Source organism: Aegilops tauschii, chromosome 7, assembly GCF_002575655.3.
Source record: "Aegilops tauschii subsp. strangulata cultivar AL8/78 chromosome 7, Aet v6.0, whole genome shotgun sequence".
Taxonomy (NCBI): Eukaryota; Viridiplantae; Streptophyta; class Magnoliopsida; order Poales; family Poaceae; genus Aegilops; species Aegilops tauschii.
In genome coordinates, this window is record NC_053041.3 from 468,645,217 (window position 1) to 468,717,305 (window position 72,089).

Genomic DNA, 72,089 nt, shown 5'->3' on the forward strand with positions numbered 1-72,089 from the left:
TGACATTTATATTATGAGTTTATATGTTTTGATGTACCGAAGGTTGTTCGGAGTCCCGAATGTGATCACGGACATGACGAGGAGTCTCGAAATGGTCGAGACATAAAGATTGATATATTGGAAGCCTATGTTTGGATATCAGAAGTGTTCCGGGTGAAATCGGGATTTTTCCGGAGTATCGGGAGGTTACCGGAAACCCCCGGTAACTTAATGGGCCTTAGTGGGCCTAGGTGGAAGAGAGGAGAGGAGGCCAGGGCAGGGCCGCACGCCCCTCCCCCCCCCCCCCAGTCCGAATAGGACAAGGAGAGGGGGTGGCGCCCCCCTTTCCTTCCTCCCCTCCACCTCTTCCCCCTCTCTCTCCTAGTCCAACATGGAAAAGGGGGGGAGTCCTACTCCCGGTAGGAGTAGGACTCCTCCTGGCGCGCCTCTCCCCTTTGGCCGGCCGAACCCCCCCTTGCTCCTTTATATACGGGGGCAGGGGGCACCTCTAGACACACAATTGATCATTGATCTCTTAGCCGTGTGCGGTGCCCCCCTCCACCATATTACACCTCGATAATATCATAGCGGTGCTTAGGCGAAGCCCTGCGTCGGTAGAACATCATCATTGTCACCACGCCGTCATGCTGACGAAACTCTCCCTCAACACTCGGCTAGATCGGAGTTCGAGGGACGTCATCGAGCTGAACGTGTGCTGAACTCGGAGGTGCCGTGCGTTTGGTACTTGATCGGTCAGATCGTGAAGACGTACGACTACATCAACCGCGTTGTGTTAACGCTTCTGCTTTCGGTCTACGAGGGTACGTGGACAACACTCTCCCCTCTCGTTGCTATGCATCACCATGATCTTGCGTGTGCGTAGGAAATTTTTGAAATTACTACGTTCCCCAAACAGACGTACTTCCCCTCAAAAGGAAGGAACTTCGGTAACACATCCTCGTCTTCACCGGCTCCACTCTTGGTTATCTCGTGCCTTTACTTGTGCAAGCTTATTTGTGTTATATGCCTTGCTTTCTTGTGTGCTTGTTGTTGTTGCATCATATAGGTTGCTCACCTAGTTGCATATCTAGACAACCTTCTTTGATGCAAAGTTTAAATTGGTAAAGAAAAGCTAAAAATTGTTGTTGCCTATTCACCCCCCCCCCTCTAGTCAACTATATCGATCATTTCAACGTGTCTCGGTCATGTCTACATAGTTCTCGAACCCGTAGGGTCCGCACGCTTAACGTTCGGTGACGATCGGTAATACGAGTTTATGTGTTTTGATGTACCGAAGGTATTTCGGAGTCCCGGATATGATCACGGACATGACGAGGAGGCTTGAAATGGTCGAGACATAAAGATCGATATATTGGATGACTATGTTTGGACTTCGAAAGGGTTCCGAGTGACTTCGGACGAATACCGGAGTACCGAGGGGTTACCGGAACCCCCCGGGGAGTGTAATGGGCCTCATGGGCCTTGGTGGAGAGAGGAAGGGGCGGCCAGGGCAGGCCGCGTGCCCCCTCCCCCTCTAGTCCGAATTGGACAAGGAAGGGGGGGCGGCGCCCCCCTTTTTCCTTCCCCCTCTCTCCTCCTTCCTTCCCTCCTACTCTTACTCTTGGAAGGGGTGGAATCCTACTCCCGGTGGGAGTAGTACTCCCCTTGGGGCGCGCCTAGGAGGCCGGCCTCCTCCCCCTCCTCCACTCCTTTATATACGGGGGAGGGGCACCCCATAAACACACAAGTTGATTGTTCCAAGCCGTGTGCGGTGCGCCCCTCCACCATATTCCACCTCGGTCATATCGTAGCGGTGCTTAGATGAAGCCCTGCATTGGTAACTTCATCATCACCGTCACCACGCCGTCGTGCTGACGGAACTCTCCCTCGAAGCTCTACTGGATTGTGAGTTCGTGGGACGTCACCGAGGTGAACATGTGCAGATCGCGGAGGTGTCGTACGTTCGGTACTAGGATCGGTCGATCTTGAAGACGTACGACTACATCAACCGCGTTGTCATAACGCTTCCGCTTACGGTCTACGAGGGTACGTGGACAACACTCTCCCTCTCGTTGCTATGCACCACCATGATCTTGCGTATGCGTAGGAATTTTTTTGAAATTACTACGTTCCCCAACAGTGGCATCCGAGCCAGGTCTATGCGTAGATGTTATATGCACGAGTAGAACACAGTGAGTTGTGGGCGATACAAGTCATACTGCTTACCAGCATTTCATACTTTGATTCGGCGGTATTGTTGGATGAAGCGGCCCGGACCGACATTACGCGTACACTTACGCGAGACTGGTTCTACCGACGTGCTTCGCACACAGGTGGCTGGCGGGTGTCAGTTTCTCCAACTTTAGTTGAATCGAGTGTGGCTACGCCCGGTCCTTGTGAAGGTTAAAACAACACATACTTGACGAAATATTGTTGTGGTTTTGATGCGTAGGTAAGAACGGTTCTTGCTCAGCCCGTAGCAGCCACGTAAAACTTGCAACAACAAAGTAGAGGACGTCTACCTTGTTTTTGCAGGGCATGTTGTGATGTGATATGGTCAAGACATGATGCTAAATTTTATTGTATGAGATGATCATGTTTTGTAACAGAGTTATCGGCAACTGGCAGGAGCCATATGGTTGTCGCTTTATTGTATGAAATGCAATCGCCATGTAATTGCTTTACTTTATCACTAAGCAGTAGCGATAATCGTAGAAGCAATAGTTGGCGAGACGACAACGATGCTACGATGGAGATCCAGGTGTTGCGCCGGTGACGATGGTGATCATGACGGTGCTTTGGAGATGGAGATCAAAGGCACAAGATGATGATGGCCATATCATATCACTTATATTGATTGCATGTGATGTTTATCTTTTATGCATCTTATTTTGCTTAGATCGACGGTAGCATTATAAGATGATCTCTCACTAAATTTCAAGGTATAAGTGTTCTCCCTGAGTATGCACCGTTGTGAAAGTTCGTCGTGCCGAGACACCACATGATGATCGGGTGTGATAAGCTCTACGTTCACATACAACGGGTGCAAGCCAGTTTTGCACACGCAGAATACTCGGGTTAAACTTGACGAGCCTAGCATATGCAGATATGGCCTCAGAACACTGAAACCGAAAGGTCGAGCGTGAATCATATAGTAGATATGATCAACATAGTGATGTTCACCATTGAAAACTACTCCATCTCACGTGATGATCGGACATGGTTTAGTTGATTTGGATCACGTGATCACTTAGATGATTAGAGGGATGTCTATCTAAGTGGGAGTTCTTAAGTAATTTGATTAATTGAACTTTAATTTATCATGAACTTAGTACCTGATAGTATTTTGCATGTCTATGTTGTTGTAGATAGATGGCCCGTGCTGTTGTTCCGTTGAATTTTAATGTGTTCCTTGAGAAAGCAAAGTTGAAAGATGATGGTAGCAATTACACGGACTGGGTCCGTAACTTGAGGATTATAATCATTGCTGCACAGAAGAATTACGTCCTGGAAGCACCGCTGGGTGCCAAACCCGCTGCAGGAGCAACGCCAGATGTTATGAACGTCTGGCAGGGCAAAGCTGATGACTACTCGATAGTTCAATGTGCCATGCTTTACGTCTTAGAACCGGGACTTCAACGACGTTTTGAACGTCATGGAGCATATGAGATGTTCCAGGAGTTGAAGTTAATATTTCAAGCAAATGCCCGGATTGAGAGATATGAAGTCTCCAATAAGTTCTACACCTGCAAGATGGAGGAGAATAGTTCTGTCGGTGAGCATATACTCAAAATGTCTGGGTATAACAATCACTTGATTCAACTGGGAGTTAATCTTCCGGATGATAGTGTCATTGACATAATTCTTCAATCACTGCCACCAAGCTACAAGAGCTTCGTGATGAACTATAATATGCAAGGGATGGATAAGACAATTCCCGAGCTCTTCGCGATGCTAAAGGCAGCGGAGGTAGAAATCAAGAAGGAGCATCAAGTGTTGATGGTCAACAAGACCACCAGTTTCAAGAAAAAGGGTAAAGGGAAGAAGGGGAACTTCAAGAAGAACGGCAAGCAAGTTGCTGCTCAAGTGAAGAAGCCCAAGTCTGGACCTAAGCCTGAGACTGAGTGCTTCTACTGCAAAGGGACTGGTCACTGGAAGCGGAACTGCTCCAAGTATTTGGCGGATAAGAAGGATGGCAAGGTGAACAAAGGTATATGTGAAATACATCTTATTGATGTGTACCTTACTAATGCTCGCAGTAGCACCTGGGTATTTGATACTGGTTCCGTTGCTAATATTTGCAACTCAAAACAGGGACTACGGATTAAGCGAAGATTGGCTAAGGACGAGGTGACGATGCGCGTGGGAAATGGTTCCAAAGTCGGTGTGATCGCGGTCGGCACGCTACCTCTACATCTACCTTCGGGATTAGTTTTAGACCTAAATAATTGTTATTTGGTGCCAGCGTTGAGCATGAACATTATATCTGGATCTTGCTTGATGCGAGACGGTTATTCATTTAAATCGGAGAATAATGGTTGTTCTATTTATATGAGTAATATCTTTTATGGTCATGCACCCTTGAAGAATGGTCTATTTATATTGAATCTCGATAGTTGTGACGCCCCCGATTTGACCGTACACTAATCATGCACGCAAATGTGTACGATCAAGATCAGGGACTCACGAGAAGATATCACAACACAACTCTACAACATAAATAAGTCATACAAGCATCATAATACAAGCCAGGGGCCTCGAGGGCTCGAATACAATTGCTCGATCATAGACGAGTCAGCGGAAGCAACAATATCTGAGTACAGACATAAGTTAAACAAGTTTGCCTTAAGAAGGCTAGCACAAAAGTAGCAACGATCGAAAAGGCAAGGCCTCCTGCCTGGGACCTCCTAACTACTCCTCGAAGCCGAACTCCATGTAGAATCATCCTCGGGATCTCTAGCTCCTGGACTCCAGCATCTGGTTGCGACAACCAGGTATAGAAAGGGGAAAAGAGGGAGAAAAGCAACCGTGAGTACTCATCCAAAGTACTCGCAAGCAAGGAGCTACACTACATATGCATGGGTATATGTGTAAAGGACCATATCAGTGGACTGAACTGCAGAATGTCAGAATAAGAGGGGGATAGCTAATCCTGTTGAAGACTACGCTTCTGGCAGCCTCCATCTTGCAACATGTAGAAGAGAGTAGATTGAAGTCCTCCAAGTAGCATCGCATAGCATAATCCTACCCGGCGATCCCCTCCTCGTCGCCCTGTTAGAGAGCAATCACTGGGTTGTATCTGGCACTTGGAAGGGTGTGTTTTATTAAGTATCCAGTTCTAGTTGTCATAAGGTCGAGGTACAACTCCGGGTCGTCCTTTTACCGAGGGACACGGCTATTCGAATAGATAAAATTCCCTGCAGGGGTGCACCACATAACCCAACACGCTCGATCCCATTTGGCCGGACACACTTTTCTGGGTCATGCCCGGCCTCGTAAGATCAACACGTCGCAGCCCCACCTAGTCTCAACAGAGAGGTCAGCACGCCGGTCTAAACCCTATGCGCGCAGGGGTCTGGGCCCATCGCCCTATGCACACCTGCACGTTGCGTACGCGGCCGGAAGCAGACCTAGCCCCCTTAATACAAGCGCGAGCTTACGGTCCAATGCGGCGCGCGCCACTCAGTCGCTGACGTCAAAAAGAGCTTCGGCTAATACCACGACGTCGGGATACCCATAACTACTCCCGCGTAGATGGTTAGTGCGTATAGACCAAATGGCCAGACTCAGATCAAATACCCAGAACTCGTTAAGCGTGTTATTTATCCGCGAACGCCGACCAGGGCCAGGCCCACCTCTCTCCTAGGTGGTCTCAACCTGCCCTGTCGCTCCGCCATAAAGTAACAGTCGGGGGCCGTCAGGAACCCAGGCCCACCTCTACCGGGATGGAGCCACCTGTCCTTTCAGCCCCCTCATCAGAATCACTTGCGGGTACTCAACGAGCCGACCCGACTTTAGTCACCACATGTGTCATGTATAGAGTACATAAGTATATACCCGTGATCACCTCCCGAAGTGATCACGGCCCAGTAGTATAGCATGGCAGACGGACAAGAGTGTAGGGACTCTGATGGAACACTAGCATCCTATACTAAGCAGTAGGATAGCAGGTAAGGGAAACAACTGTAGCAACAATGACAGGCTATGCATCCGGATAGGATTAACGGAAAGCAGTAACATGCTACACTACTCTAATGCAAGCAGTATAGAGAAGAATAGGCGATATCTGGTGATCAAGGGGGGGCTTGCCTGGTTGCTCTGGCAAGAAGGAGGGGTCGTCTTCGATGTAGTCGAACACACGAACATCGGCAGCGGTCTCGGAGTCTACCGGAAAGAAGTAACGGAGGGGGAACACAATATATAACAGAGCAATCAAATGTAACACAAAGCAAGACGCGGTGATACGTTGTGCTAGGGGTGACCTAACGTAGGGATAGGTGATACCGGCGAAGGGGGGAAACATCCGGGAAGGTATTCCCGGTGTTTCGCGTTTTCGGACAGATGAACCGGAGGTGAAATGTTACAGGTTCACTATGCTAGGGATGTGTGGCGGGCGAACGGGCTGCGTATCCGGATTCGTCTCGTCGTTCTGAGCAACTTTCATGTAGAAAGTATTTTCATCTGAGCTACGGCTTATTTTATATGATTTTCTAAAGATCTAATCATTTTCGGATTTTAATTATTTATTTAAATCCAACATTATCCAGAATAGTGCATGCTGACGTCAGCATGACATCAGCAGTCAACAGGGGAGTTGACTGGTCAACTGACTTGTGGGTCCCGTTCGTCAATGACTGTTTAGTCTAATTAGGGTTAACTAATCTAATTGCTATTTAATTAAACTAAATAGTTAATTAGATTAATTTAAATAGGATTAATTAACTTAATTAATTATTTTAATTATTATTTATTTATTTTATTAATATTATTTTTAATTCTATTTTTTTTAATTTCGTTCTGGGCGCAGGGCCCACCTGTCTGTGGCCCATAGGCCAACTGGGTCGGGCGTTAGCGGGCGTCTGAAGCGGGCGCTGGGCACACGCCCAGGTCGACGCGGGGGGGAAGGCGCTGGGCGCCGGCGGCCACAGCGGCGAGCGGCCGCAGCGGCGCAGGGGGCGGGGCTGCGTGCCGGTGCGGCGCAGCAGCAGGGCCGCCGCGGGATGGATACGGGGCGGCGGTCCGGGGAGCCAATGAGCGGCCAGTGGGGGCGCGTGAGGCGGACGAGGCCGTGGGCATGTGTGCGCGCGAGCGGAGCAGTGCAGCGGCAGGGGAAGCAGAGCGCAGGAGGAGGCCACGGGCACGGCGAGCGCGTGCGCGCAGGGGCTGGTGCGACGGCGAGAGGCGGCGCCGCGGTTCAACGACGAGCTGCGGCGCGGCGCAGAACAGCAGCAGTCTACGGGAACGGGGCGAGGTAGGGAGGCGTGCGCGCGCGATGCGCTGCGGTGGCAGGGGCTATGTCGGGGGCGCACGGGCGCGCGCGTGGTCGAGCGGGCTCGGCCGGGGCCGCGGTGGCCGCGAGCGGGAGCCCGAGCGGCGGTGGCTGCGCTAGCAGCAGAGGCGGCGAGCAAGGCGGGGAGGGAAAGAGAGGCCGGGGGTTGGACTCACCGTGGTGTGTAGGGAACGGGGCAGTGGTGCTCGAGGTGGGGGACGGGGACGCGGTTGACGACGAAGAGGAAGGCGAGGCGGCAATCCGGGCGAGCGCCTTGAGGAGGAGACGAGGTCGCGTCCGGCGAGGAGGAGACAAGGACGACGGCGGAGCAGAACTGGGCGGCGTCGGGGTTCGGCGACGGAGGTCGGCGGTGGGCGGCGGGGCCGTGCCCGATCTGGATCGGGGGCGCCAAGGGAGGAGACGAGGGGTAAAGGGGAATCGTGGGGGGGAGTGGGGGTTACGGGTTAGGGTTCGGTGGGAGTGGGGGGTTAAGGGGAGGAGTGGGGATGGGCCGGCCTGGTCAGCTGTGGCCAACTTGGCCACTTGGCCCAGGGGAGAGGGGGTCTTTTCTTTTCTATTTTATTTTAAGTTCCCTTTTATTACAGTTTTGTAAAAAAAACACTAGCACCTAAATTTGTATTTATAAATATACTACTGCCACCTTAATTCTCATCCCAAAATAAAATAGTTTAATATTTTATAAAATTCAATAGGCATTTATTTAATTGTTTTAACTACTGTTTTAATTATCTTAGAGCCTTTAAACATTTTATCAAAGTTTGGTTTCTCCACCATAATTACCTATGCATTATTTAGTTCACTCTGAACATTTTAGTTTTAATACTTGAATTTTTTTATTGTTTGCTTGATTTTGGATTTGAATTTGAATCAGTTTCAAACTAACGCGAGATTGACAATAGTAATCGAAGTGATGTGGCATCATTAGTATAGGGTTGCTGTAGCTTAATTATCCGGGCGTCACAAATCTCCTCTACTACAAGAAATCTCGTCCCGAGATTTAATAGATGGAGTAAGGGGGAAGAATAGGTTACGAAATTCTAATGATTCTTCTTGGTCTTGGTTGCTCTTCTCGAAGATGTCGATCAATTACATTGATGTCTTCATTCCTATGCTTCAGTCATCATGATGAAATTGTCGTCCCTCCTTCAGGATCTTCACCGAACTTACGAAAGGATAAGAGGGGGAAACTCTATAAGGACGAGTTCTAACAAGATTTAGCATCAGACGGTTAACTCATGGGAAGAAGCATAAGTATCTCTCAAATTGAAACTTAAGAAGATATCGAGAGCAAAGTTAGAAGGTACCATGAGAAGTTCCAAACGGATAGGCAATCGTTCGATGTCTGGAGCAACGTGCGAAAGGGGTCTAGAGCAACGAGATTGAGTACTGCGTCTGTTACCAGAATAGATCACTTGGAAGGTGGCCCGTGAATTACATATGAGGCCACACGCGAGGAATAACTTTGGAAACCGGGCGTGTACAGGAGAGTCAGGTTTTGATCCTGTGGAACTGTGGGTTATGGGCCCGCCATGTGGGTTAAAAGTAGGAAGGGCGGTGACGTCTTGCACGATCATGTAAGCAAGAAATGTTAGAGGATAGCCTGTCAGTTATGTCGGCAACAACGTCGGTACCAAGGGCGAGGGACGAAGAGAACCATTTTCCTGCTCGTTGAATGAGGCGGACCAATAGGCAAAGTTCTCGTCCATCGGTGGTTACCGGAATGTCATCAACAATAGTAACAGGGTCTTGCTGATAGATTTGTTCACCGAGATGTTTACATAAGCAGGAGAATATTACTGCTTAGATCATATAGATCACAAGAAAGATTAAACAAAATAATGGAAAGGAAAAGGTGATCATCACATTAAACAGAACAATGGAAAGGAAAATGCGTTTAAACACATATATCAGGGGTATATCCTTCCCAAAGTCAAGCAGAGGATGATATCCAAGACAGGATATAACGTACAGAATCCTTTAGGATAGGGGAGAGAAATTTCAAGACATTACCCATACAGCAGTGTTTGGATAATTTGATAAAGAAAATTTAGCATTTTGCTTCAAATGTTCTTATTGAAAATCGGAGTACCACATACATGCTACGAGGTAGCATGGACATGGTCTTCAGGCAAGGGTCGGACTTAGGATACTCAAAGGATTCATCAGGAACAACTTATTGAATAAGTCTTTCAATTTCCTCATGGAAGAATGGTTAACATTGCTAAAAGGAAGAACTATAACAATAGATCCTCCGGCCAGGTGTGTTAGGAATGACATCACCTTACCGGGTCATAAATAGGCCAATGTTATAACTCTTGGAATTATGTCCCAACCATCATATCCGACCGAGATTCAGATCTGATTGGTGTCAGGATAACTCAGACTCAGGATGCCTGAGAAGAAAAGGTGCAACACAAATTGTCGAAACGACAACGAAGATTCTTGGGAGATGAACTATGGAAGCGAGTTCCGAACAAGGGTTCATCATTAAATCAAGGAGAGGTGAGGAGGTGACTGATTGACGCAGCGACAACCCATTGAGATTTCCAAAAGATGGATTTCCACATCTATGTGAACAAGGAAATAACATTAGCTAGATCGAATGACTTAATGATGTATGCTCGAGGAAAACATACACAGTTAAACATTGGTTGAAATGTGCACCCGAAATATGGGCTAGGTAGCACGATCAATGTTCGAATGATGATTGATTAAGCCATAGACGTAGAATGCAACTATGGACCAATAACTTCAAAGCAATAGGGTTGCTGGAAGTTTAGAAGTTACACATCACAGACCATTTGTCGGTATTTCGTTTAGAAACAACACGGGGACCAAGGAATGAACGGATATGGCAAAAGGTATCACCTGCATCAAGAATTCTTAAGAGGTGGTGAAATTCTCACGACATTCTTGACATAAAAGATGGTAATACTCCAAGGTAAAGAAGAACAAATGCTGGATAGCAAGGATCTCAAGGTATAACACAAATCACGAACAAGTTTGTGTTGAACGGAAGGCAATCGAGTGGTCGATGATAACACAAATCATCGAGGGGCAAGGATGGTATTTCTCATCCTGAATTTCGACACACAACTTGGAAGAAGTCAAACTGTTGACAATGATCACGACAAATTTGTCGAGAGGTTTTCAAGAAGATGTAACTGATTGACAATGACATCAAGTCAAAGGAATGATGAAAGCGGTAGGTTAATGGAACCAAGGGTACGACACAAACTTGAAATCAAGCTTGTTGTTCAAGGCGAACTAATATGACGAGGAAGATCGACGTAAGCTTAGCTCAACATCGAAAGTTGTGTTCCGGGAAGGACCGGGTAGCACAGTTAAAAAGTTTGCACGATAATGATATAGCCGATAAGGCTAGGAATGACTTGAAGGATTATTAAACTCGTAAGCAACAAGAATTACTTAGAGTTATTGAATCGGAGTGCGGAATCGATTCACTTATCGGTGTTCTCGAGTGACTAATAACTCAGAGCCCGTGGAAAATTGGAATCGGTGAGAATGTAGCACTTGATGAAAAACTCATCAGAAGTTATGCAGTTCCATGATAATCTCGAGATACCAGGGGGTAATACTCGACGACAGATCAAGGTAAAGGTTGGACTAGGGTATTGCCCTGTAGAAGACAAGTGCTCAAACTTGCACGAGAAACGGAATCAAGGAGAAACATGGTCGGAACCACGTCCACGGATACCAGATGAACTTATTACAAGGGGGTAATTATTATAAGAGAAGCTTCCATGATAGGATCTACATCGTGTCCATGGGCATGAACACAAAGGTTCAAGGTCGACTCCCACTTCTTCAATGCATAACCTTCCATTCGCCTCTCGTATTTTGATAATGACATTAGTTGTCGAAAGTTTTACCTGGTGCAATACCAGATAAGTATGTCCCGCGAAATCTTTCGGGTTCACACTGATTAAGGAAGGCATAGGTTCAACCCATCGGGGCATCGTAGAAAGATATACTACAAACTTCAGGCGTAAATAACACAAGCTCAAAAGTAGAGCATGGTTGACAAAGCAGAGGATACAATTTACCAAAGGCATTATGTATCCGAGGAAAAGCTCACAGGCTTATTGAATAAGAAGGATGTTGTCGGATAAAATCCAACAAAGGATCTGGTGGTCCACAAGGGATCTGACGTGAGCAACGGTACTCCACTAGAGGAAGAAGAATGCAAGGAGATCAGATTATAGAAACAACTGACTAACTCAAAGCTCAAAGGCAAAGGAATTATGATTTCCAAATCAAGGGATCCGAAGCAATGCTCTGATTAGGGATGGATAAGTTGAATAGCCTTAGGGATACAACCGACAGTAATTTGATTAGTCGAGAACCAGCTCCTGTTCAAATGACATCTGAGCCGGAAGGATGAATTCTAGGATTCGACTGAGGAATGCGAGCATCGCAACATATTGAATCAACAGACTCAAATGATAATGGCAAAGGATGCTAATAAGATTACCAGACTTATGGGATTAATCATAATTAAAGCAAGCAAGAAATTCCAGAGCAATAGGTTGCTGAGGATTTTCGGAAGATCCAATGGTATTTCGAGGACTTTGTGAAATACACGTATCATTTGGGGATGAGCGGATACTCGATAAGTGCGAGAAATTATTCGTAGGGGTATCCAGGTGGAAAAGAACTGCAAGTTAGTGGTACAAGGGATTCTTAAAAAGCCGGAGAGCAATTCGATGTATCTGGTAATAACACGAGAAACTCAGAGTAATTGAATGAACAACAAGTGTATGTTGTTATCCATATGGATATATCGGTAGTAGGGAATTGAAAAGGCAGAGGGCACAAGGGTTTCGGGAATGATCAAAGAGTATCTTCAACATCTTCTGGTGCAGTCGGCGACCATCTGTGATAAAGGGCTCTCCGGGAGAAAGTATTTACGAGAACTTACATTTAGTCCTTTTAGCAAAATCATTTAACCCGAATAGGAGAGAGTTCAGAGTCCCAGAGTATAGACAAGGAGTAAAAGATCCTAATACCACCCAATGGCGACGTGGGCCCGTAAGCCACACAGCCATGTTAGTAAAAGTTTAGCAATGACTAGACTCAACTTCGGCCAAGGAGTTGGAAAGGGGGGATTCCTACAGGCAGTTGGCTCTGATACCAACTTGTGACGCCCCTGATTTGACCGTACACTAATCATGCACGCAAATGTGTACGATCAAGATCAGGGACTCACGGGAAGATATCACAACACAACTCTACAACATAAATAAGTCATACAAGCATCATAATACAAGCCAGGGGCCTCGAGGGCTCGAATACAATTGCTCGATCATAGACGAGTCAGCGGAAGCAACAATATCTGAGTACAGACATAAGTTAAACAAGTTTGCCTTAAGAAGGCTAGCACAAAAGTAGCAACGATCGAAAAGGCAAGGCCTCCTGCCTGGGACCTCCTAACTACTCCTCGAAGCCGAACTCCATGTAGAATCATCCTCGGGATCTCTAGCTCCTGGACTCCAGCATCTGGTTGCGACAACCAGGTATAGAAAGGGGAAAAGAGGGAGAAAAGCAACCGTGAGTACTCATCCAAAGTACTCGCAAGCAAGGAGCTACACTACATATGCATGGGTATATGTGTAAAGGACCATATCAGTGGACTGAACTGCAGAATGTCAGAATAAGAGGGGGATAGCTAATCCTGTCGAAGACTACGCTTCTGGCAGCCTCCATCTTGCAGCATGTAGAAAAGAGTAGATTGAAGTCCTCCAAGTAGCATCGCATAGCATAATCCTACCCGGCGATCCCCTCCTCGTCGCCCTGTTAGAGAGCGATCACCGGGTTGTATCTGGCACTTGGAAGGGTGTGTTTTATTAAGTATCCAGTTCTAGTTGTCATAAGGTCGAGGTACAACTCCGGGTCGTCCTTTTACCGAGGGACACGGCTATTCGAATAGATAAACTTCCCTGCAGGGGTGCACCACATAACCCAACACGCTCGATCCCATTTGGCTGGACACACTTTTCTGGGTCATGCCCGGCCTCATAAGATCAACACGTCGCAGCCCCACCTAGTCTCAACAGAGAGGTCAGCACGCCGGTCTAAACCCTATGCGCGCAGGGGTCTGGGCCCATCGCCCTATGCACACCTGCACGTTGCGTACGCGGCCGGAAGCAGACCTAGCCCCCTTAATACAAGCGCGAGCTTATGGTCCAATGCGGCGCGCGCCACTCTGTCGCTGACGTCAAAAAGAGCTTCGGCTGATACCATGACGTCGGGATACCCATAACTACTCCCGCGTAGATGGTTAGTGCGTATAGACCAAATGGCCAGACTCAGATCAAATACCCAGAACTCGTTAAGCGTGTTATTTATCCGCGAACGCCGACCAGGGCCAGGCCCACCTCTATCCTAGGTGGTCTCAACCTGCCCTGTCGCTCCGCCATAAAGTAACAGTCGGGAGCCGTCAGGAACCCAGGCCCACCTCTAACGGGATGGAGCCACCTGTCCTTTCAGCCCCCTCATCAGAATCACTTGCGGGTACTCAACGAGCCGACCCGACTTTAGTCACCACATGTGTCATGTATAGAGTACATAAGTATATACCCATGATCACCTCCCGAAGTGATCACGGCCCAGTAGTATAGCATGGCAGACGGACAAGAGTGTAGGGCCTCTGATGGAACACTAGCATCTTATACTAAGCAGTAGGATAGCAGGTAAGGGAAACAACTGTAGCAACAATGACAGGCTATGCATCAGGATAGGATTAACGGAAAGCAGTAACATGCTACACTACTCTAATGCAAGCAGTATAGATAAGAACAGGCGATATCTGGTGATCAAGGGGGGGCTTGCCTGGTTGCTCTGGCAAGAAGGAGGGGTCGTCTTCGATGTAGTCGAACACACGAACATCGGCAGCGGTCTCGGAGCCTACCGGAAAGAAGTAACGGAGGGGGAACACAATAAATAACAGAGCAATCAAATGTAACACAAAGCAAGACGCGGTGATACGTTGTGCTAGGGGTGACCTAACGTAGGGATAGGTGATACCGGCGAAGGGGGGAAACATCCGGGAAGGTATTCCCGGTGTTTCGCGTTTTCGGACAGATGAACCGAAGGTGAAATGTTACAGGTTCACTATGCTAGGGATGTGTGGCGGGCGAACGGGCTGCGTATCCGGATTCGTCTCGTCGTTCTGAGCAACTTTCATGTAGAAAGTATTTTCATCTGAGCTATGGCTTATTTTATATGATTTTCTAAAGATCTAATCATTTTCGGATTTTAATTATTTATTTAAATCCAACATTATCCAGAATAGTGCATGCTGACGTCAGCATGACATCAGCAGTCAACAGGGGAGTTGACTGGTCAACTGACGTGTGGGTCCCGTTCGTCAATGACTGTTTAGTCTAATTAGGGTTAACTAATCTAATTGCTATTTAATTAAACTAAATAGTTAATTAGATTAATTTAAATAGGATTAATTAACTTAATTCATTAATTAATTAATTAATTAATTAATTATTTTAATTATTATTTATTTATTTATTTTATTAATATTATTTTTAATTCTCTTTTTTTTAATTTCGTTCTGGGCACAGGGCCCACCTGTTTGTGGCCCATAGGCCAACTGGGTCGGGCGTTAGCGGGCGTCTGAAGCGGGCGCTGGGCACCCGCCCAGGTCGACGCGGGGGGAAGGCGCTGGGTGCCGGCGGCCACACCGGCGAGCGGCCGCAGCGGCGCAGGGGGCGGGGCTGCGTGCCGGTGCGGCGCAGCAGCAGGGCCGCCGCGGGATGGATACGGGGCGGCGGTCCGGGGAGCCAATGAGCGGCCAGTGGGGGCGCGTGAGGCGGACGAGGCCATGGGCATGTGTGCGCGCGAGCGGAGCAGTGCAGCGGCAGGGGAAGAAGAGCGCAGGGGGAGGCCACGGGCACGGCGAGCGCGTGCGCGCAGGGGCTGGTGCGACGGCGAGAGGCGGCGCCGCGGTTCAACGACGAGCTGCGGCGCGGCGCGGAACAGCAGCAGTCTGCGGGAACGGGGCGAGGTAGGGAGGCGTGCGCGCGCGATGCGCTGCGCTGCGGTGGCAGGGGCTATGTCGGGGGCGCACGGGCGCGCGCGTGGTCGAGCGGGCTCGGCCGGGGCCGCGGTGGCCGCGAGCGGGAGCCCGAGCGGCGGTGGCTGCGCTAGCAGCAGAAGCGGCAAGCTAGGCGGGGAGGAAAGAGAGGCCGGGGGTTGGCCTCACCGTGGTGTGTAGGGAACGGGGCAGTGGTGCTCGAGGTGGGGGACGGGGACGCGGTTGACGACGAAGAGGAAGGCGAGGCGGCGATCCGGGCGAGCGCCTTGAGGAGGAGACGAGGTCGCGTCCGGCGAGGAGGAGACAAGGACAACGGCGGAGCAGAACTGGGCGGCGTCGGGGTTCGGCGACGGAGGTCGGCGGTGGGCGGCGGGGTCGTGCCCGATCTGGATCGGGGGCGCCAAGGGAGGAGACGAGGGGGAAAGGGGAATCGTGGGGGGAGTGGGGGTTACGGGTTAGGGTTCGGTGGGAGTGGGGGGTTAAGGGGAGGAGTGGGGATGGGCCGGCCTGGTCAGCTGTGGCCAACTGGGCCACTTGGCCCAGGGGAGAGGGGGTCTTTTGTTTTTGTTTTTTTTTCTTTTCTATTTTATTTTAAGTTCCCTTTTATTACAGTTTTGTAAAAAAAAATAAACACTAGCACCTAAATTTGTATTTATAAATATACTACTGCCACCTTAATTCTCAACCCAAAATAAAATAGTTTAATATTTTATAAAATTCAATAGGCATTTATTTAATTGTTTTAACTACTGTTTTAATTATCTTAGAGCCTTTAAACATTTTATCAAAGTTTGGTTTCTCCACCATAATTACCTATGCATTATTTAGTTCACTCTGAACATTTTAGTTTTAATACTTGAATTTTTTTATTGTTTGCTTGATTTTGGATTTGAATTTGAATCGGTTTCAAACTAACGCGAGATTGACAATAGTAATCGAAGTGATGTGGCATCATTAGTATAGGGTTGCTGTAGCTTAATTATCCGGGCGTCACAATAGTAGTGATACACATATTCATAATATTGAAGCCAAAAGATGCAGAGTTGATAATGATAGTGCAACTTATTTGTGGCACTGTCGTTTAGGTTATATTGGTGTAAAGCGCATGAAGAAACTCCATTCTGATGGACTTTTGGAATCACTTGATTATGAATCGCTTGGTACTTGCGAACCATGGCTCATGGGCAAGATGAATAAAACACCGTTCTCCGGAACAATGGAGCGAGCAACAGATTTGTTGGAAATCATACATACTGATGTATGTGGTCCGATGAATGTTGAGGCTTGCGGCGGATATCGTTATTTTCTCACCTTCACAGATGATTTGAGCAGATATGGGTATATCTACTTGATGAAACATAAGTCTGGAACATTTGAAAAGTTGAAAGAATTTCAGAGTGAAGTAGAAAATCATCGTAACAAGAAAATAAAAGTTTCTGCGATCTGATCGTGGAGGAGAATATTTGAGTTACAAGTTTGGTCTTCATTTGAAATAATGCGGAATAGTTTCGCAACTCACGCCACCCGAAACACCACAACGTAATGGTGTGTCCGAACATCGTAATTGTACTTTACTAGATATGGTGTGATCTATGATGTCTCTTACTGATTTACCGCTATCATTTTGGGGTTGTGCTTTAGAGACGGCTGCATTCACGTTAAATAGGGCACCATCTAAATCCGTTGAGATGACACCTTATGAACTGTGGTTTGGCAAGAAACCAAAGTTGTCGTTTCTTAAAATTTGGGGTTGCGATGCTTATGTGAAAAAGCTTCAACCTGATAAGCTCGACCCAAATCGGAGAAATATGTCTTCATAGGATACCCAAAGGAGACTGTTGGGTACACCTTCTATCACAGATCTGAAGGCAAGACATTCGTTGCTAAGAATGGATCCTTTCTAGAGAAGGAGTTTCTCTCGAAAGAAGTGAGTGGGAGGAAAGTAGAACTTGATGAGGTAATTGTACCTGCTCCCTTATTGGAAAGTAGTTCATCACATAAATCTGTTCCTGTGACTCCTACACCAATTAGTGAGGAAGCTAATGATGATGATCATGTAACTTCAGATCAAATTACTACCGAACCTCGTAGGTCAACCAGAGTAAGATCCGCACCAGAGTGGTACGGTAATCCTATTCTAGAGGTCATGTTACTTGACCATGATGAACCTACGAACTATGAGGAAGCGATGATGAGCCCAGATTCCGCGAAATGGCTTGAGGCCATGAAATCTGAGATGGGATCCATGTATGAGAACAAAGTATGGACTTTGGTTGACTTGCGCGATGATCGGCAAGCCATCGAGAATAAATGGATCTTCAAGAAGAAGACAGACGCTGACGATAATGTTACTGTCTACAAAGCTCGACTTGTTGCGAAAGGTTTTCGACAAGTTCAAGGAGTTGACTATGATGAGACTTTCTCACCCGTAGCGATGCTTAAAGTCCGTCCGAATCATGTTAGCAATTGCCGCATTTTATGATTATGAAATTTGGCAAATGGATGTAAAGACTACATTCCTGAATGGATTTCTGGAAGAAGAGTTGTATATGATGCAACCTGAAAGTTTTATCGATCCAAAGGATGCTAACAAAGTGTGCAAGCTCCAGCGATCCATCTATGGACTGGTGCAAGCATCTCAGAGTTGGAATAAACGTTTTGATAGTGTGATCAAAGCATATGGTTTTATACAGACTTTTGGAGAAGCATGTATTTACAAGGAAGTGAGTGGGAGCTCTGTAGCATTTCTAATATTATATGTGGATGACATATTGTTGATTGGAAATGATATAGAATTTCTGGATAGCATAAAAGGATACTTGAATAAGAGTTTTTCATTGAAAGACCTCGGTGAAGCTGCTTATATATTGGGCATCAAGATCTATAGAGATAGATCAAGACGCTTAATAGGACTTTCACAAAGCACATACCTTGATAAAGTTTTGGAGAAGTTCAAAATGGATCAAGCAAAGAAAGGGTTCTTGCCTGTGTTACAAGGTGTGAAGTTGAGTCAGACTCAATGCCCGACCACTGCAGAAGATAGAGAGAAAATGAAAGGTGTTCCCTATGCTTCAGCTATAGGCTCTATCATGTATGCAATGATGTGTACCAGACCTGATGTGTGCATTGCTATTAGTTTAGCAGGGAGGTACCAAAGTAATCCAGGAGTGGATCACTGGACAGCGGTCAAGAACATCCTAAAATACCTAAAAAGGACTAAGGATATGTTTCTCATTTATGGAGGTGACAAAGAGCTCGTCATAAATGGTTACGTTGAGGCAAGCTTTGACACTGATCCGGATGACTCTAAGTCACAAACCGGATATGTGTTTATATTGAACGGTGGAGCTGTCAGTTGGTGCAGTTCTAAGCAAAGCGTCGTGGCGGGATCTACGTGCGAAGCGGAGTACATAGCTGCTTCGGAAGCAGCAAATGAAGGAGTCTGGATGAAGGAGTTCATATCCGATCTAGGTGTCATACCTAGTGCATCGGGTCCAATGAAAATCTTTTGTGACAATACTGGTGCAGTTTCCTTGGCAAAGGAATCCAGATTTCACAAGAGAACCAAGCACATCTAGAGACGCTTCAATTCCATCCGCGATCAAGTCAAAGAGGGAAACATAGAGATTTGCAAGATGCATATGGATCTGAATGTTGCAGACCCGTTGACTAAGCCTTTCTCACGAGCAAAACATGATCAGCACCAAGACTCCATGGGTGTTAGAATCATTACAGTGTAATCTAGATTACTGACTCTAGTGCAAGTGGGAGACTGAAGGAAATATGCCCTAGAGGCAATAATAAAGTTGTTATTTATATTTCCTTATACCATGAACAATGTTTATTATTCATGCTAGAATTGTATTAACCGGAAACTTAGTACATGTGTGAATACATAGACAAATAGAGTGTCACTAGTATGCCTCTACTTGACAAGCTCGTTGAATCAAAGATGGTTAAGTTTCCTAACCATAGACATGAGTTGTCATTTGATTAATGGGGTCATATCATTAGAGAATGATGTGATTGACTTGACCCATTCCGTTAGCTTATCACTTGATCGTTTAGTATATTGCTATTGCTTTCTTCATGACTTATACATGTTCCTATGACTATGAGATTATGCAACTCCCGAATACTGGAGGAACACTTTGTGTGCTACCAAACGTCACAACGTAACTGGGTGATTATAAAGGTGCTCTACAGGTGTCTCTGATGGTACTTGTTGAGTTGGCATAGATCAAGATTAGGATTTGTCACTCCGATTGTCGGAGAGGTATCTCTGGGCCCTCTCGGTAATGCACATCACTATAAGCCTTGCAAGCAATGTAACTAATGAGTTAGTTGCGGGATGATGCATTACGGAACGAGTAAAGAGACTTGCCGGTAACGAGATTGAACTAGGTATGAGATACCGATGATCGAATCTCGGGCAAGTAACATACCGATGACAAAGGGAACAACGTATGTTGTTATGCGGTTTGACCGATAAAGATCTTCGTAGAATATGTAGGAACCAATATGAGCATCCAGGTTCCGCTATTGGTTATTGACCAGAGACGTGTCTCGGTCATGTCTACATAGTTCTCGAACCCGTAGGGTCCGCACGCTTAACGTTCGGTGACGATCGGTAATATGAGTTTATGTGTTTTGATGTACCGAAGGTAGTTCGGAGTCCCGTATATGATCACGGACATGACGAGGAGTCTCAAAATGGTCGAGACATAAAGGTCGATATATTGGATGACTATGTTTGGACTTCGGAAGGGTTCCGAGTGAGTTCGGACAAATACTGGAGTACCGGGGGTTACCGGAACCCCCGGGAAGTGTAATGGGCCTCATCGGCCTTGGTGGAGAGAGGAAGGGGCGGCTAGGGCAGGCCGCGCGCCCCCTTCCCCTCTAGTCCGAATTGGACAAGGAAGGGGGGCGGCGCCCCCCTTTTTCCTTCCCCCTCTCTCCTCCTTCCTTCCCTCCTACTCCTACTCTTGGAAGGGTGGAATCCTACTCCCGGTGGGAGTAGGACTCCCCTTGGGGCGCGCCTAGGAGGCCGGCCTCCTCCCCCTCCTCCACTCCTTTATATACGGTGGAGGGGGGCACCCCATAGACACACAAGTTGATTGTTCCAAGCCGTGTGCGGTGTCCCCCTCCACCATATTCCACCTCGGTCATATCGTAGCAGTGCTTAGGCGAAGCCCTACATCGGTACATCATCATCATCGTCATCACGCCGTCGTGCTGACGGAACTCTCCCTCGAAGGTCTACTGGATCATGAGTTCGTGGGATGTCACCGAGCTGAACGTGTGCAGATCGCTGAGGTGCCATACGTTCGGTACTAGGATCGGTCGATCGTGAAGATGTACGACTACATCAACCGCGTTGTCATAACGCTCTCCCCTCTCATTGCTATGCATCACCATGATCTTGCGTATGCTTAGGAAATTTTTTGAAATTACTACGTTCCCCAACAAAAATTCATTATATAATCTCCCGAAGGTTTTGACCACCGTACCATGCAAATATCTCCTGTTTTTGTTTCGAGCTGTTTTTCTGACAGATCTAGATCACCATGACGTCTTCAAGCGCACCCAAGGACAAGTTTTTCGAGAAGGTCATCAACCCCTACCTCGCGGAGGTGCTGCAACACCCTCAAACCATTGAGATGCATGAGGGGGTGCTGCACATCTGCGATGTTGAGGGACCAAGGAGGGCCGGAAGCGTGGAAACAAGACTCGAAGCAATGGAGCAGCAAGTTTTCAAGTGCCAAGGGATGGTGGAACGTGGACTCGGCGCCAACCACATGATGATCACAGAGTTCACCAACAACCACAAGCTGGATGCCAAGAACATTGGGAGGCCATCTTCAAGCTTCACGAGAAAATCGAGCACCTCCAAGCCCAGATCTATGACCTACAAAACCAAAACTATGAGTATGAATATAGATTCAAGAGGATGAGTTTGGCTGCAGATTTGAGGATCCCGGAGACTCAGTCATCTTTCTATGATGGTGAGCCTATGCCTTGGAAGAGGGACGACAAGCCTACATCATCAACAACCCTGTCATCACCACCTCCGAGGAAAGAGAATTGAGTATCGGGTATGGGCACTCCCCTTGGCAACTGCCAAGCTTGGGGGAGATGCCCCGGTATCGTATCACCATCACGCTCCTATCTTTACCGTTTTTCTTAGTTCGATCCTTTTAGTAATATCTTGATCTAGTAGAATAAAGTTTTAGTATGATCTAGTTTTGAGTTTTGCTTTATGATCCTTCTATGTAATCGACCGTGAGCTATATATAATAAAGATTAGTTTTGATTCAAGGGCTTGATTATCTTACTATGATCTTGAAGGAATAAAAAAGGGGGGGAATTAAAGAGATCATATTGATCTTATGGAGAGTAATGACTTCACATATAAAAGAGTATGATGAATAAAAGTTGTTGAGAGTTGACAAACATAGTTTTGGTCATCGTTGCAATTAATAGGAAGTAATAAAGAAAGAGAGGTTTTCACATATAACTATACTATCTTGGACATCTTTTATGATTGTGAGCACTCATTAAAATATGATATGCTAAAAAGTTGATGTTGGACAAGGAAGACAACGTAATGGGTTATGTTTTCTTATATCCGAAATAAAGTATATTGGCATGGATCATCCAACATGTTGAGCTTGCCTTTCCCCCTCATGCTAGCCAAATTCTTTGCACCAAGTAGAGATACTACTTGTGCTTCCAAATATCCTTAAACCCGGTTTTGCCATGAGAGTCCACCATATCTACCTATGGATTGAGTAAGATCCTTCAAGTAAGTTGTCATTGTTGCATGCAATAAAAATTGCTCTCTAAATATGTATGATTTATTACTGTGGAGAAAATAAGCTTTATACGATCGTGTGATGTGGAAGCAATAAAAGCGACGGACTGCATAATAAAGGTCCATATCACAAGTGGCAATATAAAGTGACGTTCTTTTGCATTAAGATTTCGTGCATCCAACCATAAAAGCACATGACAACCTCTGCTTCCCTCTGCGAAGGGTCTATCTTTTACTTTTGTCTTATGCCTTATACAAGAGTCATGGTGATCTTCACCTTTCCTTTTTACATTTTATCCTTTGGCAAGCACATTGTGTTGGAAAGATCCTGATATATATATCCAATTGGATGTAAGTTATCATAAACTATTATTGTTGACATTACCCTTGAGGTAAAGGTTGGGAGGCAAAACTATAAGCCCCTATCTTTCTCTGTGTCCGATTAAAACTCCATACCCATAAGTATTGCGTAAGTGTTAGCAATTGTGAAAGACTAAATGATAGTTGAGTATGTGAACTTGCTGAAAAGCTCTTATATTGACTCTTTCCGATGTTATGATAAATTGCAATTGCTTCAATGACCGAGATCATAATTTGTCAGTTCTGAATGAAGTTTCTGATTCATACTTGACATTGTGAATAGATTGTTACTTTAGCATAAGAAATCACATGACAATATATATATATATATATATATATATATATATATATATATATATATATGTTGCTGTTATAAGAATGATCATGATGCCCTTATGTCCGTATTTTATTTTATCGACACCTCTATCTCTAAACATGTGGACATATTTTTTGTTATCGGTTTCCGCTTGAGGACAATCGAGGTCTAAGCTTGGGGGAGTTGATACGTCCATTTTGCATCATGCTTTTATATCAATATTTATTGCATTATGGGCTGTTATTACACATTATGTCACAATACTTATGCCTATTCTCTCTTATTTTACAAGGTTTACATGAAGAGGGAGAATGCCGACAGCTGGAATTCTGGGCTGGAAAAGGAGCAAATATTAGAGACCTATTCTGCACAACTACAAAAGTCCTGAAACTCCACGGAAGTCAGTTTCAGAATATATAAAAAATATTGGGCGAAGAAAGCACCAGAGGGGGGCCACCCACCATCCACGAGGGTGGGGGCGCGCCCTACCCCCTGGGCGCGCCCCCTGCCTCGTGGGCCCCCTGGTAGGCCTCCGGTGCCCATCTTCTGCTATATGAAGTCGTTCGCCCTGGAAAAAAATCATAAGCAAGCTTTCGGGACGAAGCACAGCCGCCACGAGGCGGAACCTGGCGAAACCAATCTAGGGCTCTGGCGGAGCTGTTCTGCCGGGGAAACATCCCTCCGGGAGGGGGAAATCATCACCATCGTCATCAACATCGATCCTCTCATCGGGAGGGGGTCAATCTCCATCAACATCTTCACCAGCACCATCTCCTCTCAAACCCTAGTTCATCGCTTGTATCCAATCTTTGCCCCCAAAACCTTAGATTGGTACCTGTGGGTTGTTAGTAGTGTTGATTACTCCTTGTAGTTGATGCTAGTTGGTTTATTTGGTGGAAGATCATATGTTCAGATCCTTTATGCATATTAATACCCCTCTAATTATGAACATGAATATGATTTGTGAGTAGTTACGTTTGTTCCTAAGGACATGGGAGAAGTCTTGCTATAAGTAGTCATGTGAATTTGGTATTCGTTCGATATTTTGATGAGATGTATGTTGTCTTTCCTCTAGTGGTGTTATGTGAACGTCGACTACATGACACTTCACCATTGTTTGGGCCTAGAGGAAGGCATTGGGAAGTAATAAGTAGATGATGGGTTGCTAGAGTGACAGAAGCTTAAACCCTAGTTTATGCGTTGCTTCGTAAGGGGCTGATTTGGGTCCATACGTTTCATGATATGGTTAGGTTTACCTTAATACTTCTTTTGTTGTTGCGGATGCTTGCAATAGGGGTTAATCATAAGTGAGATGCTTGTCCAAGGAAGGGCAGTACCCAAGCACCGGTCCACCCACATATCAAATTATCAAAGTAACGAACGCGAATCATATGAGCGTGATGAAAACTAGCTTGATGATAATTCCCTTGTGTCCTCGGGAGCGTTTTCCTTTATATAAGAGTTTGTCCAGGCTTGTCCTTTGCTACAAAAAGGATTGGGCCACCTTGCTGCTGAAAGAGCAATCATGCCCTTACATCATGTTTTGATGTTGATGACAATATACATGTAGGGGACTAACAATGGCTGTCAAGTTAAATCTCAGGTGTTGGTCCCCGGTTCATCAAAGTGTGTGGATCAAGAGCATACGAAGTGGTTTCACTCAAGGATGAAGCATTAAAATGATATTATATTTTGTTTCCTTGAGTATAGGATCCCGCACTATTAAGAGGGGATCGATAGGGTTAGTAAAAGACTTGCTCTTGCCATGATATCTCCTTTACATAACTCATTTGATCTATCACCACTCTCTGGTTTATTCTGCCCCTGGGAGTGCCGGATGTCCGGGCTGCTCCCCGGATGTCCGGGCTTAGCCCTCTTCATATCCAGAAGGTTTCTGGTTCCACGCCGGATGTCCGGGTTTTCCCCGGATGTCCGGGCCTTCCTGATACGCCGGATGTCCGGCCTCTACTACCCGTGGAATAGCTGAGGTTCTGTAACTTTGAAGTGATCGCGCCGGATGTCCGGCCATCTGCCGGATGTCCGGGCCTTCCTGATACGTCGGATGTCCGGGCTTGGCCCCCGGATGTTCGGCCCCTCTGTTTTTTGTTCTGTTTCTGCTTTGTTCCTCACACCTTGCCAGGCCGGATGTCCGGCCCCTAGCCCAGATGTCCGGCCTGCCCATTCACTTACACTACAACGGCCATATTTGTGCTCACACTATATATAGCCCTTCTTCCCCACGGGAGAGGGCTGACCACTCACTTTGAACAAACCCTGGAACACATTTCACTCTCTCTCTCTCTCACTCCTCCACACCAAATCTTAGATCCCCAAGGGATTTGAGAGCATTTGAGAGAAGTTGTCCGATCAAGTGATAGATCCACTCCTTCTCCTTCTTTGCACCAAAGGAATTCGTGATTTGAGCAAGTCTTGAGCTCTTCCCCATCGTTCTTGTTACTCTTGGAGGTTGGAGACTCCTAGGCGGTAGGAGTCTTTCGGAGAGGAATCGACCTTTGTGATTACCCCCGGAAAAGTTTGTGAGGGTTTGGAGACCACCCCAAGGTCTACCACCAGTGGTTGAGAAACGCCTCCGTGGTGTTGTCTCAAAGGGAGAATAGGGTGAGCCTTCGTGGCGTTGGTGTGCCTTCGTGGTAGCATCCACCTCTCTAACGGTGACGTAGCTTCCCTCCAAGGAAGTGAACATCGGCATACATCCTCGTCTCCCGGAGTTGCGGTTATTCCTAACCCTAACTCTCTACTTGTGGTTACTTATCTTGCTTAGCACTTAGTACTACACTTGCAATTGTTAGGCTCACCTTCATATTCCGCATTATTGCCTAAAATTGCTAAGTAATAATTAAAATTTGTAATTGTACCTATTCACCCCCCCCCTCTAGGTCCATCTCGATCCTTTCAGCTGCACCTTATTTACTTTTATTACTTGTTACCCATTACAAATTACCTTATCACAAAACTATCTGTTACCGATAATTTCAGTGCTTGCAGAGAAAACCTTACTGAAAACCGCTTGTCATTTCCTTCTGCTCCTCATTGGGTTTGACACTCTTACTTATCGAAAGGACTACGATAGATCCCCTATACTTGTGGGTCATCAGCCTGCTCTGGGACGCCGGTGCAGCCATCTTCAACACTCGAGGGAGACGCGACCTCTGCCCATGTGCCCAGCCCTACTCGAAGCACGCCTGATGAGCCATGTACGCCGGTCTTCACTCCGCGCCAGCAGCTGCTGGATTGCAGCCAGCCCGCTGGTGCAATGGAGGAGGTGACCCCTGCGGCTGAGATGGACCAGTGCTCCCTCGGCTCACCTCTGTTCGTGCCGGTGGTGCCACCAATCCTGCCGGCTCCAGAACCCACTCCACCCAGGATGCCCGCCAAGAGGAGGAAGACGCTAGCAGGGGTGACTAGCTTCGACCTGAGCCGCCGGAGCCCGCGTATTCGCACCAAGAACAGGGCAATGCACATTGCCCAGCTTGCGGAGAGATTACTTTGTCAGGGGATGGGCGTCGTAGGTGAAGGTGAGGAGGTCACACAGGAAGCTGTCGGCCGTTTCGTGGCCATGTTCAATGGGCGGCTCCCAGACTTGGCCATCGCTGGGTTGCGTGCTCTCTTCAGGCTGGATTGTGATCTCGCAACGGCTGTGGAGGAAGCTCTGCTTCAGCATGGCGGAGAGGGAGGCGCCGAGATGACAGTTGCGGCAAGCGACGTCGTCGCTGCCTGACCTGACTAGGCCTATCTGCTACTAATGTTGCTAGTTTCCAATGTTAGTCAATTTCCAACATGTACTAGGTTGCCTGTCTGTAGCTGCTGTTGTTAGCTGCTACCCTGATGTGCCTTGGCAAGGCTTGGTAAACTTTGGCTGGAGCTGCTCTAGTTATGTGAAGTTAATTAGTTTCCCTAATGTCTAGTCTCAATCTCAGTGTTCTTAACTGGAATGTACGTGGGTTGAATTGTCCCAATAGAAGAGTTGCTGTCAACACCACTATTGCTACTTCTGCGTGTCAACTCGCCTGATTACAAGAATATAAGCTCGAAAATGTCGATGCTTCCACTGCTGCTTTCCTTGGTGGTTACAGATTGAAGGGCTTTGCCCAGCGCCCTGCTTTGGGCACGCGCGGAGGGATTCTGATGCTGTGGGATGATGAGCATGTCTGCGTCGAAAATGTGCACTACGGTGACTACACCCTCTCGGCTAGGATCACAATTATTGCCACTAATACTTCCTTCAAGCTAACCACTGTCTATGGTCCAACTAGAGACAATCTGAAAGATGTTTTTTTTCAAGAGATGAAGGATGCAAAGCCGCACTTGGGGGAAAGGTGGCTCATCACATGTGACTTCAACCAGATTGATCGGGCTAGAGACAAGAACCGCTCCAATGCTAACCGTAGCCGCATCACGCGTTTCTGGAATGCTCTCAATTTCTGCGAGCTAAAAGAAATCCACCTGCAGAATAGAAGGTTTACTTGAAGCAACGAACAGAACAACCCGACCATGTCCAAGCTTGATGGTTTCTTTTGCAATGAGGATTGGGATATCACGTTTGATAAGCACATCCTCCATGCCTTATCCTCTTCTCTCTCCGACCATTTCCCCCTTCTCCTGGCAAATGATGACGGGCCTCGGCGACCTCGGACTTTCTGCTTCGAGAACTTTTGGACCAATATGCCAGGCTTTTCCCAGGTTGTCCATGATGCTTGGAATGAGCCCTCTCCGCACCATGATCCTTACTGAAGGTTGTTCCAGAAACTGAAATGGACTGGTCAAAAGCTTCGTTCTTGGAGTAAAACCCTCTTCTCCAATGCCAAGATTCAGCTACATATGGCCTTGGAGATCATCCTTCGCCTCGATGAGGCACAGGACGTGCGGATGCTTAGCCCCGAAGAAGCGGATATCCGGAAAAGGCTAAAGAAAAGAGTGGTGGGCCTTGCGGTCATGGAAAGAGCCAGAAAGAGACAAAGCTCCAGAATCACCAACATCAAAGAGGGAGATGCGAATACAAAAACTTTTCACCTTAGGGTAAATGGTCGGCGGAGGAAAAATCTTATACACCGCCTCAAGCAAGGCAATGGCTGGGTGACGGATCATGATCACAAAAAAAATATCATCCACTCTCCTTTCACGGAGGTTATGAAAAGGGGTACCCTGCGTACAAAGACCATCAATTGGGCTGCCATCCCCCGTGCTGACCATGACCTCACAGCGCTTGGTGATGCTATTACGGAGGATGAAGTCAAGGCTGCGGTCTTCGCCCTTCCTAGTGACAAAGCCCCGGGGTCGGATGGATTCACTGAAAAAATCTTCAAGACCTGCTAGGACATTATCAAGGAAGATATCATGCTTGTGATCAATAACTTCTCCACCCTCCAGGCCCGAAGCTTGCACTGGCTCAACTCTGCGAATATTGCTCTTGTTCCTAAGAAGGATGGTGCGGAAGAGATCTCGGACTTTAGACCAATTAGCCTGATCCATCCTGTGGCAAAGCTCATTGCCAAGATCCTTGCCTCCAGGCTGGCCCCCACATGAATGACATCGTATCCATTGCACAGAGTGCGTTCATCAAGAGAAGAAGCATACATGACAATTTCCTATACGTGTGGAATTTGGCCAGAAAATTTTATCGCACAAAAATCCCATGCTTCTCCTCAAGCTTGACATCAAGAAGGCTTTTGACTCTGTGAGGTGGGATTACCTATTGGCGATGCTGAGTCATCATGGCTTCCCTGCACGTTTCCGCGACTAGGTCTCGGCGCTTCTCTCTTCGGCGTCATCGCGAGTCTTGCTCAATGGTATTGCTGGAGATCCTATCAAGCATGGTCAGGGCTCCAAGTTTTTTTCATGTCTGCTTTGAGGGGATTTTTTCTTTAGAAGGATCCGATCTATCATAAAAGTTCACCACATGTAGAGAGCACCATCAAACATTATTATAAAGAAATTACATCAAGGTCTCTAGACTACTAAACGATCTTTATTGTTTAGAACAAGCCGTCAACGTGTCGGAGTCGGCTTTTTTTTAACAAGGCAAAAGACTTGCCATTTCATTGATTAAGAAGAAAAGAATTGTCCCGTTAATTGGCGGAAAACTTTGCTAAAACCGATACAACTCAACCCATATGACATGGGAACCACCGGCCAACCTGGCCACCGACATGGAACCTGGCCATTGTCGGAGTCAGCTTGACCTTGTTGATGATAGCGGAAAAGTTTTCGTGCACATGACTAGCCGCAGTCGTCATTGAACCCTTGAATCGGTTCATGTGCTAATGTGTTTCGTGGCTGCCTTTTTTTTATTGCAAAAAATGCGTCGAATCATATGCTAATAGAATATTATGTGCAATGATTCTACCGGGCGCAATGACGTTTTGGATTTTGTTACCACCAAAGAAAACTACTTAAGTGCATAACTTCAATTCTAAAGCTACTAGCCACACATAAGGTACGGTGGGCAATTGGTAGAATAAACTTGAGTCAATAGGTGATAATTTTTTATATAGTTTTATATACCGCACTACAGAGAATTATAGGTCTTGGATCCTTGATCTTCTCTGGGGTTTTCTTTTTTGCTTTGTGGATTGTGACGATAGTAGTGTTGTTCCATCCCAACGTTATTTGACCAATTGACCGCCGTTTAAGGCATCCTTGATTTTTAGGATACTCGCAACACGGGAATAAGAAAACATATCATCTTTACAAGATTAGCATGTGTGTTTATTGTGCGTAGGGAGAACGTAGGATTCTTCGCATTATGTTGAAGTGGATGAAAAAAGGATATGAAAACTAATGCAAATGAATTCCAAGAAAAAAACTATATTTGATAATAATCATACTAACCAGACAACCCACCTAGAAAAAAATCCTAAGGATTAGAATCCTAAAAAATTCCTTTCAAAATCCTTTGAATCAAAGGGGCACTTAGAACATTTACATCACCTTCTCACCAACACTTTTTGTAGAATAATGCCCCAGTCTCTTCAAATCTCCCATTACATCAAGGGCATCTTTTACTTCTTCTCTCGAGTATTCACAAAGAAATGCATTCATCTGTGTGTCTACCTTTGTATCAGCACATTTGAGAATGTCTTGTACTCCCTTCGTAAAGAAATATAAAAAGTTTAGATCACTACTTTGATGATCTAAATGCTCTTATATTATTTTACTGAGGGAGTACTATTTTACCTTGGCTAAAAGACCATAGTAGGGACTTAAAAGGAGTCGTGAATGGCGCACTTCAATCGGCCTTCATCATCCACCCAACTCCTGCATCGTTGTGCAGCCTTTTAATGGTGTTTCTCCGTTTTCTTTCGGAGGCAAACTTGTGGAGATAGCCTGCATTTATTTCCCCTCCTTCAAAACAAAGGGCTCTCCAAAAGGACTCACAGACGTTCCAGTTTTTCTTTGACGGGCAATGCATCTTACTGTAGGTGCTGGCATGGTGATCTCAGCGAACTGTTATAAAGAGAACAAAACAGGAAATTACGCACAAGCATTGGAAAAACCCATACACAATTCACACAAACCAAGCAACTTTGTCGCTTGAGGCAGAGCCCCCAAAGGCCATACCAGACAACACAACATCCCTGAAATAAGGGAGTTCTTCTGAAGAAGAGCATGAAATATGTTACGAGACGATTCTATTGCAGCTTCCCTTCTCTGTCTCGGAAATAATACAAAATGGAGATACAAAAAAAATACCAATGCAATGTACTTTTAACATGTCCTATGAGGTCCTGAGAAGCGGCAACCAAAATCTCCAAACAAAAGAATGAGAGGGGGGTACACAACTCAGCTCAAGGAATCCCATTTTCTAAGGACAGAGATCTACAGATCCAGCCAGGCAGTGCTGCGGATGAGAGGAGCACCAGCAGCACAAGAGTTAAAAAAAAGTCAACTCCACGATTACAAAAAGTAGTCGGGGGTCTTGCGCGTTGTGTCTGGCTCGATTTGCCGCGGCGCTGGATCGAATTGGAGGAAGTTCTGATCCATGTTCTCCCCAATTTCGAGAATCGCAGCCATGTTACCACACCGGTAACAGTAGTTTGGCGCACTGAAAACTGTGACAACATTCTTCTCCTGCACAGTGATCGATATAAAGGCAAATCAATTATTCAAGTTTCCAGCAAGGATGTTGTCCAGTCTGATGCTCAAATGTCAGAGATGAGGGGAAATTCTATGTGCACGTTCATGTGTCAAGGAATTGTGTGAAAATGATTAGGACAGAAGGAATCTAACACACTGGAAACCAACCTGTGCCCAATTGAACCCTTCCATCACAAGTTGATGGGCCCTTGAAATAAGGCTAAGACCATTTGTATGGTTAAATTGTTGTGCTATATCTTGTCCAAATGTGTAGCCTGCTCCTCTTGGTGAAATTCCCCACCCGCATCGGTCATCCGGATCAGACCACAAAAGATCACACATAGGTCCTTCATGCGGGACCTACAGCCATTTTAGAGAACAGACAAAAAAATTAGTCAAGAGTATGACCTAAACACAGAATACAGCCCACATATTCTGCACAAGACAAAATTTCTTGAACCCAAAGGTGCAATGAGGTCAAGTTCATGCAATATTATCAACAATCTATACCAAGTACCAACCATATTGCATATTTTAATCTGGAAGCCATTTTCCCACTAAAACTGAACTAGCGAGTAAAATGCATGCAGGACTGGGGAACTGTGCAAACCACATAACTGCAACCAGTTAGAACACTTAGTCAACCTGGTCTTGGCAGAACATACAATTATACATCACGAAAGAACAATTCACTATATCACTATAACTTCTTAGACGAATGATCCTATATAGTAAACCTCTGCTCGGGGATACTTGCTGTACATTGACGAGAAATTTACCATATCAGATTAATGCTTCTGAAGAATGCCAGGTGTGCCAATGCACATATGCAAGATAAATGAAATTCAATGGCAAAAAAGGGAGGCTGCACATGACTTCCTTTGCTCAAGCCCAAGGATCGACTTTGGCCTTCTAAATAAAGATTCAGAATCTACACATTGTTCTGTTCTAGAGCTACATTGACCCTCTAAAAAATGTTTGCCTTGTCTATGGAGTAGTTCAAATGAACAGACTTCATGCATAAAATGATCCAGATTAGGCACCAGCTCAAACAGTAAAATGCAGTGTACCTCTTGTATGCGATCAAGAGAACGAATATTGTCCAATGTATCTAATGATGGAGAGAGACCACCATGGAGGCAAAACACCTACAAAACAGAAATTTCTTCTTTAACCAGGCGTACATGGGAATGAATTTTATGTCCATATTAACAGAGCAAACCAGCAAATTTGGTGAAAAAAACAAACCTGGTTTTCTATAAGAGCTGTGAGAGGCAAATAATCAAACAAATCTGTGAAGTACTTCCAGACATTTGCATTTCCGTACTTCCGTAAGCATTCATCATAGAAGCCATACCTGTAGCCAAGAACTCTGTCAGGAACACCTTCGAACACTATGGTAGGCTTGCATTTCAGAAAGTAGCACAATGCACAACCCAGGCTAAAAGTTCAGATCATGATACAACTGTTATGAAGATAAAATTTATTCTTGGAATGACCATTTTCAGAGTTGTCTCTTCTCTGCACGGAGTAAATCAGCATCAGGTTATGACTTATGTCACCTACTTCAATATACCAGAGCGAACACAAACCCTATAATACATTAACTGCTAACATCTGAACTCCACATGGACCATTTACCACTGAATGAGATGAGAGATCTGGGAGTCGGCTAGCCGCCCTCCTCACAACTGATTTATTTGTCTGTGACGGGTTTACTGGCAGATAGTCATGGATATGAACTTCAGGTGCGCCTAAATATGTCCATCTCGTCCATCCAAATATCATGTGAGAGTTAACAAGTGTAAACCCGAAATATTGGTTCTACTGGATACTTCCATGACTTATTTTATTCAAATATAAGAATATAACAGATCGGATAGAAGATGAAAGATTTATATTGTTCCAAAGGAAAGGAATGTAAAAGATTTTTACGAATTTTCCTAGTACTTTGTTCATTTTACTGTTCACCGAGATCAGAGGAGCTCGAGTGCAGAAATGGACATTCAGGGAATGCATCTTTATTTAGTTATATACTCGTATAACTACCAGGCTACTGTGTAGCTATGTGCACTTCTTTTTTACCTTGGGATGTGATTGTTGGCAGGAACCTTATTACAGTTGGAATGCCAAAAAAAAAAAGGAACCTTATTACAGCCACGCCATAGAGACAAGTGGGTATAATTGAAACAAATATGCATGTCAAATTTTGATATGGATAATTGATCATTTGATGGATAAGCAATATATTCAGATGGACTAATATATTTCAAACAATAGTATGGTGCACAAAATATAGGATAAAAACTGTGAAGCATCTCAGTCAAAATTGTTGCACTGGGTCAAAGCATGTCACGATTTAAAACTATAAAGCCTGAAGACCATTTCACAATGTCAAAAAAATAATGCTAGATAGCCACCACTATTTGATTCTAAAAGCGAAAGCGGAGTTACATATATGATATACAGAGGGGGCAAGCCAAGCAGCCTTAGCACAATATGGTACAGTATAAAGTTACTGCCAAAAACTACGGTTCTACATGCATTGTTGTCCAGTCATGCCGTAGCGATATGATGACTAATTAAAAAATTATCAACCTTGGGGTAAAGAGTTTACACTGCTTATGATTACTTCCACATTTTTCATGTGTGTAGCAAATGAGATCTTTTTTTCTGTTCCTACAAATTTATAAGCTGTTTTTTTCACCTTCATGTTGAAGTCCAAGGGGATAAAATAAAATTACATTCTGATGTGATCTCCGATCAAGAGCAGCTAGGGGTGAGAGAAGAATTGGAAGGCCAAATTCCAAATCATAATTGATGGTTTACACCATTTCGGATGGTCAAATCACAATAACCTTCAGGCTTTCTCCCATGCACTTCCGAAGCTTAGAGGTTGGCCAGTGCAGAAAGTCAGGAGCCTGGGTCAAATGCACAATTGTACCTTGGTTCGTACATTTGACTGAAACCATTACACACTGATCCATCGGCTGCACCTCCTCAAGTCATGATATCCCAAACTCTGTCCTACTTCACATCGCAAATTCATGATGCTGCAAATAATCTACAGTGGGTCCATCAGATGTGTCTTGCAGCAATACCAATCCATAGTGATCCCAACCCACCCACTGTAGCTACCCCTAGTCAAAACAATACCACAAACACCTAGCCTCCAACACATTAGAGATTCATCATATCACGAAGAAGATTGTGTTGTGCGGCAATCCCACATAATAACAGAAGCGAGGTCCGACAGATTTGTTTCCACACTTAATGTTTCCTAATTTAATGTCTATGGTCTCATTGATTAAATTAACATATGGCTCGATGCGTGAACAGACTGTTTGCCGATAATATTCAAGTATCATGTTATAGGTTTAGATCTTGGACAAGAATCTTAAATAAGTAGCAAGAAACTTAAAAGTAAAGAAGGCGAAAGTCACAAACCAGGAGACACCAAAGTAACATATGTACTAATCTTCTGACAGCGAAAACCTCTCAGTGCCTTTTCTACAACAAAGCATACTCGTGTCTGGAGATAATCCATTTCCAACTCAGCCATTCGAACAGATTTACGGAATAATGCCAATATGCTTTGCAGTAATTACAATTCAGAAGTACTATGCTGAAGCTAGCAATTGGCAACTGCTGTAAGATTTTTCAGAATCGAGAAAAAGGAACTCACACTTGAGTGATTTGTCGGCTCTCGTGATTTCCTCTCAAGATTGTGATTCTGTCTCTATAACGAACTTTGAGAGCCACTAATAATGAAACAGTCTCCACTGAATAGTAGCCACGGTCTGCAGCAAATGTTCATAAAAATCAATGCAGTTATAACACAGAACCAAATGAACACGATCCAAAGAAAAATAAATTAATCAAATTATAGATAGAAAGGAAAGAACCCGTCAACTTAACTTAAATAATAGCATTTCTACCGAATGTCTACGAAACGATTATTCCTATTAAAGATACTCATTGAGTGGTGTATTATTTGTCTGATTCATAGGTGTGCTGTATAAATACACCGGAAGCATGTGCTGTAGACACCATGGTTTTCAAAAGTAAGGGGTGCAACCACCACAAATAATTACAAGTGCTTACAAATAAGGCAGTACGCTAGCGCCCTAGAAATCCTGCAAACAGAGCAAACAGCACATAACAAGACAAAAACAAAAAGACTGAGAGGTGGGTATACAATACCCACGTCCCACGTGGCTTAAAAGCCCATCATCTAATAGCCCCATCTACTCCTGTGACCTAATTGCCACAACCACTCCCTTCTCCCTCACCGCAGCAGTGGAGCCACCCCGCTCCTCCCCTTCCTCACATCAACAGACACCATCACACAACCCTACCTTCTGCCTCGCAAGCCCTCTCTTCTCCCTCGCCACAGCAGCACGGGGATGTAGTTTACCCGCCCAGGATCAGCGACAAGTGGGCAGCGGCAGAACATTCTCTGTGGGCCCCATATGATAGATGGCTAAGGCGAGCGGAACAGCTTACCATCTAAGGGCAACGAAGCGACACCTTAGTCGACGAATGGCTGTCATTCTTACAACGTAATCAGGCTTGAGATCAGTTCTGAGAATGCTTGTCATGCAGGGAAAAGCATACGCGAATAACGACAAAAAAATCCCTGTTTGTCGCTCTACCGGGCAGCCTTTTGCCTTGATAAATGAGGCAACAAAAGTCCAAAACCATCACCCCAATTCTCTAAATGCGCCGTTACTATAAGGAACACTTCAAGGATATCCATTCATGCCCATGAGAATCACTTCATACTCTCAATAAATTTTGATTCGGTTGACATATCTAATCCAAAACAGCATCCACCTATTTGATCAACCGAACAGGGCCTAAAACGTTGACACAATTCATTCTAGCAATCCATGGAACAACAGCAAGAAAAAATTTAAAAAAATGATTAGCATAAACAATTTATTGGCAACCCCGCCAGCACAAACCTCCCAATATGCACAGACCATAAGGGGAGGATCTATCGAATTCGTAACCTCTCCATTAATCAGAATCAGATCGAACGACCTGACCGAATCCTTTGCGCGGATAAGGCCGGGGGCGGCGGGGACCTACCGACGTAGTCGCCCATGAAAAGGTAGTTTGTGTCGGGGGTGTCGCCCCCGATGCGGAAGAGCTCGATGAGGTCGTAGAACTGGCCGTGGATGTCGCCGCAGACGGTGACGGGGCAGCGCACGGGCTGCACGTTCCACTCCTCCATGAGGATCGCCTTGGCCTGCTCGCAGAGGGCCTTGACCTCGGCGTCCGGCAGGAACTTGCAGTCCCGCAGCTGCGAGATCTGCCGGTCCAGATCCGAGTGCGACGGCATCGTCGCTGCGCGCCGCTTCCCCTGGCACGCCTACGCCGCCGTGGGGCTAGGTTCCCGCCGGGAGCAGGGGGGCGGGGCCGCTGGGCTGTCGACGGGATCGGGGGAGGCGGGGACGGAGGAGGGGGAGGAGGAGGAGGAGGGCGTGTTCATGCCTCCATTTTTTTCCGCGTGTTTGCTATTGCAGGGAGGGTGGGGGGGATTTTTTTGCTCCCTGGCTTGGCTGGCTGGCTGGCTGGCTGGCTGTGTGTTGGTATTTGTTTTGGTTTTGGCTTGGGTCGGGTGATTTGGTCCTCCTGAGAATGATTTTTATGAGGTGTTTATGGGAGGAAAGCTCCCGGACGCGTACTTTCCAGGTGTAGAGGGATCAGAGAAAGGCAGGATGTTCCGTGGAGGGGATGCATGTGGCTCTCTCTCGTGTGTATGTGTGTGTGCTGTGTGGCTGGCTTGGTCGTGTGCCTATCTGTAACGCAATTTAGCCTGGTTGTGGTTGGCTTGGCTCCTCTGGCTATGTTAGAAAAATGACTGTATTTTAAGCAGGTTTGTGTAGCAGTTGCGGTGCTTTTAGTTTAGTTGTTATTTTGTGCACGTGCAATGGTGAGCATGGTGTGTGAATTGTGTGTGCTTTTAGCCTCGGCGGATACAAGTTGTGGTACATGATCAAACGCACGACACGTGCCGGCTATGAGCTTTTGTTGTGACCCGTAGGCATATGAGGTACTTGCAACTGAGACAAGAAAAATGCCTCAACTGAGACACCTGAGATAATTCAAGGGATCAAACACGGGAGGACTGCATGGCCACTGGCACGGCTAACCACCGAGCCACGTGCTCGTTTTCATGTGTGAATTGCGTTTACTCGATATATTTTTAGTGGGAGTAGTAACTGAAAATACCTCAATTGCGTTTACCTGACAAAAGGGATATCAAATCATATTCCTTTTAGTGGGAGTAGTAACTAATTTTTGAGGTAACAAGTCTTAATTGCATTTAGAAGACTGAGACTTTCAACATATAACCACATATACAAAATAATCAGTCTTACTTTTTCATGATGGTATGGGTGGGTACAACCTCCTCGTGCCCAAAATCATACTCATATAAATTTTTCTATACCCACTCACTTTAATATGTATGGACGTAAGAGCACCCATGCTTAAACCCATCTGGTATTTTCTGTGCATGATGGGTAGCTAATGGGTACAATATATAACCCTCGCGTGATGGCGGGCGAGTAGTTTGGCGCCAGCACGGCTTCCTCCTACACGTAACCCCCTGGCGTTGGCAAGGGAGTACACGCAACAAACTGCTATAACTTGGAGGTTTGGGAGGTAGCGGTGCGAACTAGTGAACGTCTGTTCGTGTTGCTAGTCTTAATTCAGGCAAATGGGTATACCAAAGAGCGACCAACAACGATGTCCGATGACGGCCAAGGAAGGGAAGGTCTCATGAATACAACCACCAGTCTCACCTATTCCATAACTTTAAACCCCCTACCTCGAGTAGCAACTAAAAGACTCAATTGCAAAAATAACCCTCTTTATCCCCCTCAAGAATCTTGGCACAAACACTTGTCTTCAACTACCTATGGCCTTCCTCACAACTCGAAAGATGAGAATGTTGGAGCTAATAGCACACTCCTACCACCACAACCAATGCCCGATACAATATTAAATATCCAAATTTTCCAACCAATACTTTTGCCCTTTGTTGGAAATCACATGAAACCGGCCAATAGATACTTACCTAGCAAACCACTTCCAACTCAATAACATGACTTGTGCCAATACCTGCAAGAACAAATGCCGCAAAAATAATATCAAGATGGACAGTGAATACATCAATCTCTGCGAGTTTATTTTTCCAACACTAAAGAAGGGGTCATGTCTTGGATGCAAAAGTGTGAACATTACTTTTTCGGTGTACCAAGTTATAGATTGGTACGAGGTAGAACTTTCGACTTGCACCTCAATGGTGAAGTTCAAAATCGATGGAGGGAAGACCTATCTTTGCTTTCGCAACAGAAGGCTAAAGCTTCACCCCCCGCGAGCTGAAACGTCGGTGACACCCTAATCACAGGGATCAAAGCCACCCTATCCTCCTATGATAATGATGATGATTAATTTTGGCTAGCATTGCATTACTCTCTATTTTCTCCCCATTGTTCATATACTATGGAGGCGAACTGCGTGAACACTCATCTGTCCGTCGCCTCCACATCGCTAAGAGCAACAACGCCTCTCTCTCTCTCTCCCGTGACCCGTCATGGCACGAATCTCCCGACAGTTCAGCTCCTTCATGGATGCATCGACGGGGTTGTCTCCCACCACTATCATATCATCGACCCCTCAGTATTTGCCTCTGCATCATCCACAAGTTACACCGACACACTCATCTCGGAGAACCTCTCAATGATTCAGGTCTTCTCTACTTCCCCATAATTTCTTACAATAAAAGGTGGCGGCACTGGTTTTTATTAGCTTGTCGTAGAGTTTGGTTAGGATGATTTAGCTTCACGCCACAAATACGGTGGCCAGGGACACCTACCTTTGCTCCTCCTTGCCTTGGTCCTACATCATCGTTGATTCAAGTGGACAAGGTCTGTTAGTTTTTGGAGATTTTCCTTTTAGTTTGGAACTATTGCCCCTTTTGATTTATGAAGTTTGCCTGGGTATTTTAAATTTTGGCGCTTGAAAGGGGCCCGGTGGCTTTCATAATTTTCTTGCAATTGTTTGCAGGCTATCTTGTCGATAAATTTACATTACTATAGAATTCTACCTTTTTGTTGTTGTTGCTTTCTGAGTACACTATGCAAAACTCAGCAACACTTTTTCCTTATTGCATCTCAAAGCGTAGTCGGAGAGTACTAATGTCACCGAGTCAGATAGGATTTTTTTAAATATAGGTATGCACTTGTGAGTACTTGATTTCGTCACGTGCGGGGACCTAGAGGAAATATTGCTTGACAAGATAATGTATTCTTGAAATTCAAATTAATTTGGTTTCCTTCATTCATGAAATACCTGCTTTAATTTGTGTCACATTTCATTAATCACTTCCTCGGTCATACTTTATTTCCCCAATTGTTTAATTAATCATTTCCTCGGGCATACTTTATTAAAGTTCTCCATTGTGATTTGAAACAGTTGTTTCTAATTTTATCGCATTTGATTGCAAAATCCATGTCGGGGACAATTATTACAACATTGATTTCAAGGTAACAAGAAGTGTTACCCTTTGAAAGCTTGGTTGGAATGTCGTCCAATGACTACATCACATGTTAATACAAGTTTCAATTTGGATGTTGTACCATGTGATCCCGCAACGCTGGTTTCCCAAGATATTTGTATGATATCCTAAATAATGTTGTTAAACATCTTTGTCAATTATCCCCTGAATATAGTTGTGTGGCTTATATGAATCTGTACTGTTGAGGATATTACCACTGGGCATAAACCGGTCAGGAGAGGCCGGGTTAACCCCATAAGTAGTTCATGTGTATCTGAAGTCCATGAAGACAGACGGTGACGCTTTATGAAGGCCTAGGGCCCAAAGCCGGTTTAAGGCCTGTAGACATAAACCGGCATTGATATGTAAACTTGTGTTGTAAGATAGAAGTAGCAGAGACCGAGCCGGACACGATTATGAGCCGGCCTCGGGATTCTGTAAACCGACGGGCGTCAACCCATGTATATAAGGGGACGACCCGGCGGCGGGTCAAGGACAACAGACAACAACTCGAGACTCAGGCAAAGCGTATTCGCTCCCTGGTCATCGAAACCCCAGCAATTCCATCACAACTAGACGTAGGCTTTTACCTTCATCGTAAGGGGCCGAACTAGTATAAAACTCTCTTGCGTCCCTTGTCCGCTTTAACCCCTTTAAGTTAACCCGTAGCGATGGCTCCACGACTAAGTCCTTTCTCCAGGACATCTGCCGTGACAAAACGACGACAGTTGGCGCCCACCGTGGGGCTATCGCACGATGGTTTCAAGTTCTTGGAGGGCAACTTCGAAGGACTCAAGGGTTACGCTGTGGGCCGGATGACCAAGAGTCGTCGCGGCAAGCTCTACATCGACGATGCAGGCTGGGGCCCCGAGGCCGGCTCAATCGAGTACGGGTACCGGGTCTCCTTTGGTGGCATACGTGTTTTTATTGGCAAGATCAGCGAACCGGGCCCTGAGCCGGACATCTGCACCGACCTCGTCGAAACGGCTCAACGTGCGAGATCTGCCCGGGTCAAGCCTGTCGTGCCTTCGTGGGAGTTATCCATGGAGGGGAATATGAGGATAGATCGGAATCTGGTGGTGAGACCGTTGTTTATTCCGGCAACAAGTCATCGACCGGAGAGACCGAGTCGTTATATCAGTTACAAGATGGCCGGATTGGGGGCTGTTCCGATGGCACAGTATTTCGGACCCCTTTGATCTGCCAAACCGGGTTGCGATCTTCATGGCCGGTACGCAACCGGCGCTCCACTCTTCGACCGCAGCGGCGATGATTTCCGGATCGACAGCGGCAACAGCGGCCGGGGCAGGAGGCCCTGTGCGACCGCCAGCTCAGGTTCTATCTGCTTTGTTTGACGCGTTGGCAACGCTGATGGCGGAGGTTAACCCGGCGGATCAAGATGCACACAATGCGGAAATCGCGAAAGTGAAAGATCAGATCACCCAGGCCAAAGCCGACTTAGCAGCTGAGGGTACCAGGATGGCCGCGGAGCGGGCCGCTTTGGATGCACAAACTTACCGGATTATGCTGGATCAGAGTGCGTCGAACGAAGTCCTGAAGAGGAGGTACCGGTCTCGCCTGCCGCCGGTTTATGACGCTAGAAATCTCTTTAACACCCCAGGAGCAGGGACCAGTAATCCGCCGGTGGTAAACCGGGCGGAGGCACCTGGAGCAGGGGCGCCGGTTCAGCCACGTTTGGTGGATCCGCCTCGTCAGAACAACATTGTAACACCGCATGTCCCCACGCCACCGGGTCATTACTCTAACCCGATGGACAACATTGTCGCTGCCGCTTCACGGCTGGCGGCCATCCCGATCGAAGGCGATTCTCCGGCGGCGGTCGAGACGCGTCGGGTTAAGGAGCTTCTTCAGACAGCCTTGGTTCAACAGGAGGCTTATTCATATAGTCGCGGCCGAATTCATTCCACTCCCCGTCCAAGCCGGAGTTACAGCAGGCGTATGGATGAACCGACAGTGTCAAGCAATGCGCGGAACCGTGATCCGCCCCGTGGCAATAACCCGGCGGGTGGTGCTGGTGATGCTCAGGAGGTGGTGGACCGGGCTCGGGCACGCAGAGAGGCCGAGTTAGCGGTGCAGCATGAAGCCCGTCAGCTTACTCCGGTTCGTCCAACCACATCAGTGGAACCAGGAGTTACCTCTAGTTCTTTGGGAGTGACGTGTCTCGTCCCGGCGTTGCGCAATGTGCGCCTGCCCAAGGATTTCAAGGCCCCGCGCAAGGTGCCGAATTACACCGCCGATTTATCCCCTGAAACATGGGTCAAAAGCTATGAGATGGCCATGGAGATGCTGGATGTGGATGATGCGGCATGCGCGAAATACTTCACCATGATTCTAGAAGGGACGGCCCGCACTTGGCTAAAGAGCTTACCGGCTAATTCTATCAGGTCATGGGCCGAGTTGAGAGCCCGGTTTATTCAGAATTTCAAGGATACATGCAAGCAGCCCATGTCAATTGTGGACTTAGCTGCCTGTGTCCAGGAGGAAGGAGAGTCAACAACCCATTGGGTGCGCCGCGTTTCGGAGATTTTGCATTCATCGGACCGCATCAACGCTGACACCGCAGTTTTAACATTGGAAGGCAATTGCCGGTTTGAACCCCTTAAGTTGAAGTTGGGACGGCTCAAACATCATTGTAATGACATGGGAACCCTCATGGCTGCACTGGTGAAGTATGCCGACTCTGATAGTACCAAGGATCCCGAGTCTGACGATGATAAGACAGGGAAGGGAAAAAAGAGCGGCAACGCCAAGGGGCAGCACCACAACCCGGCGGGTCATGGAAACAGCGGCAAGCGTAAGGCGGACCACGGTTTAGACTTTGTGGCTAATACTAATACACATGACAAGGGCCAGCGGCGTAAGGGTAAACAGCCCCAGTGCGGTGGAGGGCCAAGTCCTAATCCGGACCATTTGTCTTATCTGTTGAACCAGCCCTGTCCAAAGCATGGGACGAAGGAGATCCCGTCCACGCACCTCTGGAAAGATTGTTACATCATGCAAGAGTTCAAAAATTCTGATTCTTTCCGGTATGATCATGGACCAGGAGGCGGTTCGGGCCCCGGGTCTCATGGGCCGGGTTATGGTGGAGGAAATTCCGGTTCAGGCTTCCACGACAATCAGGGTGGACATAACAATCAAAGTAATCAGGGTAACCAAGGTGGCTATAATCATCAGGGCAATCGGCAGCAGCAGCAGTCAGGTTACCAGAGCAACCCGAAGCAGTTGAATAGCGGACAGTATCATGTCTTCACCACTAGCTTGGACAAGCGCGATCAGAAGCTTCATAAAAGGGCGGTGAATGCTGTTGAACCGGCGGTGCCCCGTTATTTGCGCTGGTCCGAGCAGCCGATTGTGTGGAGTAGAGAAGATCATCCACCCCGGGTTGACAATCCGGGTCATCTGGCTCTGGTGGTGGCACCTCAGGTGGGAGGTTATAAGTTCACTAAGGTATTCATGGATGGAGGGAGTAGTATCAATATCCTTTATTATGAAACTTTCCGTCGCATGGGGTTAACAGATAAAAATCTTAAACCGTCCAATACGGTGTTCTATGGTGTGGTGCCTGGTAAGTCGGCATATCCTGTTGGTAAGATAGCTCTGGAGGTGGCTTTTGGAGATGAGCATGACTCGAGATCAGAAACCTTGACCTTTGAAGTGGTGAAAATCAGAAGCCCGTATCATGCCCTATTTGGACGGCCAGCTTATGCTAAGTTTATGGCACGACCTTGTTATGTCTATTTGCAGCTCAAGATGCCGGGTCACAAGGGAACTATAACCATGCATGGGAGCCGCAAGATTGCTCTGGAGTGTGAAGAAGGTGATGCGGCTTATGCTGAGTCGGTTTGTGCAATAGAAGAGTTGAAGTTTTACAAGGACAATGTTGATCCGGCAGATATGACTTCGTTGAAGAAACCAACTACACAGCATGATCCAGCCCTGAAGTTTAGATTGGCTGATGAGACTAAGCTTATTGACTTTGTGCCTGGCGATTCGTCCAAGCAGTTTAGCATTAGCGCTAACTTGGATCCGAAATAGGAAAGCGCGGTCATCGAGTTCATCCGTGAGAATCGGGACATATTTGCATGGAAGCCTTCTGACATGCCAGGTGTACCGAGAGAACTCGCTGAGCACACTCTCAATGTTGATCCCAAGTATAAACCGGTCAAGCAGTTTCTCTGCCGGTTCAATGAAGAAAGACGCAAAGCTATTGGAGAATAAGTAGCCAGGCTCTTGGCGGCTGGATTTATTGTTGAAGTATGCCATCCTGAGTGGTTGGCTAATCCGGTGCTGGTCCTTAAAAAGAACGGCACTTGGCGTATGTGTGTGGACTACACAGACCTTAACAAAGCTTGTCCAGCAGATCCTTTTGCCCTCCCTCGTATTGATCAAATTATTGATGCTACGGCGGGTTGCGAGCGTTTGATCTTTTTGGATGCATATTCTGGCTATCATCAGATCAGAATGGCAATTAAGGACTAGGAGAAGACAACCTTCATAACTCCCTTTGGAGCCTTCTGCTATGTGTCCATGCCTTTTGGGCTCAAGAGTGCCCAGGCGACTTATCAACGGTGTGTGCAGAATTGTCTTCATAAACAGATCCGCCGCAATGTTCACGCCTATGTGGATGATATTGTGGTAAAATCAAGGAAGAAGGAGACATTGATTGATGACTTGAAGGAAACCTTCGATAACCTGCGGGTTTACAAAATGATGCTTAATCCGGCCAAGTGCGTCTTTGGTGTACCTGCAGGCAAGCTCTTGGGTTTTTTGGTGTCTAACCGGGGTATTGAAGCTAATCCAGAAAAGATCAAGGCCATCACCTCCTTGGCCAAACCGAAGTGTATCAATGATGTTCAACGCCTGACATGCCGGATTGCCGCGTTGAGCCGGTTTATCAGTCGCCTTGGCGAGAAGGCCATCCCTTTGTATCAGATGCTGAAGAAAACGGATGACTTCGTCTGGAGTGACGCCGCTAATGAAGCATTTGAGGACTTAAAGCGGCAGCTGGCTAATCTGCCGGTTCTCGCTGCTCCGGTTGACAAAGAGCCATTATTGCTATATGTGGCAGCTAACGCCCGGGCTGTTAGTGTGGCTATTGTGGTGGAGCGCAAGGAGGCCAGAAAGGAATATCCGGTTCAACGGCCGGTCTACTATATCAGTGAGGTACTTATTGAGTCCAAGCAGAGGTACCCACATTGGCAAAAATTGGTGTATGGGGTTTTTATGGCAAGCCGGAAGCTTAAGCAGTATTTCCAAGGTCATCCCATCACGGTGGTCAGCTCTGCTCCGTTGGGAGATATAATCCAGAACAGGGAAGCAACTGGCCGGATTGCTAAGTGGGCTATAGAGCTCGGGCCTCACGGGTTGAAATACATACCCCGAACGGCGATCAAATCTCAGGCACTTGTGGATTTCATCAATGATTGGACAGAATTACAAGCGCAAGAGGAGAAGCCAGATCATACTTATTGGACTATTCATTTTGATGGGTCCAGGCAATTGGAGGGCTCGGGGGCTGGAGTCGTATTAACTTCCCCACGAGGTGATAAGTTTTGTTATGTTCTCTGTTTAATGTTCCCTTGCACTAACAATGCAGCTGAATATGAGGCTTTACTCCATGGTCTTCGGATGGCTAAGGAGATGAACCTAAGCCGAGTTAAGTTCTTCCGTGGCTCGGATCTGGTGGCTCAACAAGTGTACGACACTTGGGATTCCAAGGACCCACTAATGGCAGCATATCGTCATGAGGTGGATATTGTTGCAGGTCACTTTAAAGGTTATCAGGTGGATCATGTGGACCGGCAGAAGAATGAAGCGGCGGACGCTTTAAGCCGCCTGGGTTCCCAACGTAAACCGGTTCCACCTAATGTCTTCCTGGATGTTTTGCATAATCCGTCCGTCAAGCTCCCTGGTGAAGAGGATTTGGTTGTTCCTGATCCGGAGGCTCAGTTGGTGGCGGCTCTTCATGTTATCCCGGATTGGACGGTTCCATATCTGGCGTATATGAACCGGGGCGAGTTACCAGAAGATGAAACTTTGGCCAGGCAGATAATCCGGCGGTCCAAGTCCATGACTATTATCAATGGAGAGTTACATCATTGCAGTGTGATAGGGGCATTTCAACGCTGTGTGTCTCCTGAGGAAGGCCGTGAAATTTTGCGTGAGATCCACGAAGGAGATTGTGGTCACCACGCCGGTTCAAAATCTTTGGTGGCCAAGGCGTTTCGTCACGGTTTCTATTGGTTGACAGCTCATGCTGATGCCGAGGACTTGGTCAAAAGATGTGATGGCTGTCAGAAATTCCCAAGGCGCGCTCATGTACCGGCTCAAGAATTGAGGATGATTCCAATCACCTGGCCGTTTGCAACTTGGGGGCTGGATATGGTTGGGCCTTTCAAGAGGTCCAAGGACAAGAAGACCCACCTTTTGGTGGCGGTTGATAAGTTCACGAAGTGGGTGGAGGCAGAGCCAGTTAGTAAGTGTGACGCAGCCACGGCGGTTCAATTCATCAAAAAGGTGATCTTCCGGTTTGGCTTTCCACACATCATTATAACAGACAATGGTACCAATCTGTCAAAAGGTGCCATGAAGGAGTTCTGTCAACGAGAGCACATCCGGCTTGACGTGTCATCAGTGGCTCACCCACAGTCTAATGGTCAAGCGGAGAGGGCCAATCAAGAGATCTTGAGAGGCATCAAACCCCGGCTTATGGTTCCTTTGCAACGGACGCCGGGTTGTTGGGTTGAGGAGTTACCTTCTGTGTTGTGGAGCATCAATACCACACCCAACAGATCAACAGGACACGCACCATTCTTTATGGTTTATGGAGCGGAAGCAGTTCTTCCTAGTGACATCCGTCATGACTCGCCTCGTGTAGCGGCATATGTTGAAGCTGACAACGAGAAGGCATGGCAAGAAGCTCGTTATGGTTTATGGCGGCAGCCCGTTCGGCGATTTATCAACAAGATCTGCGTCGTTATCATAGCCGCCGGGTTAGAACCAGAACCTTTCAAGAAGGCGATTTGGTGCTTCGGCTCATCCAGGATCAGACGGATATGCATAAGCTATCCCCCCTTGGGAAGGACCCTTTGTGGTCAGCAAGAATCTACACAACGGGTCATACTATCTAATCGATGTTCGAGAGCGCAAAGACTCACGTAAATCGGCCAGGAGAGGCCGGGTTAACCCCATAAGTAGTTCATGTGTATATGAAGTCCATGAAGACAGACGGTGACGCTTTATGAAGGCCCAGGGCCCAAAGCCGGTTTAAGGCCTGTAGACATAAACCGGCATTGATATGTAAACTTGTGTTGTAAGATAGAAGTAGCAGAGACCGAGCCGGACACGATTATGAGCCGGCCTTGGGATTCTGTAAATCGACGGGCGTCAACCCATGTATATAAGGGGACGACCCGGCGGCGGTTCAAGGACAACAGACAACAACTCGAGACTCAGGCAAAGCGTATTCGCTCCCTGGTCATCGAAACCCCAGCAATTCCATCACAATTAGACGTAGGCTTTTACCTTCATCGTAAGGGGCCGAACTAGTATAAAACTCTCTTGCGTCCCTTGTCCGCTTTAACCCCTTTAAGTTAACCCGTAGCGATGGCTCCACGACTAAGTCCTTTCTCTAGGACATCTGTCGTGACAAAACCACGACATGTACCTAAAATTTTGAACGACCCTAGAGTTTTGAACAACTCATCCTCACATCGAATCCATTTTTTTCTCAGATAGTTTCCACCGTTCATGTTTTGATACAAAAAGTTCTATCATCCGTTCATAAAGATGGTCGGATGCGACAACGTGCACTTTCATATTCTAGTTATAGATGGTGAACAATGTCGAGGGTATCTCGTCAGACTTATGGAGAAACGCCAAAAAAGATCGACGTGGGAGTCAGTTCCATAAATTGTTCCAGTCACCTTCTTCTTCATGTCGTCTTGGTCCTACATAGGGGAACAATTGTTGGGGAACGTAGTAATTTTAAAAAGTTTCCTACGCACACGCAAGATCATGGTGATGCATAACAACGAGAGGGGAGAGTGTCGTCTACGTACCCTCGTAGACCGTAAGCGGAAGCGTTATGACAACGCGGTTGATGTAGTCGTACATCTTCACGGTCAACCGATCCTCAGTACCGAACGTACGGCATCTCCGCATTCAACACACGTTCAGCTCGGTGACGTCCCGCGAACTCACGATCCAGTAGAGCTTCGGGGAAGAGCTTCGTCAGCACGACGGCGTGGTGACGGTGTTGATGAAGTTACCGACGCAGGGATTCGCCTAAGCACCGCTACGATATGACCGAGGTGGATTATGGTGGAGGGGGGCACCGCACACGGCTAAGAGATCAATGATCAATTGTTGTGTCTTGGGGTGCCCCCTGCCCCCGTATATAAAGGAGCTAGGGGGGAGGCGGCCGGCCAAGGAGGAGGGCGCGCCAAGGGGGGAGTCCTACTCCCGGTAGTAGGACTCCTTCTTTCCTACTAGGAGTAGGAGAAGGGGGAAGGGAAGGAGAGAGGAGCAAGGAAAGGGGGCGTGGCCTGCCCTGGCCGCCCTCCTCTTCTCCACTAAGGCCCAATAGGCCCATTACACTCCCCGCGGGGTTCCGGTAACCCCCCCGGTACTCCGGTATATGTCTGAAACCTCCCGAAACACTTCCGGTGTCCGAACATAGTCGTCCAATATATCGATCTTTACGTCTCGACCATTTCGAGACTCCTCGTCATGTCCGTGATCATATCTGGGACTCCGAACTACCTTCGGTACATCAAAACACAAAAACTCATAATACCGATCGTCACAGAACTTTAAGCGTGCGGACCCTATGGGTTCGAGAACTATGTAGACATGACCGAGACATGTCTCCGATCAATAACCAATAGCGGAACCTGGATGCTCATATTGGTTCCTACATATTCTACGAAGATCTTTATCGGTCAAACCGCATAACAACATACGTTGTTCCCTTTGTCATCGGTATGTTACTTGCCCGAGATTCGATCGTCGGTATCTCAATACCTAGCTCAATCTCGTTACCAGCAAGTCTCTTTACTCGTTCTGTAATGCATCATCCGGTAACTAACTCATTAGTCACAATGCTTGCAAGGCTTATAGTGATGTGCATTACTGAGAGGGCCCAGAGATACCTCTTCGACAATCGGAGTGACAAATCCTATTCTTGATCTATGCCAACTCCATGAACACCATCGGAGACACCTGCAGAGCACCTTTATAATCACCCAGTTACGTTGTGATGTTTGGTAGCACACAAAGTGTTCCTCCGGTATTCGGGAGTTGCATAATCTCATAGTCATAGGAACATGTATAAGTCATGGAGAAAGCAATAGCAGTAAACAAAACAATCAAGTGCTAAGTTAACGGAATGGGTCAAGTCAATCACATCATTCTCCTAATGATGTGACCTCGTTAATCAAAATGACAACTCATGTCCATGGCTACGAAACTCAACCATCTTTGATCAACGAGCTAGTCAAGTAGAGGCATACTAGTGACACTATGTTTGTCTATGTATTCACACATGTATTATGTTTCCGGTTAATACAATCCTAGCACGAATAATAAACATTTATCATGATATGAGGAAATAAATAATAACTTTATTATTGCCTCTAGGGCATATTTCCTTCAGTCTCCCACTTGCACTAGAGTCAATAATCTAGATTACATAGTAATGATTCTAACACCCATGGAGTCTTGGTGTTGATCATGTTTTGCTCGTGGAAGAGGCTTAGTTAACGGGTCTGCAACATTCAAATCCGTATGTATATTGCAAATCTCTATGTCTCCCACCTGGACTTGATCCCGGATGGAATTGAAGCGTCTCTTGATGTGCTTGGCCCTCTTGTGAAATCTGGATTCCTTTGCCAAGGCAATTGCACCAGTATTGTCACAAAAGATTTTCATTGGACCCGATGCACTAGGTATGACACCTAGATCGGATATGAACTCCTTCATCCAGACTCCTTCATTTGCTGCTTCTGAAGTAGCTATGTACTCCGCTTCACACGTAGATCCCGCCACGATACTTTGTTTTGAACTGCACCAACTGACAGCTCCACCGTTCAATAAAAACACATATCCGGTTTGCGATTTAGAATCGTCCGGATCAGTGTCAAAGCTTGCATCGACGTAACTATTTACGACGAGCTCTTTGTCACCTCCATAAACGAGAAACATATCCTTAGTCCTTTTCAGGTATTTCAGGATGTTCTTGACCGATGTCCAGTGATCCACTCCTGGATTACTTTGGTACCTCCCTGCTAAACTAATAGCAAGGCACACATCAGGTCTGGTACACAACATTGCATACATGATAGAACCTATGGCTGAAGCATAGGGAACACTTCTCATTTTCTCTCTATCTTCTGAAGTGGTCGGGCATTGAGTCTTACTCAACTTCACACCTTGTAACACAGGCAAGAACCCTTTCTTTGCTTGATCCATTTTGAACTTTTTCAAAACTTTATCAAGGTATGTGCTTTGTGAAAGTCCAATTAAGCGTCTTGATCTATCTCTATAGATCTTGATGCCTAATATATAAGCAGCTTCACCGAGGCCTTTCATTGAAAAACTCCTATTCAAGTATCCTTTTATGTTATCCAGAAATTCTATATCATTTCCAATCAACAATATGTCATCCACATATAATATTAAAACGCTACAGAGCTCCCACTCACTTTCTTGTAAATACAAGCTTCTCCAAAAGTTTGTATAAAACCATATGCTTTGATCACACTATCAAAACGTTTATTCCAACTCCGAGAGGCTTGCACCAGTCCATAAATGGATCGCTGGAGCTTGCACACTTTGTTTGCACCCTTTCGATCGACAAAACCTTCTGGTTGCATCATATACAACTCTTCTTCTAGAAATCCATTCAGGAATGCAGTTTTTACATCCATTTGCCAAATTCCATAATCATAAAATGCGGCAATTGCTAACATGATTCAGACAGACTTAAGCATCGCTACGAGTGAGAAAGTCTCATCGTAGTCAACCCCTTGAACTTGTCGAAAACCTTTCGCAACAAGTCGAACATTGTAGACAGTAACATTACTGTCAGCGTCGGTCTTCTTCTTGAAGATCCATTTATTCTCTATGGCTTGCCAATCATCGGGCAAGTCAACCAAAGTCCACACTGAAGGAAATATGCCCTAGAGGCAATAATAAAGTTATTATTTATTTCCTTATTTCATGATAAATGTTTATTATTCATGCTAGAATTGTATTAACCGGAAACTTGATACATGTGTGAATACATAGACAAAAAGAGTGTCACTAGTATGCCTCTACTTGACTAGCTCGTTGAATCAAAGATGGTTAAGTTTCCTAGCCATAGACATGAGTTGCCATTTGATTAACGAGATCACATCATTAGAGAATGATGTGATTGACTTGACCCATTCCGTTAGCTTAGCACTTGATTGTTTAGTATGTTGCTATTTCTTTCTTCATGACTTATACATGTTCCTATGACTATGAGATTATGCAACTCCCGATTACTGGAGGAACACTTTGTGTGCTACCAAACGTCACAACGTAACTGGGTGATTATAAAGGTGCTCTACAGGTGTCTCCGATGGTACTTGTTGAGTTGGCATAGATCGAGATTAGGATTTGTCACTCCGATTGTCGGAGAGGTATCTCTGGGCCCTCTCGGTAATGCACATCACTATAAGCCTTGCAAGCATTGTGACTAATGAGTTAGTTGCGGGATGATGCATTATGGAACGAGTAAAGAGACTTGCCGGTAACAAGATTGAACTAGGTATGAGGTTACCGACGATCGAATCTCGGGCAAGTAACATACCGATGACAAAGGGAACAACATATGTTGTTGTGCGGTTTGACCAAGATCTTCGTAGAATATGTAGGAACCAATATGAGCATCCAGGTTCCACTATTGTTTATTGACCGGAGACGTGTCTCGGTCATGTCTACATAGTTCTCGAACCCGTAGGGTCCGCACGCTTAACGTTCGGTGACGATCCGTATTATGAGTTTATGTGTTTTAATGTACCAAAGGTAGTTCGGAGTCCTGGATGAGATCGAGGACATGACAAGGAGTCTCGAAATGGTCGACGTAAAGATCGATATATTGGACGACTATATTCGGACATCGGAAAGGTTCTGAGTGATTCAGGTATTTTTCGGAGTACCGGGGGAGTTACGGGAATACATGAGTACATATTGGCCTTAGTGGGCTTTAGGGGAAAAAGAGGAGAAGCCACGAGGGCTGGCCGTGCACCCCCCATGGGCCTAGTCCGAATTGGACTAGGGGAGGGGCTGCACCCCCTCTTTCCTTCTCCTCCCCCTCTCCTTCCTTCCCCCTCCTAGTGGGACTAGGAAAGGGGAGTCCTACTCCCACTACGAGGACGACTCCTCCTCCTGGCGCGCCCTGCAAGGGCCGGCCGGCCTCCCCCTTGCTCCTTTATATACGGGGGCAGGGGGGCACCCCAAGACACAACAATTGATCATTGATCTTTTTGCCGTGTGCGGTGCCCCCCTCCACCATAATCCACCTCGGTCATATCGTAGCGGTTCTTAGGCGAAGCCCTGCGTCGCTAGCATCATCATCACCGTCATCACGCCGTCGTGCTGACGGAACTCTCCCTCGAAGCTCTGCTGGATCGGAGTTCGTGGGACGTCATCGAGCTGAACGTGTGCTGAACTCGGAGGTGCCGTACATTCGGTACTTGGATCGGTCGGATCGTGAAGACAAACGACTACATCAATCGCGTTGTTCTAACGCTTCCGCTTTCGGTCTACGAGGGTACGTGGACACACTCTCCCCGCTCGTTGCTATGCATCACCATGATCTTGCGTGTTCGTAGGAATTTTTTTGAAATTACTACGTTCCCCAACAGTGGCATCCGAGCCAGGTTTATGCGTAGATGTTATATGCACGAGTAGAACACAAGTGAGTTATGGGCGATACAAGTTATACTGCTTACCGGCATGTCATACTTTGGTTCGGCGGTATTGTTGGATGAAGCCGCCCGGACCGACATTACGCGTACGCTTACGCGAGACTGGTTCTACCGACGTGCTTTGCACACAGGTGGCTGGCGGGTGTCAGTTTCTCCTACTTTAGTTGAACCGAGTGTGGCTACGCCCGGCCCTTGTGAAGGTTAAAACATCACTAACTTGACGAAATATCGTTGTGGTTTTGATGCGTAGGTAAGAACGGTTCTTGCTCAGCCCGTAGCAGCCACGTAAAACTTGCAACAACAAAGTAGAGGACGTCTAACTTGTTTTTGCAGGGCATGTTGTGATGTGATATGGTCCAGGCATGATGCTATATTTTATTGTATGAGATGATCATGTTTTGTAACAGAGTTATCGGCAACTGGCAGGAGCCTTATGGTTGTCTCTTTATTGCATAAGATGCAAGTGCCATGTAATTGCTTTACTTTATCGCTATGCGATAGCAATAGTTTCAAAAGCAATGGCTGGTGAGACGACCATGTGACGACACGTTGATAAAAGATCAAGATGATGGAGATTATGGTGCCATGTTGGTAACAATGAAGATCATGACAGTACTTTGGAGATGGAGATCAAAAGCACAAGATAATGATGGCCATATCATGTCACATATTTTGATTGCATGTGATGTTTATCTTTTATACATCTTATTTTGCTTAGTTCGACAGTAGGTTTATAAGATGATCTCTCACTAAATTTCAAGGTAAAAGTGTTCTCTCTGAGTATGCACCGTTGCCAAAGTTCATCGTGCCGAGACACCACGTGATGATCGGGTGTGATAAGCTCAACGTTCATCTACAACGGGTGTAAGACAGTTTTGCACACGCAGAATACTCGGGTTAAACTTGACGAGCCTAGCATATGCAGATATGGCCTCGGAACACTTGAAAGGATCGATATAGTTGACTAGAGGGGGGGTGAATAGGCAACTAACAATTTTTAGCTTTTCTTTACCAAATTAATCTTTGCATCAAAATAGGTTGTCTAGATATGCAACTAAGTGAGCAACCTATATGATGCAACGACAACAAGCACGCAAGCAAGTAAGAGATATAGCACAAGTAAACTTGCTAAAGTAAAGGAACGAGATAACCAAGAGTGGAGCCGGTGAAGACGAGGATGTGTTACCGAAGTTCCTTCCTTTAAAGGGAAGTACGTCTCTGTTGGAGCGGTGTGGAGGCACAATGCTCCCCAAGAAGCCACAAGGGCCACCATATTCTCCTCACGCCCTCACACAATGCGAGATGCCGTGATTCCACTATTGGTGCCCTTGAAGGCGGCGACCGGACCTTTACAAACAAGGTTGGGGCAATCTCCACAACTTAATTGGAGGCTCCCAACGACACCACAAAGCTTCACCACAATGGACTATGGCTCCGCGGTGACCTCAACCGTCTAGGGTGCTCAAACACCCAAGAGTAACAAGATCCGCTAGGGATAAGTGGGGGGAATCAAATTTCTCTTGGTGGAAGTGTAGATCGTGGCCTTCTTAACCAATCCCGAGCAAATCAACAAGTTTGATTGGCTAGGGAGAGAGATCGGGCGAAAATGGAGCTTGGAGCAACAATGGAGCTTTTGGGGGAAGAGGTGAGTCAACTTTGGGGAAGAAGACCCCTTTATATAGTGGGGGGAACAAACCAACCGTTACCCCCCTTCTGCCCCGAAGAGAGCGGTAGTACCGCCGCGCCAGCGGTACTACCGCTTGCCACTATAAGCGGTACTACCGCTCCAAAACGCGGTACTACCGCTTGGCCCACAGCGGTACTACCGCGGATGGAGGGCGGTACTACCGCACAGGAGCGGTACTACGGCCCCCCACAACCGCGGCCAGTACCGTAAAACCCGACACGAAAAAGGAGCCCTCGAATCGAGGCGGTACTAGCACGAGACCACTGCGGTACTACGGCTTGGGGCCACTAGCGGTACTACTGCTCTGGAGCGGTACTACCGCGCCCAGAGCGGTACTACCGCTTGTGGCACCCAAGCGGTACTACCGCTCCGTCCCGCGGTACTACCGTTGGGACCAGAGATAGTACACACATGGGGGCCACTAGCGGTACTACCGCTCAAGAGCGGTACTACCGCTTGTAGCACCCAAGCGGTACTACCGCTCTGGCCCGCGGTACTACCGCAGGGACCAAAGAGGGCACAAAGAGAAGAGAAACAAGCCCATCAACGAAACGGAAAGGCTCGGAGGGAGGGGCAAAGGAAGTGTACGTGATGATTCCGCCCTAGCCTTTCCAAAGCGGACCCCCTCTTGATAGTACGGTGATCCCTATGAAACTAGTCCACCAAACTAATCCGAAAGGACTACACCGTCTTTGCTTTAAGCTCCGAGGGGAGGAAATCGTCTCGTGCCAAAAGGATGAATCTCTGAAAAACACTCAACGCACACGATTAGTCCGCAAAAGCATTGTCATCAATCACCAAAACATCTTAGGGATAAATATGCCCTTACAACACTGAGACCAAAAGGTCGAGCGTGAATCATATAGTAGATATGATCAACATAGTGATGTTCACCATTGAAAACTACTCCATCTCACGTGATGATCGGTTATGGTTTAGTTGATATGGATCACATGATCACTTAGGTGATTAGAGGGATGTCTATCTAAGTGGGAGTTCTTAAGTAATATGATTAATTGAACTTTAATTTATCATGAACTTAGTCCTGATAGTATTTTGCAAATAATGTTGTAGATCAATAGCTCGCGTTGTTGCTTCCCTATGTTTTATATATGTTCCTAGAGAAAACTAAGTTGAAAGATGATAGTAATGACGCAGACTGGGTCCGTGATATGAGGTTTATCCTCATTGCTGCACAAAAGAATTATGTCCTTGATGCACCGCTAGGTGATAGACCTATTGCAGGAGCAGATGCAGACATTATGAACGTTTGGCTAGCTCAATATGATGACTACTTGATAGTTTAGTGCACCATGCTTAACGGCTTAGAATCGGGACTTCAAAGACGTTTTGAACGTCATGGACCATATGAGATGTTCCAGGGGTTGAAGTTAATATTTCAAGCAAATACCAGAGTTGAGAGATATGAAGTCTCCAACAAGTTCTATAGCTAAAAGATGGGGGAGAATAGCTCAAGCAGTGAGCATGTGCTCAGATTGTCTGGGTACTACAATCACTTGAATCAAGTGGGAGTTAATCTTCCAGATAAAATAGTGATTGACAGAATTCTCTATTCACCATTACCAAGTTAGTAGAACTTCGTGATGAACTATAGTATGCAAGGGATACCGAAAATGATTCCCGAGCTTTTCATGATGATGAAATCGATGAAGGTAGAAATCAAGAAAGAGCATCAAGTGTTGATGATTAACAAGACCACTAGTTTCAAGAAAAGGGCAAAGGGAAAGAAAGGGAACTTCATGTAGAATGGCAAGCAAGTTGTCACTTCCGTGAAGAAGCCCAAAGCTAGACTAAAGCCTGAAACCGAGTGCTGCAAAGGAAATGGTCACTGGAAGCGGAAATGCCCTGAATATTTGGTGGATAAGAAGGATGACAAAGTGAACAAGGGTATATTTGATATACAGGTTATTGATGTGTACCTTACCAGTGTTTATAGTAGCCCCTGGGTATTTGATACTTGTTCGGTTGCTAAAAATTAGTAACTCGAAACAGGAGTTACAGAATAAACAGAGACTAGTTGAGAGTGAAGTGACGATGTGTGTTGGAAGTGGTTCCAAGATTGATATGATCATCATCGCACACTCCCTATACTTTCGGGATTAGTGTTAAACCTAAATAAATGTTATTTGGCGTTTGCGTTGAGCATGAATATGATTTGATCATGTTTATTGCAATACGGTTATTCATTTAAAGTCAGAGAATAATTGTTGTTCTGTTTACATGAATAAAACCTTCGATGGTCATACACCCAATGAAAATAGTTTGTTAGATCTCAATCGTAGTGATGCACATATTCATAATATTGAAGCCAAAAGATGCAAAGCTAATAATGATAGTGCAACTTATTTGTGGCACTGCCGTTTAGGTCATATTGGTGTAAAGCGCATGAAGAAAATCCATGCTGATGGGCTTTTGGAATCACTTGATTATGAATCAGTTGATGCTTGCGAACCATGCCTCATGGGCAAGATGACTAAGACTCCGTTCTCCGGAACAATGGAGCGAGCAACAGATTTGTTGGAAATAATACATACTGATGTATGCAGTCCGATGAGTGTTGAGGCTCGCGGCGGGTATCATTATTTTCTGACCTTCACATATTATTTGAGCAGATATGGGTATATCTACATGATGAAACATAAGTCTAAAACATTTGAAAAGTTCAAAGATTTCAGAGTGAAGTAGAAAATCATCGTAACAAGAAAATAATGTTTCTACGATCTAATCGCGGAGATGAATATTGAGTTACGAGTTTGGTCTTCAATTAAAACAATGTGGAATAGTTTCACAAATTCATGCCACCTGGAACACCACAGTAATGGTGTGTCCGAACATCGTAACCGTACTTTATTAGATATGGTGCAATGTATGATGTCTCTTACCAATTTACCACTGTCGTTTTGGGGTTATATATTAGAGACAGCTGCATTCACGTTAAGTAGGGCACCATCTAAATCCGTTGAGATGATATGAACTGTGGTTTGGCAAGAAACCAAAGTTGTTGTTTCTTAAAGTTTGGGGTTGCGATGCTTATGTGAAAAAGTTTCATCCTGATAAGCTCAAACCCAAATCGGAGAAATGTGTCTTCATAGGATACCCAAAGGAGACAGTTGGGTACACCTTCTATCACAGATCCGAAGGCAAGACATTCGTTGCTAAGAATGGATCCTTTCTAGAGAAGGAGTTTCTCTCGAAAGAAGTGAGTGGGAGGAAAGTAGAACTTGATGAGGTAACTGTACCTGCACCCTCATTGGAAAGTAGTTCATCACAGAAATTTGTTCCTGTGACTCCTACACCAATTAATGAGGAAGCTAATGATGATGATCATGTAACTTCAAATCAAGTTACTAAAGAACCTCGTAGGTAAACCAGAGTGAGATCCGCACCAGAGTGGTACGGTAATCCTGTTCTGGAGGTCATGTTACTTGACCATGACGAACCTACGAACTATGAGGAAGCGATGATGAGCCCAGATTCCACAAATGGCTTGAGTCCATAAAATCTGAGATGGGATCCATGTATGAGAACAAAGTGTGGACTTTGGTTGACTTGCCCGATGATCGGCAAGCCATTGAAAATAAATGGATCTTCAAGAGGAAGACGGACGCTGATAGTAGTGTTACTATCTACAAAGCTAGACTTGTCGAAAAAGGTTTTGACAAAGTTCAAGGTGTTGACCACGATGAGATTTTCTCACTCATAGCGATGCTTAAGTCTGTTCGAATCATGTTAGCAAATTGCCACATTTTATGAAATCTGGCAAATGGATGTCAAAACTACATTCCTTAATGGGTTTCTTAAAGAAGAGTTGTATATGATGCAACCAAAAGGTTTTGTCAGTCCTAAAGGTGCTAACAAAATGTGCAAGCTCCAGCGATCCATCTATGGACTGGTGCAAGCATCTCGGAGTTGGAATATACGCTTTGATGAGTTGATCAAAGCATATAGTTTTATACAGACTTTGTGGTGAAGCCTGTATTTACAAGAAAGTGAGTGGGAGCACTACATCATTTTTGATAAACATATGTGAATGACATATGGTTGATCAGAAATAATGTAGAATTTTCTGGAAAGCATAAAGGAGTATTTGAAAGGAGTTTTTCAAATAAAGACCTTGGTGAAGCTGCTTACATATTGAGCATCAAGATCTATAGAGATAGATCAAGACGCTTGATAAGTTTTTTCAATGAGTACATACCTTGACAAGATTTTGAAGTAGTTCAAAATGGAATAGTCAAAGAAAGAGTTCTTGCCTGTGTTACAAGGTGTGAAATTGAGTAAGACTCAAAGCCCGACCACGACAGAAGATAGAAAGAGAATGAAAGTCATTCCCTATGCCTCAGCCATAGGTTCTATAAAGTATGCCATGCTGTGTACCAGATCTATTGTATACCCTACACTGAGTTTAGCAAGGGAGTACAATAGTGATCTAGGAGTAGATCACTGGACAACGGTCAAAATTATCCTTAGTGGAATAAGGATATGTTTCTCGATTATGGAGGTGACAAAAGGTTCGTCGTAAAGGGTTACGTCGATGCAAGTTTTGACACTGATCCAGATGACTCTAAGTCTCAATCTGGATACATATTGAAAGTGGGAGCAATTAGATAGAGTAGCTCCGTGCAGAGCATTGTTGACATAGAAATTTGCAAAATACATACGGATCTAAATGTGGTAGACCCGTTGACTAAACTTCTCTCATAAGCAAAACATGATCACACCTTAGTACTCTTCGGGTATTAATCACATAGTGATGTGAACTAGATTATTGACTCTAGTAAACCCTTTGGGTGTTGGTCACATGACGATGTGAACTATGGGTGTTAATCACATGATGATGTGAACTATTGGTGTTAAATCACATGGCGATGTGAACTAGATTATTGACTCTAGTGCAAGTGGGAGACTGAAGGAAATATGCCCTAGAGGCAATAATAAAATTATTATTTATTTCCTTATTTCATGATAAATGTTTATTATTCATGCTAGAATTGTATTAACCGGAAACTTAATACATGTGTGAATACATAGACAAAAAGAGTGTCACTAGTATGCCTCTACTTGACTAGCTCGTTGAATCAAAGATGGTTAAATTTCCTAGCCATAGACATGAGTTGTCATTTGATTAACAAGATCACATCATTAGAGAATGATGTGATTGACTTGACCCATTCCCTTAGCTTAGCACTTGATCGTTTAGTATGTTGCTATTGCTTTCTTCATGACTTATACATGTTCCTATGACTATGAGATTATGCAGCTCCCGAATACCGGAGGAACACTTTGTGTGCTACCAAACGTCACAACATAACTGGGTGATTATAAAGGTGCTCTACAGGTGTCTCCGATAGTACTTGTTGAGTTGGCATAGATCGAGATTAGGATTTGTCACTCCGATTGTCGGAGAGGTATCTCTGGGCCCTCTCGGTAATGCACATCACTATAAGCCTGGCAAGCATTGTGACTAATGAGTTAGTTGCGGGATGATGCATTATGGAATGAGTAAAGAGACTTGCCGGTAACGAGATTGAACTAGGTATGAGGATACCGGCGATCGAATCTCGGGCAAGTAACATACCGATGACAAAGGGAACAACATATGTTATTGTGCGGTTTGACCGATAAAGATCTTCGTAGAATATGTAGGAGCCAATATGAGCATCCAGGTTCCACTATTGGTTATTGACCAGAGACGTTTCTCGGTCATGTCTACATAGTTCTCGAACCCGTAGGGCCCGCACGCTTAACGTTCGGTGACGATCCGTATTATGAGTTTATGTGTTTTGATGTACCGAAGGTAGTTCGGAGTCCTGTATGAGATCGGGGACATAACAAGGAGGCTCGAAATGGTTGAGACATAAAGATCGATATATTGGATGACTATATTCGGACATCGGAAAGGTTCCGAGTGATTCGGGTATTTTTCGGAGTACCGGGGGAGTTACGGGAATACAGGAGTACATATGGGCCTTAGTGGGCTTTAGGGGAAAAAGAGGAGAAGCCACGAGGGCTGGCTGCGCGTCCCCCATGGGCCTAGTCCGAATTGGACTAGGGGAGGGCCTGCGCCCCCTCTTTCCTTCTCCTCCCCCTCTCCTTCCTTCCCCCTCCTAGTGGGACTAGGAAAGGGGAGTCCTACTCCCACTAGGAGGAGGACTCCTCCTCCTGGCGCGCCCTGCAAGGGCCGGCCGGCCTCCCCCTTGCTCCTTTATATACGGGGGCAAGGGGGCACCCCAAGACACAACAATTGATCATTGATCTTTTTGTCGTGTGCGGTGCCCCCCTCCACCATAATCCACCTCGGTCATATCGTAGCGGTTCTTAGGCGAAGCCCTGCGTCGCTAGCATCATCATCACCGTCATCACGCCGTCGTGTTGATGGAACTCTTCCTCGAAGCTCTGCTGGATCGGAGTTCGTGGGACATCATCGAGCTGAACGTGTGCTGAACTCGGATGTGCCGTACGTTTGGTACTTGTATCGGTCGGATCGTGAAGACGTACGACTACATCAACCGCGTTGTTCTAACGCTTCCGCTTTGGGTCTACGAGGGTACGTGGACACACTCTCGCCTCTCGTTGCTATGCATCACCATGATCTTGCGTGTTCGTAGGATTTTTTTTGAAATTACTATGTTCCCCAGCACACACTTTGTTCTCATACATGGATCCCATCTTAGATTTCATGGCCTCAAGCCATTTTGCGGAATCTGGGCTCACCATCGCTTCTTCATAGTTCGTAGGTTCACCACGGTCAGGTAACATGACTTCCAGAACAGGATTACCGTACCACTCTGGTGCGGATCTTACTCTGGTTGACCTACGAGGTTCGGTAGTAACTTGATCTGAAGCTTCATGATCAGTATCATTAGCTTCCTCACTAATTGGTGTAGATGTCACAGGAACCGGTTTCTGTGATGGAATACTTTCCAATAAGGGAGCAGGTACAGTTACCTCATCAAGTTATACTTTCCTAACACTCACTTCTTTCGAGAGAAACTCCTTCTCTAGAAAGGATCCATTCTTAGCAACGAATGTTTTGCCTTCGGATCTGTGATAGAAGGTGTACCCAACAGTTTCCTTTGGGTATCCTATGAAGACACATTTCTCCGATTTGGGTTCGAGCTTATCAGGTTGAAGCTTTTTCACATAAGCATCGCAGCCCCAAACTTTAAGAAACGACAACTTTGGTTTCTTGCCAAACCACAGTTCATAAGGCGTCGTCTCAACGGATTTCGATGGTGCCCTATTTAATGTGAATGCAGCCGTCTCTAAAGCATAACTCCAAAACGATAGTGGTAAATCAGTAAGAGACATCATAGATCACACCATATCTAGTAAAGTACGATTACGACGTTCAGACACACCATTACGCTGTGGTGTTCCGGGTGGCGTGAGTTGAGAAACTATTCCTCATTGTTTCAAATGAAGACCAAACTCGTAACTCAAATATTCTCCTCCACGATCAGGTCGTAGAAACTTTATTTTCTTGTTATGATGATTTTCCACTTCACTCTGAAATTGTTTGAACTTTTCAAATGTTCCAGACTTATGTTTCATTAAGTAGATATACCCATATCTGCTCAAATCATCTGTGAAGGTGAGAAAATAACGATACCCGCCGCGAGCCTCAATATTCATCGGACCACATACATCAGTATGTATGATTTCCAACAAATCTGTTGCTCGCTCCATTGTTCCGGAGAACGGTGTTTTAGTCATCTTGCCCATGAGGCATGGTTCGCAAGTACCAAGTGATTCATAATCAAGTGATTCCAAAAGTCCATCAGTATGGAGTTTCTTCATGCGCTTTACACCAATATAACCCAAACGGTAGTGCCACAAATAAGTTGCACTATCATTATCAACTCTGCATCTTTTGGCTTCAACATTATGAATATGTGTATCACTACTATCGAGATTCAACAAAAATAGACCACTCTTCAAGGGTGCATGACCATAAAAGATATTACTCATATAAATAGAACAACCATTATTCTCAAATTTAAATGAATAACCGTCTCGCATCAAACAAGATCCAGATATAATGTTCATGCTCAACGCTGGCACCAAATAACAATTATTCAGGTCTAAAACTAATCCCGAAGGTAGATGTAGAGGTAGCGTGCCTACGGCGATCACATCGACTTTGGAACCATTTCCCACGCGCATCGTCACCTCGTCCTTAGCCAATCTTTTAGCCAATCTTCGCTCAATCCGTAGTCCCTGTTTTGTGTTGCAAATATTAGCAACAAAACCAGTATCAAATACCCAGGTGCTACTACGAGGTTTAGTAAGGTACACATAAATAACATGTACTCCCTCCGTTCCTAAATATAAGTCTTTGTAGAGATTCCACTATGAACCACATACGGATGTATATAGATGTATTTTAATTGTAGATTCATTCAATTTGCTCCGTATGTAGTCCACCTAGTGGAACCACTAGAAAGACTTATATTTAGGAACGGAGGGAGTATATCACATATACCTTTGTTCACCTTGCCATCCTTCTTATCCGCCAAATACTTGGGGCAGTTCCGCTTCCAGTGACCAGTCTGTTTGCAGTAGAAGCACTCAGTCTCAGGCTTAGGTCCAGACTTAGGTTTCTTCTCTTGAGCAGCAACTTGTTTGCTGTTCTTCTTGAAGTTCCCCTTCTTCTTCCCTTTACCATTTTTCTTGAAACTGGTGGTCTTGTTGACCATCAACACTTGATGCTCCTTCTTGATTTCTACCTCCGCAGCCTTTAGCATTGCGAAGAGCTAGGGAATTGTCTTATCCATCCCTTGCATATTATAGTTCATCACGAAGCTCTTGTAGCTTGGTGGCAGTGATTGAAGAATTCTGTCAATGACACTATCATCCGGAAGATTAACTCCCAGTTGAATCAAGTGGTTATTATACCCAGACATTTTGAGTATATGTTCACTGACAGAACTATTCTCCTCCATCTTGCAGCTGTAGAACTTATTGGAGACTTCATATCTCTCAATCCGGGCATTTGCTTGAAATATTAACTTCAACTCCTGGAACATCTCATATGCTCCATGACGTTCAAAACGTCGTTGAAGTCCCGGTTCTAAGCCGTAAAGCATGGCACACTGAACTATCGAGTAGTCATCAGCTTTGCTCTGCCAGACGTTCTTAACGTCGTCAGTTACATCTGCAGCAGGCCTGGCACCCAGCGGTGCTTCCAGGACGTAATTCTTCTATGCAGCAATGCGGATAATCCTCAAGTTACGGACCCAGTCCGTGTAATTGCTACCATCATCTTTCAACTTTGCTTTCTCAAGGAACGCATTAAAATTCAACGGAACAACAACACGGGCCATCTATCTACAACAACATAGACAAGCAAAATACTATCAGGTACTAAGTTCATGATACATTTAAGTTCAATTAATCATATTACTTAAGAACTCCCACTTAGATAGACATCTCTCTTATCATCTAAGTGATCACGTGATCCAAATCAACTAAACCATAACCGATCATCACGTGAAATGGAGTAGTCTTCAATGGTGAACATCACTATGTTGATCATATCTACTATATGATTCACGTTCGACCTTTCGGTCTCAGTGTTCCGAGCCATATCTGCATATGCTAGGCTCGTCAAGTTTAACCCGAGTAATTCTGCGTGTGCAAAACTGGCTTGCACCCGTTGTATGTGAACGTAGAGCTTATCACACCCGATCATCACGTGGTGTCTCGGCACGACGAACTTTGGCAACGGTGCATACTCAGGGAGAACACTTGTACCTTGAAATTTAGTGAGAGATCATCTTATAATGCTACCGTCAATCAAAGCAGAATAAGATGCATAAAGGATAAACATCACACGCAATCAATATAAGTGATATGATATGGCCATCATCATCTTGTGCCTTTGATCTCCATCTCCAAAGCACCGTCATGATCACCATCGTCACCGGCGCGACACCTTGTTCTCCATCGTAGCATCGTTGTCGTCTCGCCAACTATTGCTTCTACGACTATCGCTACCGCTTAGTGATAAAGTAAAGCAATTACAGGGCGATTGCATTGCATACAATAAAGCGACAACCATATGGCTCCTGCCAGTTGCCGATAACTCTGTTACAAAACATGATCATCTCATACAATAAAATATAGCATCATGTCTTGACCACGTCACATCACAACATGCCCTGCAAAACAAGTTAGACGTCCTCTACTTTGTTGTTGCAAGTTTTACGTGGCTGCTACAGGCTGAGCAAGAACCGTTCTTACCTACGCATCAAAACCACAACGATAGTTCATCAAGTTAGTGCTGTTTTAACCTTCTCAAGGACCGGGCGTAGTCACACTCGGTTCAACTAAAGTTGGAGAAACTGACACCCGCTAGCCACCTGTGTGCAAAGCACGTCGGTAGAACCAGTATCGCGTAAGCGTACGCGTAATGTCGGTCCGGGCCGCTTCATCCAACAATACCGCCGAACCAAAGTATGACATGCTGGTAAGCAGTATGACTTATATCGCCCACAACTCACTTGTGTTCTACTCGTGCATATAACATCTACGCATAAACCTGGCTCGGATGCCACTCTTGGGGAACGTAGTAATTTCAAAAAATTTCCTACGCACACGCAAGATCATGGTGATGCATAGCAATGAGAGGGGAGAGTGTCGTCTACGTACCCTCGTAGACCGTAAGCGGAAGCGTTATGACAACGTGGTTGATGTAGTCGTACGTCTTCACGATCGACCGATCCTCAGTACCGAACGTACGACATCTCCGCGTTCAGCGCACGTTCAGCTCGGTGATGTCTCGCGAACTCACAATCCAGTAGAGCTTCGGGGAAGAGCTTCGTCAGCACGACGGCGTGGTGACGGTGTTGATGAAGTTACCGACGCAGGGCTTCGCCTAAGCACTGCTACGATATGATCGAGGTGGATTATGGTGGAGGGGGGCACCGCACACGGCTAAGAGATCAATGATCAATTGTTGTGTCTTGGGGTGCCCCCTGCCCCTGTATATAAAGGAGCTAGGGGGGAGGCGGCCGGCCAAGGAGGAGGGCACGCCAAGGGGGGAGTCCTACTCCCACCGGGAGTAGGACTCCTTCTTTCCTAGTAGGAGTAGGAGAAGGGGGAAGGGAAGGAGAGAGGAGGAAGGAAAGGGGGGCGCCGCCCCCCCTCCTTGTCCAATTCGGACTAGAGGAGGAGGGGGCTCGCGGCCTGCCCTGGCCGCCCCTCCTCTTCTCCACTAAGGCCCAATAGGCCCATTACACTCCCCGGGGGGTTCCGGTAACCCCCCGGTACTCCGGTATATGTCCGAAACCTCCCAAAACACTTCTGGTGTCCGAACATAGTCGTCCAATATATCGATCTTTACGTCTCGACCATTTCAAGACTCCTAGTCATGTCCGTGATCATATTCGGGACTCCGAACTACCTTCGATACATCAAAACACAAAAACTCATAATACCGATCGTCATAGAACTTTAAGCGTGCGGACCCTACGGGTTCGAGAACTATGTAGACATGACCGAGACATGTCTCCGGTCAATAACCAATAGCAGAACCTGGATGCTCATATTGGTTCCTACATATTCTACGAAGATCTTTATCGGTCAAACCGCATAACAACATACGTTGTTCCCTTTGTCATCGGTATGTTACTTGCCCGAGATTCGATCGTCGGTATCTCAATACCTGGCTCAATCTCGTTACCGGCAAGTCTCTTTACTCATTCCGTAGTGCATCATCTCGTAACGAACTCATTAGTCACATTGCTTGCAAGGCTTATAGTGATGTGCATTACCGAGAGGGCCCAGAGATAGCTCTCCGACAATCGGAGTGACAAATCCTATTCTTGATCTATGCCAACTCCACGAACACCATCGGAGACACATGTAGAACATCTTTATAATCACCCAGTTACGTTGTGACATTTGGTAGCACACAAAGTGTTCCTCCGGTATTCGGGAGCTGCATAATCTCATAGTCATAGGAACATGTATAAGTCATGGAGAAGGCAATAGCAGTAAACTAAACGATCAAGTGCTAAGCTAACGGAATGGGTCAAGTCAATCACACCATTCTCCTAATGTTGTGACCCCGTTAATCAAAATGACAACTCATGTCCATGGCTAGGAAACTCAACCATCTTTGATCAACGAGCTAGTCAAGTAGAGGCATACTAGTGACACTATGTTTGTCTATATATTCACACATGTATTATGTTTCCGGCTAATACAATTCTAGCATGAATAATAAACATTTATCATGATATGAGGAAATAAATAATAACTTTATTATTGCCTCTATGGCATATTTCCTTCAACAATCCACTAGAGGGGGCCATCTCTCGTTGGGACTGATGTGACAACAACGATAGCATGGGTTTGAGCATGGACATGCAGTCTTTTTTCAAGGAAATCAAGGCTCGGGCGATGAAAGGAGAGGAACCATGTGATTCCATAATTTTGGTGTTATCAAAGTGTTCCATAATATGAATGGAATGTTCCCTCTAGTGGAACAACATTATTCCATTATGTGTTGTATTACTACAATCAAACACATGTACGAGTGACCATCTAGCGCCGTCCCATCCAAACCTCCAACTAAACACATCCTTAGTTAATAGATCACCCTAAGGTAACTAAAGTTTAAGATTGTGCAAGTTCTCACTACTAAAACCTGAAGTACAATCAATATTTATAAGGGCGCGGCAATTTTTAATCCAAGATGTCGTTGGCCACTTAGCACCACCCATAACAACAAGAATATGATCGTCGTCATTCTAAAAGCGTGAAATCTTCAACACGCACACCTCTCTATCTTTAGAAAAGCAACACTAATTGCATTTTTCGCTTGATCTTACGAATCCGTGTGGACTTTGTAGTTGAATGATCGTCTATATACACACGTAGAACACATATAACACTATGCTATTAGTATTATCGATGATGGTGGCCATGAAATATACATGCACTTGTGTTTTTTTTACTATGCATGAGCGACTGTTTAAATTTTGTAACGATGTATGAGTTCATGGTCGTGTAGTCACTCATATAAAATGTTCTGTTACACTTTCGTTATATATTCAAATAATGGGTGAATTCTCATCATCACCAGACCAAACAAAGGCACACATAGCTATCAGACTTGACTTTGAAAAAACATCACCCCTTTGAAAAATTCAAAAACTTGTTAGGCCTTGTACAATGCAAGTTGCTTAGGGGAGGTGCTTAGAGAAATAAATCAAAGTTTTTTAAGCATCGGTGCTTATTTGTACATGATAGATGCTTAACCAAACGTTATTTCTGTAGAAATAAGTACCGGTGCTTTAAAAAAAAACCGACTTGTTTTTATAAGCATCTTCCTGAGCGCCTAACATTACCAAAGAGCTAATCGGGCGATCGAGTTGCAAACAGAAAGAAGAAAAGAAGCCCACCACAGCGAATCCCCTCGTTCCCTCCTTGGCTCCTCCCCCTTAAACCCTCCCTTGCCGACTACCAAGGCCGCGCTCCGCTCACCAGGCCGCCAATGGAAGACGCGACGAAGCGGAGGCACCAGCCGGGCGCTCTCCCCGCGCGCCGCAAGGTCGTGGAGGAGCCCTTCGACCCCCCGCCGCCTCCCCCCGCCGCCGCTGCCGCGGCAGCGACGGTGGCCTCACCGGCCCACCTCGTCGGCGCCATCGTCGAGAAGGGCTTCTCCGCCGCCGCGCCCTCCTCCGCCCCGCGCCCCACCGTCCTCCCCTTCCCCGTCGCCCGCCACCGCTCCCATGGCCCCGTAAGCCGCCGCTGTCGCCCCTCCCTGAAACCCTAACCTAGCCCTGAACCCGCCACAACCTGTTTCTCTCCTCTTCAGTTAGTGCTTGCTTGTGCTTTACGACTGATTAACTGCTCTTGTGCAGCACTGGAAACCGGTGGCGAAGGCTGCCGACAAGAAGAAAGGGGAGGGGGAGGGGGAGGAGGAGGACTACGGGATGGATGTGGACGAGATGGACTACCAGCCAGCGGCGGCGGTGGCCGGGCCTGTGAGGAGGAAAGAGAAGAAGGGCATGGATTTCAGCAGGTGGCGAGAGTTTGTCGCTGACGACGTGCCCCCCAAGCGGAGGCAGGCGAAGAAAGACAACATAAAGAAAATTGATCATGTGGCTGAGGTTAAAAATGTACAGGTGGGGGAGAGGGGATTGGGGGGAGATGGCATGGAGCTGGACGGTGGAAATGGCAGGGAAGCATTGGGGTCAACTGGTTTGGTTTCTGATGTGTCGTCAAAGAAGCTGATGAATGCAGGGGATGCATCGGTGACAGAAGGTGGGGCTGGGGTTGCTGAATTACGAGGAGAGGGTATGCAGCTGGATGATGGGGAGCCATCGATCGCAGCAGAGATTAACGCAGAGAACACAGCGAGGCTGGCAGGGATGTCGGCAGAGGAGATAGCAGAGGCACAGGCAGATATTTTGAATAGGATGGATCCAGCTCTGGTGGAGGTATTGAGGCGTCGGGGGAGGGAGAAGTCTGGTGGCAAGAAAGATGAGGGTAAGGATAAGAGTAGGCAAACTTCAGGGCCAAGGAAGACTGCAAAGGCTATTCCAGGCGAGCATTTGACTGCTGGTGAGCAGAGTGCACACTCTTGGAAGGCATGGAGTGAGAGAGTGGAGCGGATCAGGTCGTGTAGGTTTGCATTAGATGGAGATATTCTGGGATTTCAATCTTCTCAGGAGCAACCAGATGGTAAATTTCTTCCTTCTTTGCCATCTCTGAATTTAGCTTCTTGGGGTGGCATCACAGCTTGCCTTTTCTGCTTGCAGGCAAGAAGACCCATGGAGAAAGCGTAGCTGAGCGTGACTTCCTACGAACAGAGGGAGATCCTGCAGCTGTTGGTTACACAATCAATGAGGCGTTGGCACTTACCAGGAGCATGGTTTGTTCTATAAACTTTACCACATGGTGGATGGGCAAAACAGACTTAGCGTTTGGCTGTATTCAGTGTCAAATTCGAGCAACATGAACATCGGAACATATATGGATTTCTTCTTGAATTTTGCGGGGTTCATGTTATGCACAATTGATTGCGTGGTACATGTTTTAATAAACTTTTGTCCAAGCTTGGTAGGTCTTGCTAAATTTGCAATTGCAAGATCTGCATGCATTCCACATCCAATTGGATAGGTTGTTAAACTTCAACTTTAACTACTTAGGTTGCATGCATTTGTCATGAAATGGCATACTGGCTATTATGCTAGACTGATCGGTGAGGCTATTCCATTAATTTGTTTCTCCAGAATCACTTGCTAGTAAAGTGGTAATTTTTAATCATCGGTATATAAAACAGACCAAGTAAAAGATAGGGGTTGTAACATAACTCATATTCAGATTGCTTGAGACCACCTGCGAGGGGTGGGCGTGTAGGGATGGTATTTAGTGTTCCCTGCTTCATTGAATTCACAAATCTCAGTTTATGAAAAAGAGCTTCATAGTTTTGCCTCAATTCTTGAAGTGTGACCCAAAAATATGTAGAAACACCATGTAATTCAGCTTTACTGTTCAAACTATAGGTTCCTGGGCAGCGTGTACTAGGACTGCAGCTTCTTGCTTCTGTTCTGAATAGGGCATTGCACAACCTGCATAAGATGGATCTAGCTGATAATGTGGAAGGAGCTAATTCTGAGAAAGCTTATGATTGGCAAGCAGTTTGGGCCTATGCCCTTGGCCCCGAACCAGAGTTGGTTCTTTCTCTAAGGTACTTATTTCTGAGCTGATAACTTCATTTTAGATTTGCTTATTGTTGCCATACAATGTTATTTATTTAGTTCATCATAGTGGGGAGAGCCACTGAGCATACATGTACTACACGATCCTATCAAGTATAGTCAAGCAAACATAACATGTACCACAGAGATGTGCTTAGTTTCCTTCAAGACATTTTAAATAGCTGCATCTATGCCTGAAAATGCATGTTCCAAACAATCGTATTTTTAGTTGTCAAATTAGAGAGTAGTAAGTGTTAGTAATAGTTTAAAGTGATCTCGTCCATAAACTATCAGTGATTTACAAGATGATATTAATGTATTTATCCCCTAACCTTATTAGAGTATCCACATCCCTGGATGCTAATAGTAATAGAAATTGGCTAGCGCTGGTGCTAGTGCATGTGAGGGTAGGTGCTAAGGTTAAAAAGCTTAGCAATAGCACCCAATGTTAAGCAAAATAGATTTATATTTGAATAAGTATTGGACTCCTTAGCACCTATAGATGGTGTGCTAAGGGATGTGGCTAAAGAGCTAAGAAAGGTGAGTGGAAAGAGAAGACAGAAATGTCCACTGTAGCACGTCAAATTTATAGGCGCTGGGGTGCGGATGCTCTTATACTCCTCCCTCCCCATTCATATTTTCTGTTTGCACTTAGACGTTTTATTGGTATATTATTTTTACGAGGTTGTTAACTACTGCAGTCATATTAAGTCTCATAACCAAATTCTGGAAATCATAGAACCTAACACAACCAGCAGTTAGCAAATGTACACCTAGCTATTTTGCATGGCATTTCTGTAAGTCAAAAGGCATCAATTTGATACCTTGTCATGCCATATATCTTTTTTGTTTCTATATTTTGTTTTACCGCCTTGTCGCTAACTGACACATTTGCAGGATGGCATTGGATGATAACCATGAGTCTGTAGTTTTGACTTGCGCTAAAGTTATTAATGTTATGTTGAGCTATGACATGAATGAGTCATATTTTGATTTTTCAGAGGTAACTCCCTTAACCGTCTATTCTTTTTTATTACAAATTTGAGTCTTATATGGCTGATCTCCCGCACGTGCAGAAATTAATAAATAAGACGGAAGATATCTGCACAGCTCCTGTTTTTCGTAGCAAACCTGACGTGGATGGAGGTTTTCTTGAAGGGGGGTTTTGGAAATACAACACAAAACCATCCAATATACTTCCACACTATGGTGAAGATGATGAAGAAGAAAGTGACGAGAAACACACCATTCAAGATGATGTTATTGTGTCTGGACAGGATGTTGCTGCTGGTCTTATTAGAATGGGAATCCTACCACGTATCTGCTCCCTTTTGGAGGTCAATCTTTACCTTTTGAGTTTTCTTGTCCAGCGTGTTTCTTTTACAACCATAAAGACATTCGGCCAGACATAGAGCTTTGTGCCTTCTTTTATTTCACTAGAATAACAAAAGCATTTGCTCCAAATTATTTGCACGGAACTGTGTTGTCTATTAGTCACAGGCCTCCCGCCCCACCTCCAAAGTTTCTTCAGTCTTGTATAGTAATACTTGTTATGTACTCCCTCCGTCCCAAAATAAGTGTCTCAAGTTTGTACAGTATATTCTATTAAAATATCAATTATATGCCTCTAGCACAGCACCTCCTGTTCCACTAGTATTAACTTGTTTACCCTTTGAATAATATAAATATCCTTTGTATTCTAAGAACTGTATGCCACATGGCAGTTGTAGGTGTGCAATAGTACTAACTCAAACATCTGAACATTATTGTTTCCTGCCATCCAATAGCATATATGACCTTTTGGAACAATTTTTGGAACATGCATGTGCTGCCTGGATTGTTTCTTTCATAGAGATGACTTTGTATTGCACTTGTATTACTAAGCTACAAAGCTCTGTTTTTCAGATAATTGAACAAATTATTTGATTTGATTTTGTCAATCTTTTAGTTTTATCGTGGAAACTGGTGAGCA

The 72,089-nt window shown here is 45.7% G+C and overlaps 2 protein-coding genes and 1 long non-coding RNA gene across 4 annotated transcripts in view; 1 reads left to right on the top strand and 2 right to left on the bottom strand.

Annotated features, from left to right (window-relative positions):
* Positions 1-29,934: 29,934 nt before the first annotated feature.
* On the bottom strand, positions 29,935-30,514 carry LOC141027639 (uncharacterized). The gene is made up of 2 exons (XR_012189282.1): positions 30,245-30,514; positions 29,935-30,157 (listed from the first exon to the last, which is right to left on the bottom strand). It is a non-coding gene; the product is annotated as an uncharacterized lncRNA (long non-coding RNA).
* Positions 30,515-30,682: 168 nt separating this feature from the next.
* LOC109771013 (serine/threonine-protein phosphatase PP2A-1 catalytic subunit) lies at positions 30,683-36,792 on the bottom strand. Its single transcript, XM_020329729.4, has 6 exons — positions 36,239-36,792; positions 34,830-34,944; positions 32,393-32,501; positions 32,215-32,292; positions 31,313-31,504; positions 30,683-31,138 (listed from the first exon to the last, which is right to left on the bottom strand). Exons 1-6 carry the CDS (start codon positions 36,489-36,491, stop codon positions 30,965-30,967), a joined length of 921 nt encoding a protein of 306 aa, XP_020185318.1. The 5' UTR covers positions 36,492-36,792; the 3' UTR covers positions 30,683-30,964.
* Positions 36,793-67,760: 30,968 nt separating this feature from the next.
* Positions 67,761-72,089, top strand: part of LOC109771014 (transcriptional elongation regulator MINIYO) — an 8,582-nt gene continuing 4,253 nt past the window's right edge. The window contains exons 1-6 of one of the 2 annotated variants that reach the window (XM_020329731.4): positions 67,761-68,151; positions 68,276-69,098; positions 69,176-69,288; positions 69,923-70,107; positions 71,015-71,120; positions 71,194-71,454. In XM_020329731.4, coding sequence (XP_020185320.1) covers positions 67,906-68,151; positions 68,276-69,098; positions 69,176-69,288; positions 69,923-70,107; positions 71,015-71,120; positions 71,194-71,454 — 1,734 coding nt within the window. In that variant the 5' untranslated portion in view covers positions 67,761-67,905. The remainder of the gene's footprint in view (positions 68,152-68,275; positions 69,099-69,175; positions 69,289-69,922; positions 70,108-71,014; positions 71,121-71,193; positions 71,455-72,089) is intronic. The other variant, XM_040394150.3, reaches the window with a different exon arrangement.

What these genes read in the sequence shown, in the direction of transcription:
- LOC109771013 (XM_020329729.4), bottom strand. Translation starts at nt 36,491, where the DNA reads ATGCCGTCGCACTCGGATCTGGACCGGCAGATCTCGCAGCTGCGGGAC. An exon ending in AGCCGACAAATCACTCAAGT is followed by an intron (nt 32,502 to 34,829) that starts GTGAGTTCCTTT and finishes TCTTGGCTACAG; the next exon opens with GTATGGCTTCTATGATGAAT. An exon ending in CTCTTGATCGCATACAAGAG is followed by an intron (nt 31,505 to 32,214) that starts GTACACTGCATT and finishes AAATGGCTGTAG; the next exon opens with GTCCCGCATGAAGGACCTAT.